The following is a 68,452-nucleotide window of genomic DNA, read 5'->3' as shown; positions in this document are numbered from 1 at the left end:
TTAAGAAATTTTGTTTTTAGGAAGTTAACGTCCATAACGCATTTTGAGGTTCCCCACAACGTTCGTGAACGTCTGCCATCCTCTCGGCCGACCGACAGATTCCGCTGCATTTCCAGTCAAACGACGCAGCACAAACACTGCCCATCACTGCTTTTAGTTCACAATCTGCGTTTCAAAAAACATACAAGTTTTGATTAATAATTTTTTATTTATTTAGATGCGAATCCTAAACTCTTTTGTAAATCAACTTATAATAAAACCGGTTACAACTACGGACTAAACCGAGCCAAACCAGGAAAAAATGTTAAGCTCTTTAATTTACCATGAGGAGAAGTACTGCAACAGAGTTTTTTCTCATCAACATGTTCTACATTCAGTCCGATGAACCAAGATCCCAACGAAACATCCTCATTCGCATACTTGTGCAGTAAATCCCTTACTCCAACGAAACAAATGAGATCTTTAGATTTGGTTTGCATTTAACCGCTAATGCCATGTTAGGAAAAAAAAAAACTTACTGGTTTATCAATATGTAAGTAGCTAGATCTTTAGATATGGCGTAAAACTGTCCCGTGGCATGACGGAAATACTTGTTTCCTACCTCTCCAAACTTCCAATACTCCGGTTCATGGTACTTGACACTCCTGCTTTTTTAGCCACAAATATAAAAAATTCCGGAAGGGTTGCTGGTTTTAGGCTGTTTTTAAGTACCTACAAATCCTCACCTTAGAAGGGTAGGTAGGTTTTTGACTTACTTTCTGGCTAGGACGGGGCCGGACTTCATGCAACCAACATAAACCCGAGGCTTGTTTCTGTGTGTGGATAAAGTCGTCTTGAGAGTGGCTGCAAAAAATAAACGGACCAAGGCTTAAAAACAGAATGGATGATTGATAGTATAAGATAAAAGGTGAAACAATTAATTTTGATTACCAAGATTCACATGAACGTCATCATCAACTTTGATGTAGAATTCAGCATCCCACAAGGAAACAGCGGTAGCGAAAAACGTTTTTGTCTTGGCGGATAACTCCATGTAACCCTCAATATGTTCCTGTTTGTTATCTCAAGATTTGAATCAAAGTAGCATTAAATTACCAAAACACACAAAAGTTTGTCATCATCTTGCACAGGTTATACCAGTCTCAAGAAATCTCCGTGTGTTTTCTCTTCTGCTTCAATAGCTTTATCAAGAATTCCACGAGACAACACACTGCAACCAGAACACAAGAACATATAAAAATGTCGGTATTCACAAAGTAAAGTAGCTAGTGGTATAAATGCTTAGTTTTTTTTTTCACTACAGAACATGTCTTCTTTGTTGTACCTGTGTCCTATAACAAAGCGAACAATGATGCCTTTCTCTTCTTCAAGTTTCTTAAGCTTCTCTCCTGAATGATAGTTTATAAACCGAAAAAAAGTTACAGTTTCTGGTTAATTTACACAAGAAATCAAGAAACCAGAAACTGCCTCCTTACCTTGTGGCATCCATGTTGACCGGACCGAGTCACGTCTCTTACGACTACTAAAGGCCGTGTTAATACCTATAACCATGAAGTACTTTCTTTTCTTGGCTTCATTGGATATGTTAAATTTCCCATACAATGACTCGCGTTCTGCTCTAGCAGCTACTAACTTCATCTCTAAATGTGATATGGATTTATCTAAGATCCTGCATATTTACATTCATCATTATCTAAACAGATACTAGTTCATTAATGCATCTGGTATAGTTTCCAAATGGTTTTACCCGATAGTGTTGTTATCATAGTCCAAAACCTGCTAAGAACACAAGATCAAACAATGTATCATCGAAAGGGCCAGGTGAATTAGTGATGCAAACCCGCAGAAGTTAAATCTTACATTCTTTTTATAGCAGTCACTGGAACTTAAGCTTAGTTTGGATAGTCTTGATACGCCTCTAGCTCCAGGTACATTCCACATCCTGATATAATGATTATCATTTATTCCATAGTGATACATAGTTTTGCAACAAAGAGATACAATTACAACGTGACACCATTTGATCAAATCAGTGTAAAATAGAGTTTTTTTTTCCCTTAATTCTTCACAAAAGCTACAAGGGATACATACAGACCAACAAGTCTCTAAGCTTAAAAAGCATGTCTTCACCGACAAAACGATAAGCTTCAAAAAATCTACTTAAATTTAGAGAATCACAAGGCAGATTTTAGTCCCAAGAAGATGAAATTAGTAACAACACATTAGAAAACACCCAAATGATTATAATTCCAGAAGAAGAAGAAAAAAGCTAGAATCAGACATGAACAGTGAGATACACAAAATTCTAACACAATCATGTAGTAAAAGATTTACCTGTTAGTGAAGAACACTCCAAGGCAAAAACTTGCGAGGCACAAGAGAAATACAGAGTTTCTATAAATTACATTTCTAGGAGTAAAATAGTAATCTCCTCTGTTCTTGAAAGACATTAGGATTTGGCTTCTTGTGGATTCAAATCCGTGAAAGCCAAAAAAAAAAAAAAAGGGTCAATGCAAAATCAAAGATTTGTTTAATTTGGAGTCAAAAAGATTCAAGCTTTTTTTGTTTTCTTTTCTTGGTGGGTCTATTTACAGTTCTTTTATGCACTCTCACTCTCTCTCTCTCTCTCCGCATGAAGAAAGAACAAACATACACCTGTTGTTTCACTTTATTTTATAACTTAAGAAATGGGTAACGTTTGGGAAATACAATAATGACGTTACTAATTATAGATTTTAGAGTTATCAAAATTACCAAAACTGATGATTTCTTAAGCTACTTACTAATAATGATAACTGCAGCTGCAGATCAAGTACCGGGTTGTATTGCACTTTGAACCGGTTCGGGTTTAGGATTATTAAAAATTTATAATCACTAATCAGTGTATAAAATAAACTTTTATTTATTCGGAATTACAGAGCAGAATGCAAGAATCCATAGTCCTAAACGTTCTTTAAATGGCATTCGGAATGTAAAAGTAGAAGAAAGGATCAAACTCAGGTAAAAGGTGTATTTAGCTAATTTCTGTACATACAAAAGAGTATTTGATCACAAAGTTTCCTTTTGGTTTTTTTGTCTACTTGCGTGCGGAGTGATAGAGCTCAAGATACTCAAGTGCAGGACGGTTCCATGACCAGTCTTGTTCCATCACCGTCTTGCACAACGAATTGAACCAATCTCTACCATCGTACCACGCCGATATCGCCCTTGAAACACACAAGAAACACCTGTTAATAATGCTAGAATCAAAGAGAGTGTTAGTTTAGAGTTTGGTAGTTTACCTATTGAGAGCATAATCCACACCAGGAGCATCAGCCCCGTCGAAGCTGAAGCCATTAGGTTCAAGAACTTGAGCTTGTGCCCTTTCTTTATCATGGTCAACATCAAAAACTGTGTCGTAAAGTCCTATTGGACAAAGATAAACCATTACCCTGAAGTCAGCTTGCTCTTGAATGAAACAGGTAAAAGAAAGCTTTAAGATATCTATTCATAGCCAAAAACAGTCACCTCCAGTTTTTCGAACGACAGGAACAGCACCGTATCTCATGGCTATGAGCTGCGTCAGGCCACACGGCTCAAATATCGATGGTACAAGAATAAAGTCAGCCCCTGCGTAAATCTGGAGAGTACATCACAGACTTAGACCAATACCAAAAGCAAATTAAGGAACAAAAAACGAATAAAGGTTTGTTATTTTGTTCTACCAAATGGGAGAGAGGTTCATCATAGGTTAGAACAAGCCGAGCTCGGTCACCATGAGAAGAATGCAATTGGTTTGCCAAGTTTACGAAATCATTCTGGATCCGAGGATCTGGAGCTGAACCTAACAACACAACCTGCTTTTAAGAAAACCGGTAAGGATTGTGAATAAGTTCATGACAGGAATTTAATAAGGGTAGAAAAGGACCTGTCCATTCCGTTCCAAGGTACGCCAAATAGCGTGTTTGATCAAATGTATTCCTTTCTGGTGAGTTAAGCGTGTAATAATTCCTACTACCGGAAGATCGCCATTCTGTAGTCCAAGCTTGGTTTGCAATTCTTCCTTCGCTGCTTTTTTGCCTTCTACTACGTTCTCTGGAGTATAAGGTACCTAAGAAGTAAGAACCACACAAAGTGTTCAAACATCACAAAATTAACAAGAAAATTTAAAGACGGGAAAGGAGAGGATACAATGAAGCTTACGGGAAGGAAATTATCGTTATATGGATCCCATATTTCCGGATCGATCCCGTTTATTATTCCGTGAAACTTGTATAAATGTGGAGAGATTACAGAGTTTCCAGCAACTTCCTTGGCATACGTTGGTGAAACCTAGTATAATGTTAAAGAGTAGACCGAGTCATGCTTGTTCTCAGCTTCTTCGGAGAAAAGGCACAAAGGATATTTCTTTGATAACAGATCTCTTAAAAAGAGAAGGCTTTCCAGGATTTACCGTTGTAGCTTTGTCTGCAAATGTCATTGCTTTACCAATCTCATTTGCTCCAAATTCCAAATTATGAATTGTGAAGACAACACGGGTTTTAATTAAACCGTAATGCGTGTAATGATCCTTAAATAACCATGAAATCGGAGCACTGGACCAGTCGTGGCAGTGAAGAATGTCCTGTACATGGTGCGAGCACGAGTAAGAGCAGCTAGTTAGAACAAAGTAGTAATACTCTCTAATGAGAACTCTCCAAGAGAACGTGTAGACTCACTGGATGAAAACCTCCTTGGAGAAGAAATTCAAGAGCTGCGTGACAGAAGAAACCAAATCTTCCTGCATCATCTTTACAACCGTAAACACATCCTCGCTGAAACAATCTGCAGTACTCAAGCAACAACAACAACAACTTCTTCATGCCCTCAAGAGATGATGAATGAAATGTGAAAAGAGCTTAAAGAGAAATATGCATAAGCTAACCCATTTTGTGGATCTAAAAAATAAACCGAAAGGCCTTCTACTTTTCCATGCCAAACTTTTATTTCGGTTCCTCCCCAGTGATAACTTCTGTTGAATTGCAAGTCCTTCACCTATTTTCAAAAAAAAAAATTCAGGACGTAGAGAGAGATGCAGAAAACAAAAAAGGGAAGTGAAAGCGGAGAACATGAGAAGACATGGATCTTACAAAGTTGTGCTTTAAGCAATCATACTTTGGAAAAATGATATCCAAATTATGGTTTAATTCTTGAACAGCGCGAGATAAACTAGTGACGACATCACCTAGGCCTCCAACCTGCAGGTATTAAATACACATAAACCTGAATACACATACAGTGTTTTGAAGGCTATAAACCCCACATCTTACGGTTACCTTCGCGATGGGTGCCATTTCAACAGCAATATGAACAATGTGCAATGGTGGTTCCTTTGAAATACCTCCCACGACTGGTAAATGGTAATCTAGACCATTTTTGTTATCAAACGTTCCACCATCTTCTTTATCAGAGAACACAAAGTCCATCATGTATGCATCCAATGGGACCTTAGCTGGAAAAAGAGAAAAATTAGTCACGTATTATGCAACAGCCACTAGAATGGAAACCTATTACAACTGTAAACGTACCTGTAGTCTTCACGTGTGAGCTTCCATCATCTGCTGCTTCCATTTTCTGAGGTGGCAAAGGACCCAAGCGATGAGTCCAACGATTAAAAGAGCCTCTAAACCAAATTTCAGGCTTTCCATTCAGAACCGTGTTTGTAGGATTGTAGAAGACAGTAACAGGGTTTCCCGCTTGAATCTCTAGAGGCTCGGTGTAAACCACGTCTTTCTGGGATAGAAGAAACTTTTTAAGTGTTCTTTCCTTTGTTTTGGCTTTCAAGCGAGCTGTTTTTTCCATCTGGAAATAAGAAAAGAAGGATGAAGAAATGTTTTGCAATATATCGTAAAGAGGATAAGCTGTTCTTTCTTTTACATGTGCTGATCACTGACCTTGGCACGCATAGCTTCCTCTTTTAACCGCCTTTCCTCCTGAAGTTTCCTAAACATCAGATTTTCTTCCTCTAACCAGTACATCTCTTCTGACGTTCTTCGAGGAACAAGTGCGTGGAAATCTTGGCGACTATTATTGTCATACAGAAACGCTCCTTTAGGGGGTCCATCAGCAAAGACCCAGTCAATGACTAGAGCACCACTGGGAACTACGACTGCATATTGAAATGAAAAAGATCAATATAAAGCAAATGGCAGCAATAAGATATGTGACTACAAAATATCAAAATGCAAGTTTTTTCAACAGGATATAAAAGTTTTACATACATACCTTCAGCGAACCACCAATCTCTGCTCTTTGGATCAGCCTTCAACTCAGCATCAACAAGCTTTTCAACAATAGATAATCCCTCAACCCAATTATTAAACCCTCCATGTAACCAGAGTTCCTTGGAATTAGCCAGAGGACCTGAGCTTTTATTGTAGTATAATTTGACTTTATCTTCAGCCTTGAAATCACTTGGCTCAATGTACCAAACATTCTCAGCCGCGATTACAGCTTTCTTAATAGCCGGTTGAAGCAGTTCACGTCTCTTCTGAGTCTCAGCCTTTGCTTGTGACCTATCAGCTTCAATTGCAGCCTTTCGAGCTTCAATTCTTCTATTCTCTTCTTTTTGCCTCTCCCTCTCAGCTTCTTCATTGGCTATCATCTCTTGCTCTCGCAATTTCTCTTCCAGAAGAAAATTCTCAAAGTCAACTTTATCCATCCCACCTTTTATCTCTACACAGAAATCTTTTGAGTCATTGTTGTCATATACACTTTGCCCATTGAAAAACACAAAATCCACCTTATAAGCTTCTTTGGGGATATGAAGGAGACATGACCACCAATCACCATGAGTCCATGTCTTTTCCAATCTCCTCGTAAAAGACTTCCATCTCCAATCGTTGAACGCCCCCATGATCAAAACATCGGGTTCGTTTTTCAGAGTCGATAGATTCCTGTTGAGAAACACTTCTATGTCTTCATCAGGTTTGACAACAACGGGATACACAAACATTCTATTACCCCTCGCCAAATTTTCCTTTGCAAGGGCTTCTATTTCCTTCCTACGAAGATTCTCTCTTTCATTTTTTAACTTTTGTTCTAACAAATCATCATCCTCGGTCGTTTTCTTATCCAAAAGGCCACTTCCACCTTTAATATCCAAGCTATCTGACACATTCTTCTCATCAAAAACAACAGAGCCTTGTTTCTGTACATCCGCCTTAGTTCCGGGAAACTTACTAACCCCTATTACCTTATTTGTTACTGTGGAAGTGGCGTTACTATCTTTTTCACCATTCTTCTTCTGAGTTCTTTTCTGAGCACTTCCTGCTGTTGTTGGCCGCCCAAAACCTCTGGGACCTGAGCTTTTTGGTCCTGAAGCTGCCATTCTTCCTTGCTTCTTCCTTGAAAAATCTTGGTTCAAGAAAATAAGAATCGCATCAAAAGGACTGAATCAGTAATCACAATGAAAAGTTATAAACCCTATGAACCGAGTCTTGATTCTTAACCTGCACTTGCCGTGATCTGATGCAGAAACCCATTTGATTTGTATTGACTTTCCAAAGAAGCAAGCTGCAAAACCAAACACGTCGATGGTAAGACAAACTAATTCAATCACCTTCTCACAAGCTCTAAGCCACAACCAAGAATACATATACTCACACCAGAGGTAAACAAGCTAGATATAAAAGATGAGACATTTGCATTCCTCTTAGCTCTAAACCGTGAATCTTCAGATCGGACTCTTTAAAATAAAAAGCTCATTAGTCCCCAAAAATCTTGTCTTTGTCCCCTCTAACTTGGTTTCAAAAGTTAAGGCTTTCAATGAGCTGATGATGGTACCAAGAAAAATTGAAAATTTCTAATAGATTAAGCTCTGGTCCTACAATACACCAAATTCGAAACGAGGTTTCTAACATGAGTATCCCAATCCAGAGACCCTACCAGAGTTGAATCCTCTAATAAAAAATAGTACATTGATTCAATTAAGGATATCCTATTCCAAAAGACGATCCCACAGAGAGAAAAAAGTAGAGAACAGTGTGCACTTCAATTTCCGATAAAGTAGAATCCAAAGTCATATCAGCGAAAAAGATGGAGTCGGGAAGAAGAAAAAGCAAAGAGCTTTACAGTAGAATTAGAGCGAGGAAAAAACCCAACAGAGGAAGTAGTGATTTTGAGCCGACCCTTCTCCTGCAAAACCGCTCCGAGACTCGCTGGTCTCTGTATCTGCCAACACACTTCCATAGCTGCCAAAGAAGAAGACGAAGAGAGAGAGAGATAGACTAAAGAAAGTGGCCGTGTACACTGTTCAGGTATATGCTTGCTTAGACTAGAAAGAGAGAATGTTTGTTGTTGAAGCAGCCCCAGCCCCCTCTCCCACTGCCTCACCACTCTTCTTAATCACTCAACTCTGAAACTGATCTCCTTCATTATTTTATTCTTAATTTACAAAAATTCACTAAATTAAATAGTCATGAGAGAATCCATGCGTTGATTAGTATTATTATAAAATCAATTAAAAAACATAAGGTGCTCTGATATGTTGACATCTAGCAAAATTACAACAGAAGATTTTATACAAATCGCAGTCTCTCACACGCAGCCATTCATTTTTTAACTTGTAGCAATTCATCGGCGATATATATTATTTTCGTCTGCTTCTCAGGTAATATTCCTTACGGTGTCTAAGCAACATAGCATCAATCTGGACGGTTGTTAATCCATAAGCAATCAAACTTGTTTAGTAACGTAGATCAGTAAATGTATGGTCTTCTTCTTCTTTTTTTTTCTTCTAAATACAAAAGCTCGTGACAACGAAATCGTCTGGCCGGTGCGTAACCGTCACGTGTTAGACAATCATTCTATTTACAAGTCCACGTCAGGACTAGGCACGATCCTGTTTCCAACGCTGACCGTTGATTACAAGAATCCTCAAAGGCTCCCCACGTGTACGAACAAGAATACGATAAAACCCTCCGAATGATTCAGTAGTTTAGTTTGCTACGGAGCTTGAATTAAGAAGTGGATGAACAATAGATCGGTAGATATGTTCATGAGGTGTAACTCCTCGAAGAATCATGTAATCATGAAGCTCAACGACTTCTTCTAGACCAATATTCTTACTAAACGATGTAATCAAAGTTGCATATGTTATAGGATCCGGAGCAACACCTCTTTGAACCATAATCTTCAATACCTCTTTCGCTTTCTCGTAACAACCAAACTTGCATAAGTGATTGATCAAGATGTTGTAAGTCACCAGACTAACCAACTTCTCATCGTCCTGTGTCTGCACTTTAGATATGATGTTGACAGCTTCTTCCACATTTCCGGTTTTGAGAGACTCGTTCAACAGTGTGTTGTAAGTTATAGCGTCCTTACTTGCCATAGCGTTCACAACCGCTTCAGCTGCACCAGCTAATCCTCTTTTGCTTAATCCATTCACAATTGAATTGTAAATCACAAGATTCGGAGTTTTCTTCATTTTGATCATACCATCATATGTATCGATAGCTCTTTCCAACTTCCCTTCCTTTAGGTAACCGTCAATCAAAGTACCAAACGTAATCACATCAAGAACCATACCACGAACCAACATATTTCCTAGAATCTGATCAGCACATGGAAGCTTCTTATCCTTTACGAAATGGTGCATAAGCGTATTGTGACAAACTACATCTTCCCCTAGATTCTTCTCTGAAATCTGTCTCTGAAAATCAACAGCTTCCTGTACATATCCGTTTTTGCATAAACCTCTTACAACAATGGCATGAGTAAACTTATCAATTTGCATCTTCTTACTGATCATATCACGCAACACCTTCATTGCTCCTTTAGTATCACCTTCCATAAACAGCCAATAAACAATAGAGTTACAGACAACAGTATTCGCCACAAGTCCCTTACTTGTCATCTCATCACACAACCTTAAAGCTTCATCTGAACTTCCAGCTCTGCCATACGCATCAACTAAAGCTCCATAGGTTCTTTCATTGCAACCAACACCTGAATCAACCATGTCACCGCGGATCCTTTCCGCCAAATCCAATCTCCCGACCTTGCAAAACCCATTGATAACGGAATTGTACGTCACAGCATTAGGTGAGACAAAGAATCCAGACATCACTCCCATCTTCCCTAAGAGCTTCAAAGCAAATCCCATATCCCCCGTCTTACAAGCTCCATCAATCATCATATTAAAGCTAACAACATTAGGCCAAACCCCACACTTAAGCATCCGGTAAAACACTGATAACGCTTCACGCAACTTATTCTCCTTACAAAACGAATAAATGACAAGATTAAAAGTATTCACATTCTCAACATACCCTAAAGAACCCAACTCCTTGTAAACCTTCCAAAACCAATCAATCTCATTCAAATTCAATAAACAACCCATAAAATTATTCAACGCATGAACAGATACCCAAAAACCCTCTGCTCTTGTCTTATCAATCACTTCATAAACTCCTTCAGGATCACTATTCTGTGTACAAGCCCTAACTAATGAATCAAACACATCAATACTCGAACCACACGCTTGGTAACTTCGAATCAAACCGGACAAAACATGTGAAGGACTCAACTTTTCACCTTCCACAGACATCAAATCCACCATAATCGATAAAGCATCATCGAATCTTCTCGATTCCACCAGCAAATGAATCATCACACAAGAAGCTTCGAAACGATTCTCAGACTTAGCAACATTATTATTACCTAAAACCCAGTTGTAGAACTCTAGAGCTAGCTTCGGTGAGCTTCGAAACTCGCGAAGAACTCGACTTACCAACGAATTTGTGAGATTTGAGGAGAATTGATGAAAAGTGTTCCATCTTCTCTGTTTTAAATTCAAACAGAGAGCACTAAAGAGAATGTCTTCAGGCTCAGGATTCGAGAACTTCTTAGCGACGTGGAAGAAACGTACAAGGAAGCTTGTTCTTCTGGAGAAAACGTGAGCTAACATACGTTACCAGAAATTAAGTAATCAGATTACGATAATCACACTACTAAACCCTATTTGCAAAAACCCTAAATCTAGGCAGAGGTCTTTAAACGTAAAATTCGAAGGCATGGTCTTCCGATGTAAGAGCCTCGATACTGGAGGCTTAAAACTTCGCGATGGATAACTCCGGCGACGGCGGCTGCGTAAGTTTTTAGTTGCAGAGAGAAAGATGAGAAACGGTACAAATAAAAAGACAACGAGGTTAAATACTTAACCAGATTACCGGTTTAAAAATAACCGAAATGGTTTGGTGGTTCACAAAAAAAAACTTGGAACATTGAGGCTTAGATAAAAAAAAAAAAAAAGCTGTATTTAGATAAAAAAAATATCTTTGTAGCCCGTTCGCTTCCGCATTTTTTTCTGATTAATTTATACCGAATATAAGAAGGGAAAATTCCCAAAAAAACACAAACTATTTAATATTTATCAGAAAAAATATGAACTTTTTTTGTTGTCAAAAAAATACACAAAATATTTTTTAATTGATGAAAAATATATAAATAATTATTTTTTCCAATTTATCTTCGTTTCCGATACGACCGTTAACGGCATTGTGACGGGGTTACTATTTTTTGAAAAAATTCCAGAAAATACATAAATTATTTATTTTTACCAAAATAATACATGAACTTTTTTAACTTTGCCTGAAAATATATAATTTTTCATTTCTTATTTTTCCATTAACAATGTTATAGATCATAACTCATAATTTTCTATGCTCTTTTGGAAAAAAAAACAAAATCAGTTCAAACTCCATTAGCGCATAAAAACGAGTTTGAACTGGTTTTATGTTTTTCTTCTTTTTCCTTAAGGTAGATTAGAATATCGAAGGAAAAAAAAATCAAAAAATTAATAAGATGAGCGGTAGTTTTTTTTGGGAATTTTTCCAATTTACGTGTATTTCAATGCCAGTTCGAGTGTGGTAAATTGGATCTTCAGACGTTCTGGTTCCACTGCACTTCCCACTGCAAGGCTACAACCATCTGCTCAAAGAGTTCTTTGGTCTTCTGAGTGCAATCATCGATTCTAATATCTTGTGCTTCTCCAATAGCACAAGATATCAAGATCTCCAACTGATTTTGATACAAACTTCATATTAAATTAATTTTAAGACTTTATTCAAAAATTGTATGATCTTTATATCGTCAATAAAAACTAAAGAATATTTTAAAGTAGTCTTAAAATTTTATTGTAGGTTAATACTTAATATTAATTATCAATATTTAACATGACATATATAAATTTAGTTATAAATTTTATTTTTAAATCAAATGTAAAATTCATTTTAGATACACTAAAAGTAGTATTGGTATTTTTATTATAATTTGATTTATTTAATATTTAATCTATTTTAAAATAAATTATTATTTTTGGTCACCATTTATTATTTTATTCACTTTCTGCATCTTTTCTTTTAATTCCTAAAAAAATATTTATTTTGGTACGCATTATTCTTTTTTATTTATTTTCTTTTTGTTTCTTTAATGGTTAACAATAGAAGCCTATACGTTTTTAATATTTATTTATATGTAATTTTTTTAATAGAAATATGTAGTGTTTTTTTTTTTGAGTTTAATGTTTTATAAATTAGTACATATATAGTGTGTAACACTTTAATAATGTATGTTGTGGAGTTACGTATAAAAAACCTTTACTAGTATAGATTATGATTTTACTTTTATATTTTTAAAGAGAAGAAAAGCTGATTTAAAAGTCTAGAGAGGTTGGTTTTCAAAAAAAAAAAAAGTCTAGAGAGGCATCGGGTCTAATAGACTACAGGCAACACAATCTATTGCCATACAGGCCCAATTAAGCAAAAACTTGGAATATTGAGGCCTTTTAAGCACAGTATTTTTAATTTATTTATGTATCTCTTTAATTCACTATCACAAGCCATTACGTTACGTATCAGCAGTATTAGATTAAGCCAGACTTTAACCCTCATTTTATGAATAATGTTCACTAGCCTCATCACGTACCATATTAAACTACCACAATTTGGGTACTTTAGACTTGCATGCTTTCGTTTGTACTTTACTCCATAAGAAGGCAATTACCAATATGTAATTTTTGGCTAACAAATCAAAATTAGAGCATTCTTATAGTCTTTCTACATCAAACAATGATTTTGGATTTGTGTCTATAAATGATAGGAATAAATTTAAAGGAATCAAATTATTGAGAGAGAGAATGTGGTGAATGGTGGAAGAGAGACTTTGAGATAAGAGTGGAAAGAGATGTGGTTGAGCCCACATATATGAATTTAGGCCATGATATTATTATAGACTTCTCGATCGATCAAATTCACTTTCAAAGGTCCTTTCTTGAAAAAGGCAAAGGCATATAACTCACAAAGTGATCAACACACATTTTTTTTAGACAAAACTTCCCTCTCTTATGCTTTAACACAAAACACTCTTTAACTCGTGTCACTTTCTTTTGACCGCAACCATACCCTACCTCCCCCTCCATAACCTCATCTCCATATAATATGTCTCTAGTGTTGATACATACAACATACTCATATAAAAAAAAACTTATAGCGCTGATTTGGCCTGAACTAATGACATCCCAAGCATATGTATATACACTTTTATATTTGACATATATTAATAAGTCTTTCGAGTGAAGTAATACGTGTTTCTAGCAACTAGATATACATCCTTTTAGTTAGTTTTGTCCGGAATTCTATGATTACAGAGAGAATTAGTTATATCATTAATCTTTTCGAGATGTTATAACTTTCAGAGACGTCTGTGTATAAATATAAATAAGAAGATGCCATTTCATGAGCAATCATGATTTTATTTGGGAAAAATGAATTGATAATACAATGTCTTTTTCTTGCTCGTGAGTGCCCCCACTTTGAAGTGGATTCTTTGGACAGTTTACCTGTGGACACAATAATGTTGCAAGGACACATCTGTTCTCATTTAATTATAACAAAACTTCCCTTTCATATCATATCAAATTATCACTTAATTAATAACTAGACCTAATATATTATTCATAATCTAATCGTTTGCTATTGTAAAACAATATCGGTGCTCAATCATTAATATCCCTTGTTACGTAGTACATGACATATGATGATTCATGTAGAACTAAAACTGAACACTACGAGGAAGAACATCACATAACTATATAATTATATTTATAGCTTAATTTTTGTTTTTGTATGCTAATTCAAAGTTTCGAAATTTTCTTGTTAACTATAATTAATCATGTTTTATAATATTACTTGATATAATATATTCAAACTCGAAAGCAAAAATTTAGTCAAGTTCCCTCTCAAGAATTATTGCTTAGCATCTATCTGTTTTTTACTTCTTCTTTTTTTTCGTCAAAAAAGCGTTTTATGATACTGATATAATTATAAACCTCCATTTTTCTATACTTTTTTGTAATGTTATAATGAAGACATTAAAACATTGATTGATCTTGAAATTACTCGATACAAAACAAGCAAAGAAATTTATACACAAAGCAGATGAGGTTCGTTATTGAAAATTTTCCCACAATTAATTTATCAATCTGTAAAAAAAAAAAAGAGCATTTGCATGGGAAAGCCAATATAAATCTTATACATCTCAAGCTTGGGATTCAAGAAAGTTGCAAAAATGAACTCTAAACTGACAAAATAAGCAAATATTTTTCAAAGCTCTTTTAGTTTGGAAGTTTTAAAATGTTTTTTTTTTCTTCAAATTATATATTATTACTAACTTATTTATTAGCCGTAGAACCCTGTTTGGCTCCAAATCGCGTCACGAACGCGCCTTAATTCTCGTCCTTTGAGAGTCCTTCCAACTCCTTCAAACACCGACGCGCCACCGCCTAATCCGCCGCCAGATTTCCTGCTCCGCCGCTTTTGGCTCTTCGCTAGGTACTCATGCGGCGGCATCATCATCCCTGAATCTTCCTCGTCCTCTTCATCCGACTCGTGTATCGACTCAACCGAGTTGACCCTATATATCTTACTCCAGTCAGGCACGTTCACCGGCGCCGACGACGCCAACTGCCGCTGAACTATTTCTCCTCCTCCCCCTCCTCCTTCTCCTCCGCAACGTATCTGATGCACGATCCTCGGCGACGACGACGCGTCCTCAAACGCCAAGGACAAACCACCACCGACGCGCCCATTTCTCACAACAGCATCGCGTGTGTTCCACGCTCCATGAGACTCCAGCATCTCCGGGCTATGATCGACGGCGTGTGACCAGATGTCCTCCTCCGTGAGCTCTGGTTCGTTGGTTACGTTACCGTCGCCGTAGCTGTAGCCGCTTCCAAGATACCTCTCGCTCTGGCTCATCGTCAGCTTTCGACCTCTTGCCATTGTTAAAGCTTTCTTTAAATCTCCAACAAAATAATCACTAGTAATTGTTATACCTAAATTACCTTTTAGATTATTATTATTATGATTGTCTTAAAACATTCAGTAGAGATTAAGTAATTAGAGATTTTGCTATAAGTTTTAAACGAAGCGAAATGAACGAGTATATATAGCATTTTAGGGTACGCAGAAGAGTCCAAAAGAATGTATATAAATATCAAATATACCACTATATTATAAACTTTCTTACGAAAACACCCCATAAAATTATTTTTATCTTTGATAAACCCTGGTTACAATTTCTAAATTTTAGTGGTCCTTGTTTAATAGAGTTTCTTTTCCACCGTTGGATTTAATAAATTTATGAAACCAACTTCTTTTTTTTTGGATGGAAAAAGTTTGCACGAAAGGTGGTATGCAATTTCATGAATGTGTTTAATATTCTGCCATCTAATAAGTGCAACGAATTTTTAATTTAGACCATCTCTTTTGTGTCTTTTGGTCATATCAATTATCAAATAAAGAATCTTTGTGATCTCATATCTGGACTTCTGAAGAAATAAAGGGATATTTTGATAGAAATAAAAATAAGAAGGAGTAAAATCTAAATACTGAGAAATGTTAATTTGATTAAAAATAATGTGGATAAGTAAAGCCCTTCCCTACATTTCCCACACGTAACAGTTCACAGATAAACAATTTGGATACGCTGTAATAAGCCGAGACATGCCACGTGACGCGCTTTCGGGAGGCGCGTGTGAATCACTCGATTGTCTCTCTTTTTTTTTTCATTTTTGTCAACTTGCCAAATTGGGGGAGATAAAAAAGTAGCAAATTTGAGATCGCTAGTTTTTGGCCAGGAAAAAAAAAATAGTTCACGAGAAGTTTTTCTTTGTTCACGATAATTTTTGTAGCAAGATCAAAAAGTTAGCCTAATTGTTCGTGTGCAACTAAGATGTTCTTAGGTGACCGAAATTGGTTTAATGGATTGATTAAGAAAGATAACAATTTTAAATTTTGGTGTTGTTGTTGTAAAGAGTATAATGAACTTTGGCCAAGTTAAAGAGGATCATACATCTGTAAATTTTGATTGAGAACTCAGTGTTTAAATCTCAAGTGGAATCCATATATAATAACTCAAGTATATATCACACTAAAACCATTAATTAAATATTATCTGGTTTGATTGTTAATCAAATGGTGTTTCAATTTAATTGAATACTAAAACCGTGTAATATAGTTCTATAATTAAAAGCAGGTCTCCCACTTTGTGACGGACTTATATAGTACAAAGAAGCCCCACTGTGTCCACATTGAACGGCTGAGAATGAGAGACACAAAGAGTATCATACATACTTCGTAAACATATCAGCTACGTACGTACGTACGTTCACGTTGTCTCTAAAATTTTACACATCTTTATTTTTCATTTTTAATTTCCCTCTTTTGAACCAATTATTTATAATAGAAAAAAAATTAGGTATAGTTTTTTAAAAAGGAGCAAAATTGTTCATCACGAAAAAATGACTTGAATCCCGGCCCGTTTTAATGCTTGTTCTATCACGTATGTAGACTCAACTAATTTTCTTCATGTACTATTTCGTCAGTTCAATATAATGACGAGACAGAAGTATCAAATTTCTTCATGCCATGTTTTCCGTAAACGAACACTCTTTCAATTATGAATCAAATTGATAGTTTTTTTTTTTTTTTTTTCCAAAAAGGCATTCTATTAAATTGCATAAAGAAATAAAACATACAAATGTTAGTCCAACTTTAGAGTTTTGTTAGAAGGGCCTAAGCTCAATTTAAATACATAGCACAAGAAACACATATTATAGAGTGAAATTGAACCGATGGCAATGATTCGTCATCAGAAATCGGAGTACATGGAGGCGAACCAGTGTTGGAACATCGCAGTGGCACAACGAGGGTTCGATGTGGAGAGAGACAAGATCTTGGTCCGAATGGTTGAGTCAATTAGACGTGAGATGGCTTCTGGAGTGCTGTAAGTCCGGCGGTGAAGTCTATGGTTTCGTTCATTCCAAATGGTGTATAGAGAGCACTGCCAAGCAAGGAGCGAGAGTTTCAACTGTGGTTTGGGCTTACTGAGAGATTGCATGTAGCCAACCGTGTTATCCCAGGAGTTGAAAGCCTGTATGCCGCATCTCTGAGCCGTGAGTGACCAGATCGACCAGCTGAAAGGGCAATTAAAAAATAGATGGTCACGACTTTCAAGATTCGCATTGCAGAAGAGGCAGTTTGGGTTTGTTTGGAGCCCCCAGCTGAGGATTCGGTCCCGAGTTGGGCATCGATTGAGAGTGAAGAGCCAGGTCAAGAAATTATGTTTAGGGATACCCCCGGAGGTCCATACAACTTTCCTCCAAGGCACCATTGGGGAATCTCCTCGTAGTAGTCGGTAAATCATGCCCGCAGAGTAGCAGGTAAGGACCTTACCCTCAGGTTCCCACTCATAGTAATCATCCTCTTTCGTTAGGGTAGTAGTGGTTAAGTGAATTGAGAGTGCTACCTGTTCTTCTGTTCTGGCATTTGGGAAGTTCCTTTGGCCCCCACGGTAAAGTTGACTCAGTTTGGTGGTCAAAGGGTTCCCCAACCTCGAATTCCCTGTTGATGACATGAAATAAGTGAGCTTTCCAAAGGGCGTCCAGTTATCCGTCCAAAACCGACATGTTAGCCCATTCCCAATCTTTAATTTGATCCATTTGTAAGCATCATCCCTTATCTTCACCAGTTTATTCGAAAGCCAAGATTAGCTTGGCCGTTGCTTCATTATCCAGAAGTTATTTAAGGAGCCTCGGAGAAAATGAAGTTTGAACCAAGCTACCCAGACAGATCCCGACCTGAAGAAAAGGAGCCAAATAAGCCGCAGAGTACACGCTCTATTCCAAATGGTAATGTCGTTTAAACCCAATCCTCCTTGATCCTTCCTCTTTGTAACTGTTTCCCAAGAAACCCTAGCAGAATACTGACCTTCCAAACTTCCTTTCCACAGATATGCACTACAAAGTGAGTTGATCTTTGCGACACACTGTTTTGGGAGAACAAAGGTAGAGCACCAGAAGTTTGAGATCCCAGCGATGACTGTGTTAATCAGCAAGAGACGTCCTGCAAAAGATAAGTATTTAGAGGACCAGTTGCTCAGTTTTCCTTTAACTTGTTGCAGTAGTGGCTCACAGTCCTGCATTGTTAACTTTTTTGTGCAGAGGGGAACACCTAGATAGCGAACTGGAAGGTGCCCAAGCGATAGTCCAGTAGTGACTTTGATCAGTTCTATTTCATCCTCACTAAGTCCTCCTGCAAAGAAGGACGATTTCTCAAGACTAATTGCAAGACCTGATCTCTGCTCAAACTCGCTTAGTACTTGTAGCACACTCTGGATAGAAGAAAGAGAGCCGTCCATGAATATAAGCAGATCATCAGCAAAACACAGGTGAGTGAGCTTTGCTTTGTCACATTTATGGTGATACTTGAATTTTCCTTCTTCTGCCGCCTTATTAAGCATTAATGACAAGTTGTTCATCGCTATTACAAATAGGTAAGGGGATAGGGGATCACCTTGGCGAAGTCCCCTCTTACCTTTGAAATAGCCATGAACAAGTCCATTGTAACCAACCATGAAGCTGGGTGTACAGACACAGGCTTGCAGCCATCAGATATATTGGTCAGGGATCTCCAATCCTCTCAAGCAGTTAAACAAGAAGTCCCAAGACAAGGTATCAAAAGCTTTGGCTATATCCACCTTGAGAACTATTCTTTTAGGTCCCCCTGATTTATGGTATCCATTGACTATTTTAGATGCTAAGATGGTATTCTCCAGAAGCAAGCGATCCATTACAAACGCTGTTTGATTTGGGACAATAAACAGAGGCATTAGCGGTTTGAGACGGGAGACTAACAACTTGGAGACCAACTTATATATATTGTTTAAACAAGAAATTGGCCTATAGTCAGCAATCTTTGAAGCCCCAGGGCGCTTAGGGACCAGAGTGAGGATGGCAGCATTCGCAGACGAGGGCATGAAAGACGACTTGAAGAAGTGGCTTACTGTGTCTATAAGTTCAGTTCCCAAAATTCCCCAAGTAGCTTTATAGAAACCTGATGTCAGACCATCAGGACCAGGGGTTTTGTTAGGATTCAACTTCATCAGAACCTTGGTTATCTCCAAGGCCATAAGAATGCTTCTCAAAGAGTGGACTTGCGCTGAGGAGCAACTAAAGGTGTTTGTTTCCTGAAACCAAGATTGCGAGGACCATAGAACTGGAGATGAAGGTGTATCCGGAGCCAGAATAGACTTGAAGTGGGCAACAACATGATCACTCATAGCAACTGGATCCGTAAGTAGCTCACCAGATTCAAGGAGAAAGGATCTAATGGTATTAAAACTTGCTCTCGATTGACATATCTTATGAAAGTAGGAGGTATTCAGATCCCCTTCCTTTAACCAGTTTATCCTTGACTTCTGCTTAAAGTATCTCTCCTCTAAGTCCCTCAGGAAGGTCCATTTAACATGAAGATCTTGTTCTTGTTGGAATGTTGTAGGAGACGGGGTTTGGAGAGCTTGAACCTGCACATCTAATAACAAACGGTTAGCCTCACTTACTCTCTGTTGTATTTGTGAATAGTTCTCTTTGTTTATGTGTTTAAGTTCATTCTTGATGGTCTTTTGCTTCCAGCATAAATCAGTGAGCGTGGAAGTAACGCTTCCGGCCTGAGTCCAAGCTTCATCAACCAACTGGAGAAAGTTCGGGTGCTTGGTGAGATAGTTGAAGAACTTAAAAGGTCTGGTACCAACTTTTGGAAATTGGTAGGCTAGCTCAACAAGGCTTGGGGAATGGTCAGAAGGGAGGGGGTAATACTATCCGGAAAAAGTCCTAACCAGTGGGAATTGACCAAAATAAGATCAATTTTTTTGGCAATTGGTCCTGCAGGTTGGTTATTAGTCCAGGTAAACAGAGGTCCTTGAAAACGCAAGTCAAACAAGTCCATCTAGTTAAGGCAGTCCCATAGTTCACCCATTGGAGTCGTCAAACAGTTAACTGTAGGTGCAGAGTGCTCCATAGGGTGGATGATCTGATTCAAATCTCCTCCTATTAACCAGGGACATGAATCTAGTTCAAAGGACTATTTCAGTTGCGGTAATTCTATCCACAGGTCAGTTCTTTCCTCTCTGTTGTTACTAGCATAGATTGTTGTGAAGACAAACTGTATGTTACCTCCAATAATCACTTCACAGGTAAGACTCTGTTTTGATTGATGTAGTACATGGAGAGCCGTAGGATTTTTCCAAATGATGACAATTCGACCATCCTCATCAGACAAGTGGTTTGAGGTAAAATTCCATCCAGGACAAACTTTTGCCATAATCCGGTTCAAATTTAACTCTTTGATATGTGTTTCCAAAATTGCTCCAAAAAGGGGTTGGTGGCTTCTGAGCCAATCACCAAAAGGCCGATGCTTATCCGGGTCATTTAATCCTCGGATATTCTAAGAAAATTGTTTTGTATTCATAATTAATGAGCTTGGGCTTCTCCCTGTGCAGGGAGCATACCGACAGTGTGGAGCTCATCTGTAGTAACCGGTGGGACCAAAAAAGAAGATTGGGCAGGGTGTGGGGGCAAACTTGGCTGGGGATTAGATGGAGGATCAGAAGCAGAGGGTGGACTATGAAGAGAGGGGTGGGACCTAGATCTTTTAAGATTAGGGGTTTTGTTAAAATCTGGTAGGGGTGAGTGGGGATAGGGCACTCCTTGAGGGGTATAAGAAGCAGGGAGGCCAACTATCCAAGGGGTGAGTGTGCATTTATTAAGATGGGGTAGGCTAGATGTGGTGGGACACGGTTGGGTGGTAGATGGGGTATTTACTTTTTGTAGAGGGGGAGTTATGGGTGGAGTTGGGATAGTGAGTGGGAGAGAGGGAGGGATAGACTGCAAAGTAAAAGGGGAGGGTTGATTCATGTCCAAAATAGTAGGTTCAGCGGATAAAACAGAAAAAGGGTTTGAGGATTGAATAGGGTGTGGAGCAGGGAGTGAAGACTTTTTGGCGGGAGAGGATGAGGGAATCTTACTTGCTGCTGACAAAGGAGTGATCTTTGGGGTAGCTATTGAGCCCTTTGGGATAGCTATAACAGGTTTTTCCACCACTTTCTTGCCTTTGGAGGATGCAGTGGCGTTGACTGGAGTATCATGAACAGGAGGTAGCAAGAGGCAGTTGCGAGCTACATGTCCAAGTTCCTTACAATGAGAGCAAGTGGGAGGGAGCCAGGGATATTCAACTCCAACTTCAACCACCTGTCCATTATCCCTCGTGAACTCCACTATATCAGGCATCTTTTTGGTAAGATCAACAACTACTTTAGCATGAGATAATTGTAGGCTGACTAGATTAAGAGTGAAGTCGTCGGTTTCTTTAGGATCTCCAACTAACCCTGCAATAATGCTTATGCCTTCGTTAGTACGCAGATCTAGTGGTATATCACGCATGTGGATCCAGATGGGAATGGAGTCAAGAGCAGGCGAAGCATTAGAGCAATGGGGGGACCACGGGGTCGTATGGAGCATGGAGTCACCAATGTACCATATACATTTTTCAAGTACCTTTTGGCGAATGTACTCATTGGGGATCCGGACAAGTGCAGTCCGTGACAGGTGATTAACATGTATTTCTAACCTGGTACCTTTACCCCACATATGATTCATAACACTCTGTATTTGGTGATACAGAGGTGGCCTACCATTAAAGAAGCAGATGATGAAATCCTTATGCATCTCAGCTCCTCTTTGGAAAACCGAATCAGGTATGTGCGTGGTGGGCCTACCAGCTTCCGTATATGAGACAGGAGCAATCCTGTTTAGGGATTTATCAGTAGATTTCCTTAATTTTTCAGCCAGGATATGAGTAGTAGGTTTTAAGGGAGTTTCAATACCTCCTTGGTTCAAAGAAGAGCTGGTAACAACTATGGGGACTTCCATACCTTAAGTTTTTGGGAGACGGGATCTAGATTTAGCAGAGGTGTGGTTAGGTTGGGATGGTTGAGTTGGCTCTGAGGAGATCTGAGAAGGTGGATTAGGAAGGGTTTGACAAGATGGAGTTTGAGAGACTGGAGGGGTTGAAGCTCTATTGGTATGGAGCAGTGAAGTTGACTTAGGAGCAATCACAATAAATTTCTCAGTTACAGTTACCTTTTCTGTAACAGTACATTAAGATCTAGGGTTTTCTGTAACAGTACACTCAGTTACAGTTACCTTTTCACCAGGGGGTAGACTTTGGATGAAGGCGAAGTACCAACCGTGTGCATCTCCACATCGGTAGTTGATGTATTCAGTGCAGACACCACAGTAGGACCAACCACAACAGGCCGAGTAGATTTGGCAGTTTGTAATGGTTTGGCTACATTGGAGAATAATAGGGGAAAAGGGCAAGAGAATACGATGCATCAGGGTCAGGGGAGTCAGGGGGAGGAATGGAGGGGGAGGGGACTATCACCAGCGGTGAGCGGCGTTGGACTCAGGACGGAAACACGACCATCAGAGAACCAGCGATTCGCTATTGGAAACCGTGTCAGAGAGAAAAAAGAAAATTAAAAATTGAAAAGTATTTATTTTTACACATTAATTTAGATCATAGGAATAATAGATGAGAAAACATTTTAGTGTTTGGTTTATATCCACGTATAGTAAGATCAACATACGAGAAAAGAGTTAAATGTCTTCATGATATTGAAATATTATGTTACACACTGAAAGAATATTCTTACGTTTGTGAATCCATCACAGTTGTATATGATATAATTATAGATGAATCATGAGTGGTTCCACAAAAATACAATAATGCTTAATTACGACAAAAAAAAACCCAAAAATAACATATAAGTAAAGATCACACAAAATACTGAAAAAGATGATACAACAAAAAAAAATTTAAAATCCATGAAAATATCGATATAACTATATTATACGTCTAAATCAACGTAGGGATACAGTTTTAACTTGACGAACTTTCTTTTGCCCAATAATATGACGAAAATATTGTTTTTATAAGTCATGTAGTTGTCTTTTTAAGAGACGAAACAAGTCGCTATGTTTACCCACCATAGACCCCTACCACCTCTAGCTAGGGCAATTGCAATAATCTAAATATTTAAATACGCTATTTATCATTTTTGTTGTGATATGGTACAAATGACGACCCAAATCCTATGCAATAAAATATTTACATCTACTTGTTTTGTGTGAAATGCACCAAGCAATTGAATCCACCGTAGTCTTCTGATCAGGTCTATAGTTAAAAGGCTGGTATATGATATAATTTTTAAGTATTCATGAAAATGGCAATGGAAATTTTCTTATGTGGGATATCTACTTTGTAAGTTCAATTCTTAGAAATGTAGAGAGAGACTTCGTTACAAAACTTCTAAACCGGTAGAAGCGGGACAAGCTAGATTTCTTCTAGTTTTTAAATGAAGTATTCAATTGTGAAATGGAATTTTTGGAGTTGGAAAATATAAAGAGAATAACATTGATTGGCCATGTGCAGAGCCGTAACGCTGGCCAAAGATTGGATCTCTAGATTCCATGGATCATTCGTTAGCAACCAAAAAAAAAGACAAATTATATGATATTTTATTACATACATTTTATAAAGAAACAAACAAAACAAGTGACGAACGAAAAAGAAAACTAAAAATGGGGTTTTAAAAACATATATATATATATATATGCCATGTAGAATTCAACAATTTATAAATACTAGTATATGACGACAAAAACTAATAAAAAAAACATCCAACAGAGGTTGCATTGATAATTTCCTTGGTCTCTAACTAACAAAATGCTTATTCTAAATCAAAATGGCAAATTTTGATCACAATGTTTGATTCATGTTGCACTAGTCTTCTAAAATTAAAGATGAAATGATTTTATAAAGAAAAATTGGACGATGCAATGATTAAAGGCGTAAGGTAAATTTATTTATACATGTAACCATGTCCCAAAAATCATGGGAACACTTTGACCTAATGATTGGTTAAAAGATATAATTGTTTTTTTACTTTACATTGGAGGTTCAAATTCCAAACTGTGACAAAGTTGTTGCAAATGGTCGTCTTCGTAGGTTCCCCACACTAAACCAAAATCGTACTATCAAATTGCATATGTTGCCCGTTAATACTTCTATCATGAATGGAGTAGGGATTGCTTTGATTGGTAGCACTCAATCGCCTCTTTTGAAAATGAGATGTTGAAATGGCTATCAATCATCATGTGGATTGAAGATGGTGTTTGGGAAGAGCGGTTGGAGTTGATGAAAAGAGTGAGTGGTTGGAAGTGATTTTTGAGCGGTTCAGAAGATGAAAACAACCACCAAAAAATATGAGTGTTTGACAACTTCGGTTGCAAACGAACAAGGTTAAACAATTTTTTTGCATAATGATAGTTTTTTAAAAAGGTGAAAAATATTAATATGTATGTAGTAATACATGTGAAAAAGTTAAATTTGATTGGATTTTCAAATTAGTCTGATAAACTATTATGTTTTGTTATTAATTTAGGTTTTAAAAATCTGTACACAATTTTATTTTAATGACAGATTCACTTGTAAAACTTATAATTAGCCTAATTGTGGTACTAAATTACAATTATATGTTTGAAATGTTTTAGATAATCATCACAACCATTAATATTTCAAATTAGGAATTTTAAAATATATTTATTATTGCATATGATTTTTATAATTTATTGGTTATTAAGTTTTCATGTTATAAACTATAATATGTTTTTCCATATTTTATAATTGAATTAAATTAATTTATTTTCTTATAATTTAATATGATATGTACTACTCAACCGCTATAATGCTACCAATCAAGCAAAATACTCAATCACTCTTTTCTACCATAACATTTTTTCTATCCGCTATCTTTAACCACTCTCTTTTTAACCGTCTTCTTTTCAACCGCTCAAAATTTTCTAACCGCCTTGTTTTAACGTGGTCACCAATCAGAACCGTCGTTGGTCGTTGCGAATGGATTAATTATTACTTTTTTTATTGACTAATTATATTTTTTGTTACAATGTTTAGAATCTAACGGATTTGATGTAGCTGTATTGATTATTTGTGTATATTGATAGTATTTAAAAATAACTGATAAAAACTCGTTGTTGTAAAAAAAAAAAAAAAAAAAAAAAANTTAGTGTTAAAAACTTAATATTCTGTCATAAAAATAATTAAGGTTTTCTCATCTTAGTGTTAAAATTTTGCTCGATCGTAGTTTCTGTTTGTGGTTTCGGCTTTGCGATTACTATTTTTACTTTGTTTTCTTTTCGTAGTTTTTAGTCTTTTATCCGTTACTTGTGTATTTTTGTAATCTTATATCAAAAATTTAAAATAATATAAAAGCTAACATTCATTATATAAAAAAAAAAAAGGACATTAAACAAATTGATCTCCTCATACTTTTCTTGCAACAGTACATTACATTAGTGTTGATGAACAATATCTCCATCAGACACAAACTCAAATCTCTCAGAATCTAATCTTATCATCTATAGGTTCCAAAGATCTCGCAATCTTTATTAAACCTTCACCTCTCCTTAGCCTCATCTCATCAATACCTCCTACTTCTTTCGCCATCTCTAAACACTTCTCTAACTCATTTACATACAAGTCCATCTCCTCGTATTTTTCTTGCAAGGAAAGTTTGGCTTCCGTGAACTTAACCCTAACCCTTTCTTCCCTCCACATCTCAGCCATCTGCAACATTTCCCTCTCCTCCTCAGTCTCGTTCCACATCCTCCTTGCATTCGCCTTCAATTCATCTATCCTTGTAACCAGTTCCTCGCACACTTTCTCCATTGTATCTCTTTCTCTTCTCAACCGATTCACTGATGATTCCATATTCAAAATCTTCTTCTTTAACCTAGAATTCTCAGCTTTAGCTCTTTTCATTTCTTCCCTCTCTTTGCTTAACTTCTCCTTCAAGTAGTCAACAGCTGGATCAGTAGTTTTTTCTCTCTCAAATCTTTGGTTTCTTATGAAACACGATCCATACTTTTCGGCCTCGAGCTCTTTGATTCTCGATTGAGCCTTCCATAACTCCCCTTGAAGTTGAGGAACAAGGCTAATGTCTAGAACCTCCTCTTCTTGAAACTTCTCCCAAGGTTCAATGGAGTAATAAGTTCGGAGTGATCCCAAGTCCCACTTCGTTATGCTCTCCATCTACAGTATCGTGATTACGTACGCGAGTTAACCTATGAAAATTTCAGAAACCAAACCAAATGAACACAAACCTAATAGATAAAGCGTTATGACGAGGAGACTTGGCGTTGAGAAGGAGGCTTTTGAAGCTTAGACGCAAGCTTCCACGCCGAGACTTGGATCCTTTTAATCAAGGTTGTCGAAAGAGATTACACGGGACAAAAGTGGGCGTTGTTGTCTCCAGTGACTTGAATATGCGTCGACGGATGAAAGGTGTTTTTTCCGGCGATGAAGAGAGAGTCAGAAGATTTTCAGAAGAGACGCGATGACAATTCTGATATTTAACCATGTTAGGGATCTAGATATAAAATTTATACATGCATTCATACACCTGTGCTTACATTGCAATGCAGAGTATTAAGAAAGAAATTTGAACCATTTAAGACACTGATTTGGCACCAGATTTGGTCTCTTTACCTCCATCTATATACATATATTGTCTATATTTGTGGTCTCGTACGACTTCACATGAAATAAGACAGTTTTTACTAAATTAGTAGTCCAAGATATTCACCACAATCAAATATTTTCTTACTAAAATAGAATTTTACCAATTAAACAATTGTGTAGATGACTAATGTATTAATTACCTTTCATTTTTGAAAGATTCTTTCTAACAGTATTTGTAAAAAAGTTATCTGTTACGTTTTTTAAGGCATGCAACTAGACTTGACTCACCTTATCTTCGATGTTCTGCAATTTCAACAGATTTGAGTTTGATGACCTTTGTATAGTTCACTAATGAGACTAACCGAGTAGTGACTAAGGCTAAACCAAATGAAGTTCTCCATTTGAATTAGCACATTCCCCAGTTCCAACAAACTTAGAGAGCTTGAAAATAAAGTCAATTAAAGAACAGGAACAGTTATCAAAGCAGAAGAATCATCCAAACAACAAAACTAGAACCAAAGAGAGAAAAAAAGCAAAGCTTAAGGCAGAGGAAAAACCAAAGTTGCAATAACCTTAAACCTGACTTCAAGAAAGCTGGCGTCGCTTGTAACGCACCATCACACTGCCTTTAACACCAACCACCATAGCGTTCCAGTCTATCTCGGGGAACGGTGAAACCAACTCAAGCTCAAAGTTCCTCAACAAATGACTCCATATGGCTTTGATCTGCAGGTAAGCAAACGGCTCTCCAAGACACCCGTGCCTACCTCCACCGAATGAAATGTATGAAAATGCTCCTGCAGTTTTGTCCTCTTCTCTTCCCGGGGAGTATCTTTCTGGGTCATAGGTGTCCGGGTCTTTGAAGATATGTGGTAACCGGTTGGCAAATGCAGGCGAGGTTGCAACAATGTGACCCTTTGGGACATCATATGTTTTCCCATCCCGGGCTGTCACGCTGAAATCACTGTGCGAGGCTCTCATGAGCATGATCAATGGAGGGTGAAGCCTCAACGCTTCCTTAATGCAGCGGTAGAGAACATCCATCTCGGATAAGATATCGTGATCGATCTTGTCTCCATGTTTGGCAATCAGGTTCTTCTGCTCATCAAAAGCAGCTGAGAAGTACTCTTTGTATCGCATCAGATAAGCACCAGTCCACGTGGAAGTGATAGAACTAGTGTGTTGTCCTGCAAACAGAGCAGCAATGAGCAAACCGGTGACTTCAGATTCGGTTGTCTGTCTACCGTCTTTGTACTTTGACTCGATGAAACACTGCAACATGTCATTCTCTGATTTGCCAGAGCTTTTCCTCGACCCTATGATTTTTGAGAAAATATCAGCAAGCTTTTCTCGGGCACGGTCACGACGTCTGTGAGCTGGAAGTGGGAGGTATGGGAAGAGAACACTGATGGGAAGCATTCCATTGTCAAGGTCATGGAACAAAGCAGAAACATCATCAAAAAGCTGGTCACGAACTTCTCTACCCAGTAAACATCTACTTGCAGTCAAGATGATAAGACGCTCTAGCTCAACCTTCAGATCAACTTCACCACTCTCTCCCCATTTCGAGAAGTGATCCTGCCAAGAACAAGAACAAGTATATATGAAACTAACCAAAAAAAAAAGAGCACACAACACCTCTTAAGTTGAAGATTATAGCAGAGAATCAGATCTTTTAAAAATGAATCCCAAGAATACGGCTTTATTAAGGTATTAAGGAAGCAGAAGCAAGAAAGGTGAACCTAATTCATATACACACTCATAACTCATAAGTGCAAGCAAAAACAAATAAAAAAGGCCAAAACTTTGATATACCTCAGCTTCAGTAACCATCATATCCACATAACCCTTCAACTTGTTGACTCTAAGAGCCTCAGTGAAGAACCTAAACTGCTCCTGACGAACGGAATAGTCAACATCGAAGACAACCCCAGGACCAAAAGTAGGCACATTGAATTGATAAACTTCCTGCTGGCTAAGATCAGATTCAGAAGCTTTGAAAAAATGAGCAGAGACTTCAGGACCAATGAGAAAGGTGATCTTTTTGTGAACAAGATTGACAGTGAAGACACTACCAAGCTTAGGGTATTCCTCTCTAAGCATAATAATAGGTCCTTTCAAGAATTTGATAAGACTTCCGATCAATGGAGGCCAAGCTTTAAGAGTAGGAGGAAGACGCTTCTTCTTGGAATCGGAAGTGAAGAAGGAGAAGATGAGTTTGGCTATGACAAGTGTCGCCACTATAACCAAACCCGTCTTCAACAATTTGTTCTCCGGATCCGATTCCATGTTTAACTGTGAAAATCAAATCAATCAATCAAAATCAGAGAAACAAGAGAATGGAGTGTCACACGATTCAGATCCAGATTGGTTCGGATAGAATCGTGAGTGATCTAATCTGGGTAAAAGGGTTTCTACAGTAGAACGAGAACAGATCAAAACATACAAAAGCTTAGAGAACCACAGGGGAATGAAGTGAATGCGTAAGAAAAAAAAGCAGAGTATGATTGGTTTGAAGAGGGAGAAGAAGAAGAAGAAGCTTACTTTGATGGAGGATGATACGATGAGAGATGGCGAAGAAAAACACAAAACGGGTCTGTGTGAGTAGATTTGCTCTGCTCTCACAGATGTGGAGAGAAGAAAGTGTCGCTTTCGAAATCTTAAAGGCTGAACCTTTCCTCTTTACATGATTCACTCTTTTTACTCTCGATTCTTTTTTTGTTTTTTTCTTTTTCGATTTCTTTTTATTATTTTCGATTCTTTTTTTTTTTTTTTTTAACAATAATAATGTGATTGGATGGTATTTTCGATTAAAAGTAAAACCAACGGCGATAAAATCATATTGGTAAAAAACAAAAAAAAAAGTTGATATATAGTTAGTTACTATAGAAACTAAGAAAAAACTTTACTCTTATTATTACTTATTCACATTAATGATTACTACTCAACACATTAAATTGTAGCATTGTTGTGTCAGTTTCACCAATCAAAAGCTTATATTCATTTAGAGGTCTAAGATATGCATATGTTGACATAAATGAGAGAGTTGGTAGATAAACTGAAAACAAAATTATGAGGGAATAATTTTGAATAAAACCGTTAAATCTGTGTGCAGTGATGATTGATGGGGTACGTTACGTAGTTGATGACAATTGGAGTCTCACGAGTCACGGCTCATCAGTTTCGGGTTCGTACCACTTCAAACAACACTAATGTGCTTATGTGCATATGGACAACAACAACAAAATATTGTGCATCAGTGCATGTGGACAACGATACCATTATAAAAAAAATAATAATAATAATTCATTGGATAAGTTTTTGTGTAATGCGTTAGACGGAGAATACAAAGTAACTCAATCTATTTTTAACCATTATTATAAAAGAAGAACAACAAAGTGACTGAGTCGTAGTGAGCTCGTGGAATATTTCCATTCCAGCGATTAATCTCTGACCACACCTTATATTAATCTTCCTTTGCTATTAGTGCCGGCCGAGTTGGGTACTTGGGTTAAGCTACGCTTTAAACTACAATAATTGTGTGTGTCGAGGAACCACCACTATCAATCTATTTAGATAACATCTATGTTTACGCACACGGGATTCTTACGGAATTTACTAAACTCATGAGTAATCCGGTTTAGTATTTTTTTTCTCCCCAGCCTTTCTTTATATAGAGGATATAATAAAGCAAAACTATAAAAGATCATCAATCATATTTTTACGTTCTTGAAATTAATTTGCTGTATTACGAAAATGTGCTAAAATTATAATTACTACTAAGTTGCTTAACATGTTCTAGTCATCTCCTGAAGTACTTACGTTTTCAACGTTCAATTTTATTAATTTTAATCGGTATTCAATTAGTATATTCTTTTTCTGTTATTTCATATATTAGAATATGAATAGTAGATCTTTGTTTGAATTGTTTCCTCAGTTAGTGTCTCGCAAGTCACAACTCAGATTTTGTCACTTTCTAGTCCCTTAGCTGTCACTGTATAGAAGTATTGGTATCAAACTGTTGATTATCGAAGATGGCTAATTAAGCTAAGATACTCTAATAGTACTGAAAATTCAATCGATGACTAAATCATTCCTCAGGATTGATGGGAACCGTCTCGGAATATATCGTTATATAAACTATATTTTATGTGATAAATTGTTAAAAAAAATTTGGCAGCAACTTTTGCTATCAAATCTAGTTCAGTTCTAGTTCCAACTTTAAAAATGTGTTTAGTTCAACTAGAAGTTCTCTTTTGCGCTTTGTTTCACGCCCAAGATCTTCTGATTTTGTCTGTTGGGCTTGTTTTATTTTAAGGCCCACTTATCATGTTGGGCTGGTTCCCTTTTGGATTCTCATATAATAAAAAAAAAATCAACAATGTAGAGTCTCTCTTTTTGTCCACCAAATTTCCCATGGAATCAGTCGGATTTCCAACGGTTCTTAGACTCGACTGAGTACATATAGACGACCATTGTATAGAGTTCAGGTTTATTTTGGTTTAATCAGAATCTGTATAAATGTGGTTTAGAGGTTTTGGTTTAGGCCTAGTCAATTGTATATAAACCTGAACACTACTATACAATGGTCTACATACAATAATAGGCTTCACAGTTAACATGGCGAACCACGAAAAAAAAACCCCGCTCGGTTTATTCATTGTACTCCCTGATTAGAACCCGACACAACCTCTCTCGGACGGGTTATAGTTATACCAAGAACTGATTATTAATCATTAGTCAACTGGTGTTCTTTTAGATCGCACCGGTACCATGACGATATATAGGTTTATCTTATTAGTTCATAATTCTTGAACTTTTGTTATAAATATATATGTTCACATACCCAGTATATTTTTTTTTTATCGACGATGTACGTACGTTTTTAAATTTATATATTCGACCTTTGAATGTATATATCCACTGCCATGGAACAACAATATATATATATATATATATATATATATATATATATATATATATATACTGCCATACTCTAGGCTTGCTCTGCATGCTTTATCTATAATATATATCAAACAAACTTTAAGGATCACCAAAAATAAAAAGGAATATCGTAATATGCAAGCTAATAAGGTAGTTTGATTCTTCTATAAGGAGATCACATGGACCTTCTTTTTAAAATCGATTATTTTCAGTGGATGATCATTAATTTAATGATAACAATCATGTACATGCGAATAATGTATCCTAACGGCCCAACACTCGGATATATATAACAGAGAATTAAGAAAAGTACTGGAAAATAATTAAGACGAATAACTAGCTGTCATGGTTTAGCTCTTAATTACTGTTAATTAACCACTAAAATAGATTATCGTGTATCTAAAATCTATGATGAATCTATTTGGCTTAATATATAGTACCTCTAAACACGAACTTTTTATTCATATGCATTTTCGAGGTTCAAACTACCTTTAAAAATATGAAAATGGCACCCTCTAACATTAAATTTGCGAGTATAACTAGAATAATACCAGTAGTAGAGAGTAGTCGTAAGCTTTTTTCTTTTGGTAGAGTAGCGTATGAAGTAAATAAAAAATACAACGCAAATCTCAAGAAATTGTCCTTAAAATATGTGTAATATGCATAAATCTTATTGTTAATATAATATAAATATTTTTATAGATACTATGCAGTCTACGAAAATATCTAGTAGTGACTATAAAATACAATCCTTGTGTAACATTTATCAATTAGATTAATAAGATGTTGATATTTAATTATAGTTTTAGGGTTTTATATATAATTCGGCAAAAACGACTCTTAACAAACTAATTAGACCCGCTGAAACTGATGTGCAAACCAGCCCAAATAAGTAAATCAAATCCAGTTGTAACTTAAGCTTTATTTTGACGTTATGAAATAAAACTTCAATTATTTTGAAACTTTTCCAACAAAATGTATGTTTTATAAGGAGAAAAGAAAGAGAAAGCCAACTTTTTTTTTTTTAACTTAGCAGAGTCAAAAGATGTTGTTTGGGATTTAACTTCTGTTCCCCTAAATTCAGTTTTTTTCCTTCTTATTTGGTTCACCAACTCTCATACTTATCAACAGTTTATCTAAAGAAGTACATAGGATCCCACGAGATTCTCAAGTTGTATGGATTATTTTACCCTGATTATATGCATCACACGCGATGACATGGATATATCACAATATATGGTCACATCCGCACACTAATTTATACAAATATCATGCTGGACCGGATCTTGGAGAGCTCGTATTTTAGTGTAGTGATATTCATAATTATGTTTTATTGTTTAACTTTTGGTTTCGCGAAGTATAACTTTCAGTCGAAAACATAAAAATAAATTTGACGCCATACGGATATAAATTGTTGATGTGATATATGTCAAAAGGACAAACGCCAGTTTATTATTACAAATCCAAATATACTAATCGGTAGTACTAGACTATCATAAAACCGCATCAATAATTTTTTTATTTTATTTTTGTGTGTGATGGACAGGAAAATATTTATAATCATTTTTTTGTGTGTGGTGGACATGAATTTAGAGCTTTTATCTTGTTATAAATAATAACAAATCCTCTTTTTGGGTGCACAGTGCAAACCCTAGTGTTTTGTTTGTTAGTATATATTACTGTTCTGTTATACACCATATTCAGTTAATTTTGATAATTTTTTGTGTATTCGAGTTGTACATTAAAAAAAAATGTTTAAATGAACGGGTTAAATAATAGTATGTAAATTTTAACCATATTGACAACAACAAAAAAAAACATATTGTCACATCTTTCTGAAAACATTTTAGGGGAATTTTTTTCCCTTTTTTGATAAATCTACCTATTAGTTATACCCTTTTTTGTTTTAATACTTGTTATACCTTATAATACTAGATTTCTCGAATCAGGTCTACGTGAAATGAAAGATATTGTTCACCACTTCATTGAACTCTATCTTTCCAAATTACGACAATTTGTGGATATTTTTATTTAATACGTAGCAAAACTGCAAAAGGACACTAATTACATTTGCTTACAAGATTTTGGATAAAATATTCGAAGTTAAACAATGTGTTTGATAGTCCCATTTTAGGCACTCTTCTGACTTTCACAACTTACCCCTCGTTTAATTTATTTAAAAATTCAGAAAACAAAACAAAAATGTATTATAAACACATGTCCTAGAGAAATTTGTAAAATGGTAAATCTTACGATACATAGTCTCTTCTTAAATACGACACTTTATTGACATATCTACTTAATGCGAAATAAATTAAAAGACAATACATCTTCTTAGGCTTGGGACAAAAAAAAAATCGAAGGAAAAAGGTTTGAATGGCACATTATAGGTTCCCTAATTTGATCCTATTTAATCAAAACAAATCTTGGTACAAAGAGGTAACGTAATTAGTCTTGTTCCACGTCTCCGCTAAAATTCTTTAATGAAATATTCTTCCAATACAAAAGGTATTTGCTAAACTCTTTTTTTTTTTTTGGACAATAAAAGGTATTTGCTAAACACTCATAAAAAAATAGTCTAACAACTACATGGTCCTTACGAGTATATTACTACTATAGTATAAATATAAACAAAGACTACTATTAACATTTCTCTGCTTCGCGCTCTCTCGCTTACTCACACACACACACACATACATGCAAGTATGTCATTTTCATTTAAGATTTTCCGAACAATCAAGGGGACAAGGGTCAAGGGAATATGTGTTCATGCATATTAAAGAGCCATAGCACAAGTCGTCTCAATATATATTTTATACATGTATAAGAATAAGATTTAGGGCTACACACTTATGTCATTACATGCATCATATCTGTTTATTCTCTAAAAGAAGTTATAATTACTTGTAACTATACGACTCACTTTTTTTAAAAAAATATTATATAGTTTTCGTAATTTTTTTTCAAAGTTGTGAATTTTATTTCTTATTATTAAATTTATTTTTGTTAGATTAATTTTTATTTGATGTTTTGTAACATTTCTGTTTGATATGTTTTATTACTACTTGAATTATTTTAGTCATATATTAAACGATGTTCTTAAGTCAAAAATAATAATCATTAAAAATAAGTAACATATATACTTTCATCTATGTCATTGAAAAAATTATGTGCGTTTATTATGTATCTCTTATACATAATTTTGAATTAATAAAAAGTTCTTAGAGAAGTGACATTGCTAGAAATTAGAACCTCTTTTAACTTAATGGAAATATCTCCTATATATTAATACAGAAGCACTCTCTTGAAAAAGTTGATGTGTCGCCGTCAGAGAGCTCGAAACACATTTAACAAAAAAAACCTTAAATTTTCTACTTAATTACATCAAAATGCCATTATATTTAAATTAAAATAATTAACTGAATAATAATTAGATATAACATTCAATTTTTACACAAATTTAAATAGCACATATTAAAACTAATTAAATAATTACATACTATTTTAAGTTAAAATTTCACTAAAATTTACTTACAAATATACAAGTCGAAATTATATTATTTTTAAGAAATAACTTAAAAGGCTATAAAAATATCTAAAATTAATAAAAATAAAGAACATATAACTTATTAACAAAAGCATATAAAATGTTATTTTTTATGTTAGTATTATTACCATAATAATTTAAATAACAAGTTTTCAATAGTTATTATAATTGATTATAAAAAGAAAAATATATTATCCCTTAATTATCTCCAACTCATTAAAGAAACTTAATTCCTAATAAATATAGATTTATATATATTCATAAATAAATATAAAAATGACAACAAATTAGGGGATATCATGATGTGTGATTATTTATATATGTCTAAGTATGTAAACTAATTAATTTCAATATTTAGTGTGATTATTCATTCAAAAATAGAAATATTGATAATTGAATAGGAATATACCTTCTAATTCTACATTAATATATGTGCTATTAAAAAGGAATGATACAATAACCCTTATCATTATAAATAAACTTAGTACACAAAAATATATATTTCCATAAATTGTAATATTTTATAAATATTTTCTTTACCACGTTTACATAATTCACAGGTGAAATGTATTTTTACACATTTAAAACATATTTTTTACACGAAAAAACGTAGCTATGAATAAATAAATAAAAAACTTCAGTTACATATTATGTTTGACATAAACAAATATTGGTTCTAGAATAATAATCTTACTTATAATAATTTTTTTAAAATCGATTTATCTCGTATATAGTGCAGATTGTTATCTAATATATATTAAAAGGGCATTTGTCAAATATGAAGACCTTGACGATTTCCTTTGTCTTTTTTGGAGAAGTACTTGTCACATATAATAAAATAATTAAACATATAACATTATAATTATCAATAAACAAAAGTTATGAAAACATTTATCACACCTAACACTGCGTACGAGTATGACGAGCTTCATGTAGACCAGTCCGTGTGCTTACGGCTTTACCTGTGGAAGTTTGTGACTCTATAGTCAATAGTCAACGTAATTTGACGTCGAATAAAGTTTGTCTCTATGAATTTTTAAAGCACGATTTTGGCATGCCCAACGACGCCATGATTTTTCTATTTCAAACAAAACAAAAAAATCCATTTTCGTCTCTCGCTAATTTATATATTTTTATACTTTTTAATGTATTTTTTTTTTTTTTTTACGTTTTTTTTACTTTTGGAAGGGCTGTCACACAGATTATCGAAATACTATAATTTGTATATTGAGTTATCATTACTCATAGAATATGCGTAAGAGTTAACCGGTATAATATAAATTAATTAGTTTATTCTGATACAGTTTTTTAGAATCACATGTAGAAATGTACTGGTATGATAAGAAGAGCCAGAAATCTAAAATAAATTAATGGTTTCTGTTGGAAGTTCGATCACTGACGCCAGACGGGTTGCAGCTAGTACATTGTCTTTGTCGGCAACTCATAAATCATACCCACACTATGTTTTTGCAGATCGGATGTTATATTGTAGATCTCGTTGTGTACGGACATTTTTTGGTTTTATATACAAGTTCTTAAAACATTAATTTTGCGAATTGATTCAAATTCATTCGTTTCATACTAAAAGTAAAAGCTTTTTGGCTAACATTAATTATTTTTGCTTTACAACTTTAACTGATGATGACAGATCGAATTTATATAAAATCATGAGCATGCATGCATGTACCCATCATTATTGGTTCGTTTGTATAAGTATAATCATACCAAGAGTTAATTGTCAATTTCCTCTTTTGACATGTTTCAGTTTCGTTCTTGTTGTTGGAGTTGTTATTTCTTTTGGATAGATATTCAATAAGATATGGGATATAAATAATAATTTGCAAGTTACGTGTTTTGGTGGAAACCATATCCATATATACACTAATCTTTGAAATGTCTTGAATCTTATGCTGGCATGGTAGTTATATTTTTTCTCTCTCTTCGATCTCATCCATATATGTTTGCCTTTCATTAAATTTTCAAATGGCGTTCTTTTTTCACAAGGAAATTGATAATTTGATAAAGTGTCCAACGACACTCAGAGAAGCAATTATATATATTATATTATAAATTAACAGAAATTAGCATTAGAGGCTTAATATTTTTTACCCTGTCAGCCAATCGTGTACGAGAATTAGTTGGAATACGTTATTTTTTTCGTCAATATATTAAATATATATAGCCATGTGATCATCGTAGAAATATCAGACGAGTGACTCGTTGGTTTTCATAATTGGCACGATGCAACTGCCATATCTTCCAACGTATCTTAACTGTAAGCATTTGCAAGACTTTATTATATATATGTTAATGTGATGATGTTGTCTTTAAAATCCGTTTAAAAAAATATATATATATATATATATATATATATATAGTAGTATTCGGCGACTTTGATTAGCTAGTTGGGTTAGGAGATTGTGATTATGACTAAAATTATGTTATAAGAATGAAAGTTTGTAAACTAAAGTTTAGGACGACGATGATGAAGATCAAATTTACATCAACACGTTCAAAAGATTTTTCATTTATATAATGAAATTAAAGGCAAGATCACGAAGGTGGTTTCGTTGCTAACATATTGCAGGCATTCACGTAAAAGTCGTGGACGAGAAAAACTAGATTGTCAAAATTAACTAATTAAGATATATATGAACAATCGGGATGTTCATAATAAATTTTTGAAAGACACGTAATAACTGGACTGGAGTTGTTTTAGTTAAGAATTTGACAATTAAAAAAAAAAAAAGCTTTTTTGGGCCACGGTCACGTAAGGTATGATACGTACGTACGATGCAACTGTAAAAATTAAGTGTAACAGAGAGGGGTCAAAACTAGAAAGGTTGCTTTTTGATTTTAGGAAAGGTTACTTCATTGCTTTCTTGATTGCGGACTTTATTTCCGGGAGGGAGGTACAACAATTCACGTGTTCTGCTTTGTTTCCGCATCCGACGTTTCATTCATTCCATAGAAAAAGACCACAAGTGTTGTTGTTCACAAAAACTAACAATAAAAACCAGAAGTTAATTTCATCAATCATCATTATCAGTTCATCACTACTGTTATCATTAACAGTTATGAATACTTTCTAATAATTACTCCGTAGTTGATACGACAAATTTTTTTGTTAAGAGAACCTAACTAGTAAACGGTGACGGCGAAGAGTGAAATGCTGTGAATATAGTTTGTATGATAAAATTTGATCAATGACGTCATTTTTAATATGAAAATAAATAACATGCACGGTCATGTCAGCAGTTGTAATATCTTTGTTTATTATATGAAATTTTAAACTAGTTTATATTTGCATTAAAGTATATGCTACACCACATACGTTTTTAATTAAGCTTAATGAATAATACATATGTGATTTAATTGTTTTTCTTTTCTTTTTGACAGCCAATTTAATTGTTTATTTATTTCTTGAACTTCATTGATTTGCAAATCTATATATGTCAATTTGCTAAACTAACTCGGATTATCCCACTATAAACAGTCAGGCTTGTTGAATAATCTAACTTGTTTCCATGTACTATAAATGATCCAAATATCTAATTATAATTACATTTTCACCTAAAGAGTCAGATATGATTAGGATTTGTTGACACGATGTGATAATGCACAGCCTTATTTTGTGTAAACATTAAATACTATATATTTTTTCATGAAACAGATATGATTATTAAAATAAAGGAAGAAGGCTTTTTTCTTCTTTTTTTCAGCTTTCTTTATTTCTTGTGTTAATTAAAAAAATGTTCACACGGCAAAATCGCCTTTATATTACAGCTCCTCCCTAAGCAAAGTCGCAGAAAGATACAGACCAAACAAAGATATAGAGAGAAAAGTAGAGCGACGAATTCGTAGATTTTTTTTCTCTTTCTTGAGTAGAACAAAAAAATGGGTACGGAAGCTACCACCGCCGTGGACAACCTTCAGCAACCGTTGCTGGAGTCAACGAAATCGGAAGTTGACTTCAGGATGGAGAGTGTATTAACGGACACACATTTGTCATATTTCCGGCGGATCTACTTGGCGGCGTTGATCGAGATGAAGTATCTTTTCCACTTGGCGGCTCCTGCGATCTTTGTTTACGTTATCAACAATGGCATGTCCATGGTCACTCGTATTTTCGCCGGTCGTTTAGGAAGTATGCAACTCGCAGCTGCTTCTCTCGGAAACAGCGGTTTCAATATGTTCTCCATTGGTCTCATGGTACTATTACTTACATTTTTCATTTCTCTTTAAATATAGGTTTCACATATACAAAAATATACATAAACAACAGATCTGATGAAAGATTGCATCAAATATTTTTTATTTTATGGCATACTAAATCAGTTCTTTTAAAGGTTGAATATTATGATTTATAAAATAAATTTAAAAACAGAGAAAAAATGAAAAAAGTCTTCTTTGTTCTTCAAAACCAAAATATATCTGAATTCTGACCATATTTGTTTTTTTCCGGTGACGTAGCTTGGAATGGGAAGTGCAGTGGAGACATTATGTGGGCAAGCGCATGGAGCTCACAGATACGACATGCTTGGAGTCTACTTACAAAGATCCACGATTGTTCTTGTCCTAACCGGACTTCCAATGACCGTACTCTTCATATTCTCCAAACCTCTCCTCACTTCTTTAGGAGAGCCAGCTGACGTTGCATCAATGGCCTCAGTCTTCGTCTACGGTATGGTTCCAATGATCTTCGCATACGCAGTCAACTTCCCTATCCAAAAGTTCCTCCAGGCACAGAGCATCGTGACGCCAAGCGCGTACATCTCAGCCGCTATACTCGCCCTCCACTTAGTCCTCACTTGGCTCTCGGTCTTCAAGTTTGGCTGGGGCTTACTTGGTCTCTCCGTAGTTCACAGTCTCTCGTGGTGGATCATTGTTTTGGCTCAGATTGTTTACATAAAGATCAGTCCAAGATGTCGCCGGACTTGGGTTGGTTTTAGCTGGAAAGCTTTTGATGGTCTTTGGGACTTTTTCCAGTTATCTGCGGCTTCCGCCGTCATGCTCTGCCTTGAATCTTGGTATTCTCAGATTCTTGTTCTCCTAGCCGGACTTCTTAAAGACCCTGAACTTGCTTTAGATTCTTTAGCAATCTGGTAAGTTTTTTTTTTTCATGTTTTACATTTTACATTTTATTTTCAGTATTTTAACTTATCAAGTAGGACACATAATGTGCCAAAGTAGAAACACAGATACAGCCGAAAATTGATAAATACCTTTATTTTTGGGTAACAATCGAGTACTATCAAAATTTTAGAATACTTCCAAAACTTTAGTTCCTTCCATGAAATGTAGCCGTAATTGTTACAATTACAAAAACAAAATGTGGATGATTTTGTTTAGTATAGATTTAATAGCAGTGAATCAGAACACTGGGTCAATAATGGTATTGTGCTGTTTATCATTTGTCCGATCAAACTCTTCAACTTTTGGCTAGTTTTTGGGAATCTCCTTTTTCAGAAACAAAAAAGTCACGTTAGTCTCATTGTACCAATGTATGTTTGCGTTAAAAGCCATAATCAGTGTTTTATTTTGGACGTTTCTTACTAGCTCTCTTGAGAGCGTAAACTTCGTGACGTTTCCTTGATAAACAACGGCATGCACTTCTGTGCCTTGGAAAACACATAAAGTATCGATAACTTCAAGACCCAACTTGGAGTACTAGTTTATTAAGGATTTGATTATTAAAGTGTAGTATTACTGACTCCTTCCGAACAAGAAACATAATTTTTATTACTGACTCTTTCTTACGACTTGGTCATAATAATAGTATACAATTTCTTATTACTCTATGTTATCTTACTTTACTTTTGTTTTTATTTGCAGCATGTCTATTTCGGCAATGTCGTTCATGGTGTCCGTTGGATTCAACGCAGCTGCCAGGTTGGTTAAAAAACGTTTTCTATTATTCACACATGCCAGTGGTAATAAATAAATAACACACAAGTTACAAATGGATAATTAACTACTAATATTTTAAATTTATTTGTTACTACAGTGTAAGAGTTAGTAACGAATTAGGAGCTGGAAATCCAAGATCAGCAGCATTTTCAACCGCGGTAACTACGGTGGTATCATTTTTACTGTCATTGTTTGAAGCCGTCGTGATCCTCTCATGGCGTCACGTCATCAGTTACATTTTCACGGATAGTGAAGCCGTTGCTGAAGCCGTCGCCGAGCTCTCTCCTTTCTTAGCCATCACCATTGTTCTCAACGGAGTACAACCTGTTTTATCTGGTATAAATACGACAAAAACTTATTTCAATAAGTCGATTAGTTGTGATTTGTGAATGAATGATTCAATTATTGAGTTTTGTTTATTTTGGGATAAAAACAGGTGTGGCTGTTGGATGTGGGTGGCAAGCATATGTGGCGTACGTTAACATTGGATGTTATTACATTGTGGGGATTCCTATTGGTTATGTTCTTGGTTTCACCTATGATATGGGAGCTAGGGTACATTTCATTTTTTTACATGGTCTTATATTAGTTGAAGTGGTGTAAAAGGTGAAATTAAATTAAATTGTTGATAATTTGGTGCAGGGAATATGGACAGGGATGATTGGGGGCACACTCATGCAAACTATTATCTTAGTCATTGTCACTTTCAGAACTGATTGGGATAAAGAGGTAAATTACTGATTATCATTTATATCTTGCAAACTTATATCTTCACTAATACAACAATTTTAGTCTGTATGGTTTTGACTTTGGGTTCATTTGTTTATTTATTTGATGTTTTTATATTTTCTTGGTTTTTAATTCAGGTGGAGAAGGCGTCGAGACGATTGGACCAGTGGGAAGACAGCTCTCCGCTTCTTAAGCAATAAAATAAATAAATTGATCTTTTCAAAATAAATCTTAGGGAGATTTGGAGGTCCATTATATATATATATATATATATATATATATATATATATTCTGGTTTTCCCCAAATTGATTAAAAAAGAAAGAAAGATAGACCCTAGTTAGTTAATATATCAAGAGATCATTCGATATGCGGACCTCTTAATTAATGAATTGGAAAATAGAAAAGTTTTCAGAGGGGGTTAAAGTACGAGAATTAAGAACGTCGTCAATGTACATGATTTTGTAAGGAAGTAATATCAAGAAGTAAGAATGATGATATGTTGATGTATTTGTATTGTGTGGAAGAGTGAAATTTATTGTAAACGATGGATCAAATAATGAAACATATACGTTTGTTATGGTCCACAATTCTTTTTTGGCAACCCTACAAAATGTGGTAATTTCTACATAATTTTCGTCACTCATATAATTTTTTACGTAATAGTTATATGATTTCAAGTGGCATGTTTTTCCATTTTGGTGATATTGCATTTTGTTCCGTGGTGTTACAAGTTGGAACTACTTACTACTATTTTACAGATTACATAATTGATACTATGGAAAAGAGAAAGAGTTATTATATAAGCTTTTACATATTACAAAAATAGGTTTAAATAGATGAAATAAAATAGAAGAAAATAAGTTATAAACAAATACTATATGTTATAATTAAGCTAGTGAAAGCTAAGTACTCTGTATTTTCTGAAAACTTTGGGATGATTAAAGATTATTTTAAATTGTTTTAAACACTTCTTGATCACTATGTTTCTACAAATCCTTTTTCATAATTCATAAAAAATTTTAGGGTAGAGGCAATGGTCAATAAAAGTTTACGTAGGATAGTTACGACGGAGCCAGATAATAAATAATATTTGTTGAGTTGTTAATGGGTCAACGTCAAGCGAGTCAGATTAAACTTATCATCGTCTGTTGTAACGCCAATCATAGTAAAACAAGTAATCCTATAAATCTTTCAAGTGCATATAAACTATTTGTATATATGATTTATTATTTTTAAAGACCACAAATTATAACTATAAGATAATTTCCCATCTTAATCGACTATATGCATGTCGGTATCATCAAGTTTACATCTTAGAAGTTAGAACTACGTTTCTTACGGAAACTTAACCTAAACGACGACGAAATTCAGACAATATATATATTTTATATGAGAAAAACTTGATCGTAGTCAAGTTTAGTCTGCCAAAGTAATTATCTCCATCTAATGATGACGAAATTGTTATAAGTATTTAAACTTTGTAGTGAGTGTTGTACTAGTTGGAAAACAAAAGAAGTCACGTTTATTTAGCCTTCGTCATTTTTTTTCTTTTCTAATACCATTATAGTAGACTATTAAACGTTCTTAAGACTAATGAGTATCTTCGCACGAATGTTGAAAGCGAGAGGGTTATATATCACTGAAATAGTCAAAATCTGGTTTACTGAAACTACTTGGCTTTTGAATGAGTAAATTTGGTGGACCAAATTCAGTTTATCATTTCGGATTTGGATCTGATTTGATTTTGATTTGGTTTGATTTACTTTGTTTGTTTCTGTCTAATAATTTAGAACAGTCAAAACGTAGTTAGCATACCTTGAATAAAAGTGGGACACCATCACCATGCATGATGCATTCATACTACTAAAAAAAGATTGAACTTGGAATGAAACTTAAACTACGACAGACCAACCCATGAACCCAAACTAGATTTAGTTTTAAATTCGGTTCACTGATTTATCCCCTATACCAGAATACTCATTATGTATATGACGTCCATCATCGTTTTTTTTTTTTTTTTTTTTTTNTTTATATTTAATGATAAAATTATAATGTTGACATTTAGGAAAGAATACAATATTGTTAATTTTATTTATCAGCCGCCTATGTTAACTTAAAATATTACAAACGTTTTACATTTTTTCTTCTGCATTTTTTTTTAATAAAACTTAGGAGAATACTGTATTCTAGTTGAATAGTAACACAATACAGTATTAGCCAAAAAAATATATATACACCAATTGACTTATTTCGCTAAGAATGCGATGTGATATAGCCTGTGTTTGAGCTTCCCCAATTCCCAATCCCCAATCCCCAATACTAGTTTTCAATGGTCCATGTGAAGATTCATTCAGCTAAATGCTTCCATCATGTTGGTGAAGTTATTAAATATTGCGGTTGGAAACAGTTCACCTCACTTATTATTTTTTTTCTTTCTAATTCATAAGTACTGCCTAATTTCTTAAAAGAACCACAAAACAAGAAAATGAAATGAATAGAAAGATATAGAGGCTTTATATATACAAGATGGTGATTTTGTGTACACACGCTATAGATTTAAGGACTAATTATATGGTAAATCTACTGTTATGTAGTATAGTTTTTTGTTGTTGTTGTTGTTGTTACATGAAATGAGTGGTATGACTATAAGTTTGGTCTTATCATCTTCCACAAAATCGGCTAATTTTGTCTCGTGATCAAGAGACATACTTTGGCGAAGTAGATAAAATAAAAGATTCCAACTTGTACGGCAATATTAAATGTTTATGGTTGGATCCGTTTGAGATTCGAGCTCGTACGACTAGAAAGAAACAAAATTGAACGGATGATAGGAACTGGGGAATCATCTCAATTTGGGGTTATACGGATCCACTCACCATACGCGTAGTTTGATATGGTGATCTCCAACAAAACCTATATCCACTTGTTATTATTCACTCGCACGGGTTTTTATGTAGGACTGCTTTTAAAAACTTGTAGGTCTTGAATTGGTTGCACATGTCACGACAATCGAGCCAACAAATATAAAATTGGTTACAAATTGAAAGTGTAATTAGAGCAAATAATAGAACATTTTTCTGTTTTTTTTTTTTAAAATAAATGTTTAAAATCAACCAAAAAAATATTCACCATAAGGGGGACAAAAAAGTCTTGAAAAAAGCAAATTCAGAAGAAAATTGGTTTCAAATAAATTGACAAAAGAAGAAAAATCGTTTCAAATCACCGGACACGAGAGATACGCAGTGAGATTGTTTGGCCTTATTATTTTTTCCTTCTTTTTTCTTGCCCCCATGTAGAATAAAAGAGTCAAAATTTAGACTTGATAGAGTCAGAAAAATCAATCAACCTCCATATCATCTGAGTTTCTACTTCCTTGTGATCCTCCATTATGTTCTGGTTTCATGGGCGGAGAGTTTGATTTCCCAATGTACTTGCAAGTCCTGAAAACACATTCACATCTCAGTTTAAATAGTTTCTTGTGCCGTTATATTGTGAAGATAGCTTGAAGAGTAAATAAGAGAGAGGGTTATGTTATATTTACGCGTTAAGAGCATCAGCTTTTCTCCTGATTTCACCAGATTGCATCTCTGGATTAGCGTCTTTGGGTAAAGATTCTTGTTCTGCGCTTCTCTCCTGAAGCCACCTCTCAGCTTTATGACATTCATCAAGAACCTGAAACCGAAAAATATAATCAGGGGTCTCATCATATAGCAATCTTGACAAACTTTATCCGTCTCATTTCAGATTGTATTGCCAATAGAGTGAGACTTATGTTAGTAGTTTAGAACCACACCGCGTTCTTTCTTGGAGGAGGAAGAGACTCTGCAGCCATTCGACTATCTGCAATAATTTTCAGAAGATCTTTTGATGCTTGTACTCGCTCTTCTCCATCTTTAAACCGACTTTCAATAGGATCGATGAGCTGCTCAGCAATATAAGTCATCAATTAGGACATGAAAAGTCACCTGCAGAGAGATTTGAGAGATATACAGAACTTTGAGAGATTTACTTACCTTTTTAATATCATTCAATTTTTCAATGTAAGCATTTTCGGATTCATCATCACCATCTTCGTAGAGCCAGTCCTCTGTTTCCTGAAGATTTCTAGCTATGCATTCCCGTTCTGACTCGGTTGCAGTGTTCCGATATGTATTTAGCATCTGCCCATATACACAGTGTTAACTGTTTATTCTCGGAAGTGATAACATCTCAAAAAGGAAACAAACATTTTTTAACCAAAATCTAGAGGTGTGAGCTATTAAACCCAGATGGAGTAGTACCTTATCACGCATCTCATAAACAAAGGATTCAAGAGCATTTTTCTTATCCTTTGTCGATTCCATTTTCAGATCTTGCTCCACTAAAGAGTTCTCTCTCTGTTTGGCCTCCGATAACTCATCCTTTGTCAATGCACCAGATAGATTCGCAATAACTGGAATTTCCATTCTTTTGATAGCCTTAGGCTCATTACCCTACACAAGATAAAACTATCTCATGATTTTTGTAGACCAAGATGCTCTGGAAAATCTCCGTAACAACCAATTGAATGGAGATGCCAATGCTTTAAGATCAGCTTTTTATTTTTCGGACCTCCGGCTTGCAGCATTCTTGCTATGCAACTATATTTTTTAGACGGTGTTAAACTATACTTACAGTAGGACCTGACGAAGCGTCTAAAGTGTCATCCTTTGTAGCAGCAGATTGGTGGTTGTTTTCGGATATCACATCTTCAGATGTTATATTCTCCTTGTGATGTTCTATTAGCTGTTCAGAAATGGAAAGTTTAGACTCAAGCTAGGTAGTGATGTAAAGGCAATTATATCTGGAGAGGATTGATGAGATTGTACTTACAGAAGCTGAATCGATCGTTACAATCCCGTGGAGATTTAACTGAACTCTTACTTTGACACGTGCTGCTTCTCCATAGGAAATATGGAAAGGACCAATCTAACAAACATTACACAGCAAACTTAGAATTCCATAATATATGCAGTGCCCAATAATGGAATAACTGCCAGTGTGAACTCAGAGCTATAAAGACTGAATATAGATCCAGTAAAGGAAAGCCTGAAAGATAGCATACCTTAAAACTGCAGATCGGAGTCGGTAAATCAGGTGTTATTTCGTCATGGTTTGCATAAAAGGCTTCCAAATGGAAAGTGTTTTCCCTATGTAGAGTAAGAACCTTTACACTTGGAAAGACCTGGCCTTTCGGAAAGAGCAATTCATTCGATATTGTGTTTATGGGACCTTTCTCAGATGAGAAGCCGACTGCGAAAGGGAAAAAATCTTGAACCTGAAAATATGGGAAGCATAAACAAAAGAAACATTAGCCATTCATAGGAAATAAATCTGTTAAGCTATAAACGCCATCATGTTTTACTACACACTACCTATAACTACTGTAATAATCTTATTATTGTGCTAGATAATTTTTATTAAAGAATACCTCATAATCTCTAACTCGGAAAACTGGACTGAGCATTGCACATTGAAGCGCACATCCTCGAGCTACACACTCACTTGCATTCACAGTCCTGCCTAGCTCCCTCTTAAACAAGGAGCTTAGCATCTTAGATATAGCTGGAATTCGGGAACCTGAACCAACTAGCTCCACAGAATGGATATGATCCAAAATTAATCCAGAGTCAGCCAAAGCCTTCTGACACGGTACAATTAATCTCTCCAGCAAACCTGCTGACAACTGCTCAAACTCTTCTCTCTTGATGAAGCTCCTCACGTCCTTCTCCTCCATCAGACATTCTATATTCAGCTGTGCCTCAGCATTTGCACTCAAGACCTTTTTAAGTTTCTCACACGATGCTCTTAACCTAACACACGCCTTGGTATTTGTATATACATCTATGCTGTATTTCTCCTTAAATTCGACGGCAAAGTGGTTGAAGAGAACCTCATCAAAATCTCTCCCGCCCAAGTTTCTATCAAAAGCATGAGAACGGACTCTCATGCTTCCAGACTCAAATGATGCCACACACACTTGTGTATCGCAGTGACCAATATCGATAAACACAATGTAAGTAGGGCTCGAGTTAGCTACCAGGTCTGTCTTGTATATACCATATCCAAGAGCAGTAGCTGTAGAATCATGCATCAATCTCAACGGCCTCAGGCCAGCAATGGCTGCAGCATCCAAATAAGCAAGTCTCTGTGCGTTAGTAAAGTAGGAAGGTATCCCAATGACACAGTCTGAAACAGGAGTTTTGAGACTCTTCTCCGCGGTCTGCTTCAAATGTGAAAGCAACATGCCTAGTATCTGCACTGGACTAAAGCTCTGAATCTCACCCATGTACCGAAGTTGAATTTGAATTCCACCATCAGAGCCTTCGGAAGCTTCAAAAGGGAACAACCTCAGATCATTCTGAACATCAGGTTCCCTAAATTTCCTACCGATCAATCTCTTTAGCTGCGAAATGGTAGATTTGGGATGCATAGTAGCAGAGGCAGCAGCAGCAGCACCCATGAATCTCTGCTTCTCACCAAAGGAAACCATAGCAGGATTTTCTCGGTTGGACTCATCGTTCAACAGAACATCGATCCCTCGTTGCTTTGCAACCGCAATAACACAGTTCTCATTACCAACATCAAAACCCACCACACTCATTTTAGCAAACCTAAAAAAAACCCAAATAGATAACCGTATAACTCAAAAGATCAACTCCAATTCCAAACAGGAGGATCTCTACACTATGAGCTTCCTGCGAATCAAACTCCTCGCTTCTGCAATATAAGAAACCAAAACCAAAATCACATCAACAACTTGATAGAATCTATCAATTAAAGCAACCGGATCAATGCAACATAGAATTTAGTACATGTAACCCATAAAAGGTAAGCACAGAACCCGTAACAATCTGAGAAACGACGCATCAACTTCACAAGAATGTGGAAATTTCAGCACTAAAATCCTCACAGGATTCGTTGACAATTTCGTATCTATTTGCTCACTCTTAGATTTTCCTAAGCAAATCAACAAGAGATCTTAGATATATATATATATATATATATATATATACGCATTACGAAACTCTAGCTCGTCAATGAGAAATCAAATCAAACGAGAAGAAGGAGAAAGGGATTAAGAAGACTATACGGTGATCAGAATCTTCGAATCGCGTGACGCTAAGACCTCCGATGACTTGGGGACGAGGACGAACGAAGAAGATGAGAGAAAAAAAAAACAAAGTTAAGAGGGAGAGAGAGAGAGACAAGGGAAAAAAGGGTAAAGAGAATTACAGAAAAGGAAATTTTATTTAGATTGAAGTCCTTATCTATTCCATTTAATTGACATTGTAACCCTAAGATTTTTATTGGCCTTACCTAACACCCAAGATTTTTTTACTTAAATTTTGTGTCGTGCGGATTAGAATTTTTTTTCACGATATCGCACGAACGTACACAAAGTTCAGTTGAGGTGTGATCGGGTTCAATAAATTATGTTTAATTTTCAGAAATATATTTATCAAAAAAATCTTAGTAAGTAGTATGTATATTAAAAATATGATATAGAGGCAAAAAATTCTACATATTTATTTTGTTTGGCTGATTAAATTTTGAAAACTGTCAAAACAATATATAATCTATGTTCGATATAATGAAATGAGAGTTTGAGTAGTAATTAGTTATGAGATTACGCAGATTAAAATCCCATAGCCCAAATTAAAGAGCAATCAGCAATACGTGTCTAGCTCACAAATATTTTTGAAGCATCATATAGTTAAATGGTTATTATTATACACTTACAAGAATTTTTGCCCCCTTTTATGAAAAATTAAAACTCATGATCTCTTCATATTACATTTCTTGATAAACTTTTGTAATAGAGATCAACAGAAACAAAAGAAACAAAAGAAAAAAAATTACACAATTAACAAGAAATATAAAATTAGAAATCAAACTTCAAAAATAGGTCTAGGTAGTCCACTTGTTGCACCACCACCGTGGAACAGCTTCTTCAAGGCTCTCACGCCGTTGTGAGAATGCTTTCGAATCCCGCCAAATCTAACGGCGGATACTACGCTCCGACGCAGCTTAGTCAACCTCTTTGCGATCTTGACCTTCAACAGATAAAGCTTCAGCCGTATAAACGACGAATGAGGATCACGCCGAGCAACCAAGTCGGCTTCTTGAAGTGTTTTGTAAATCAAGAACTTTGCTCGTCGGTGAAGCACCTCTTCGGGGTCTTCCTTGTCCACCTTCGTGTAAAGGCACGGTGACGGCCTTTTGAAGAGGGTCATGTCCGTCTTTTCGAGTTTTCCCGACGACGACTTTTGGGAAGGAGAAGGTCAATGATCAGAGAGATGAGGAGACGATTTGAAATGATTCAAGTATTTGTAGTCATTGCATTGAGCAGTGCTGGTGCACTAACTAGTTACTTGTATACGTGTTTAGTATATATTTTTCCCTATAGATATATAATTTCTTATAAGAAAAATTAACTTAAAAGTCAAATCATTAAGCATAATATATAAAGATAGACATAAAATATATGAGACGGTATGAATTTCCAGCTAACAATCCATAATTAATCCTATAAATATAATCTTTCTTCTAATTTAATTATGCGAAATGAGGTCATGTACTGTTATATATACTTGTAAGATAGCATTCTCAGACTAAAGATATTTCCATTTACGAGTTTGCCGTCCAAATATTCTAATTTATTTTCTTGCAAAATGAGGTCATTTGGTATATAGTCATAATATGACATTTCGAACTCTAGCTTTTCAATTTACGAGTTTTCTAAATGTTGCCCAAATCACATACAGTATTTTAACCTCTCTTTTTCTTTTTTCGTTTTGTATAAGCATCTTCTTAATAACCTTTTATTTTATAACTTTATCATTTATCGGGTATATATACCTTAGTATCTACGTTTAGAACAAATCATTAATCAATAGTTTTGTTGAGTTCAAAATTCTTGAACTTATATAAATAATGATTTCAATTAATGAAGGAAATTTAGGACTAATACACTACTTTATTTTTTTTATGAAATAAATATTCTTTGATATAACTCGGAAAATAAAGTTATAAATTTCATTATGAAAAAGAGAAAATAGAATTTCTGTTTCGTAACCAACATCTTAAATAGTACTACCCTCTATAAGACTACAAGTTTGCAAAATCTACTAAATTAATCAGATTCTTTTCTGTTGTCCTTTGGTTGGTTTGGACAAACGGGTCAAGGCAATTTTGTTTATATAATTTTCAAAGCTGAAAGCTGTTAATGTGAGTCGATTAGATGACTTCCAGAGATTCATTATTTGTTATGTAAAAATGTTCAAGTTTAGAGACGCACATCCCCACACTGCCCCTACATAGACCTCTACAGACTCTCCAACTGTTCTAATTCTGGATATTAGTTGTCAAGCTCTTAAGATTTTGATATATAGTGTAAGTTTTTTTTATCAAAACAATAATCTTTCAAATCGTCCAAACATAGTAATAATTATATCGTTCCTCAAACACTGTTTTAAGTTTTCACATTCAACACAGTACCCAAAGATATATCAAAGCTTACGTTCTTTCAGAAAGTGATGACAACATTAAAAACAGAAACACCGCAGAAACATTATTAAGACTTTAAGAGTGAAAAACTTAAGCAGAAGAAGACACACACACACACACACCTAAGAGAAACAAAGACAAACCAAACTGTGTTTCGGAACACGTTCATAACGAAGTACGCAAACAACAAACAAGCAACATTAACCCTCGCGGTCAGTAGCTGAACCCGACTTGTTGCTGCTGTGGCGGTTGCTGTGGTGGTTGCTGTCCTGCCTGCTGTGGTGTCTGCTGGTAACCGCTGTATCCACCACCAGAGTAGCCACCGTAATATGCATTAGGGTCTTGCGGCACTGAGTACCCATACTGCTCCTGTCCTTGTCCATACCCACTGTAATAATACTGGTTTGGATCCGCTGCCTGGAACCAATATCAAAAAAAGCATTTCAGATTTTCAAAAGCTATTTGGAACATTCGAAAACCATATCTCCCAACTGTTTTAGGTGATTCTATTATCAACTAGAACTAGAGCCTGAACAACATAATTCTCTAATTTTTTCATTTAAAGGAAAGGTGCGAAGATGAAGAAAGTGGCGAGAGAAGCTGGGAATAGGCCACACACAGTAAGCTGTTTCTTCCTATCTAACTTATATGCAAAGTTAAGTCAATTACTTGTTTGTTCGAAGGACTTCGGCCCCATGAGAGCCTGACAGTCGTTCCCCCCAATTGCACTCCATTCAGCATTCTAAGAGCTTCCTCAGCGCAGCTTCTGAAAAGTGCAGGTTGGTCACAAAACACATGATCAGTCAGTTAGATTAGTATTCCAAAGACTATAATAGGGTCAAATGACAGAGTTCCTAGTAGTAGCAGGAGGGGACTTACTTCTCGGAAAATTGAACAAATCCACAACGCTTTCCGGCGGGTATTTTCACATGTACAATCTCACCATACTGGCTAAAGACATTCTTTAGATGATCATCCGTGACAGATGGATCTAATCCACCAACAAAAACCTGCACATCAACTTAAAATGCGTCAGAAATTACCCCTTAGGAAGATTACCGAATATGACACATATGTACTATAGGAGCATATAACCCACAGTTGTGTTATTTGGATCATTATCAGTAGGTACCACTGCAGCACCGCTCTGGTATGAATCTGCATTTACACGGAAAAACACAGGTATAGTGAACGTAGTAAGTATCTGTGAATTACACATGCAACTAACACATATGAAGACCGACTTGCAACCTCCTATTAAACTTCCTAACAAAATGAATGCAAACGAAAAGAAGGCATGAACACATATACATCCCACCACTCAAACTCCAAAAGAAGAACGAGTCTTCTGTCTGTTGATGACAAAATTGCAAAACAAGTAGAGGAACTTGCCATTTGTGAGCAATCAAAAAGTTGAGGAACCACAACCACAAATGATGAGCAAATAGACAGCCAGAACTGGTTTTCGGCTACTTAAGGATGGTAGGTGCAAAATTTACAAGGTAGTGGAACAAAATAATTGAAATGCCTATAGGGACACAAAGTATAGAGGAAGGAATTCTAAAGGCCAATGCTGAAAAGAATTAAAACAATATAGCTATTTCTCTGGCTACCTAGAAACTGCCAAATTTGACCAACCCCATTTTTAAAAGGGTGAAACGAAATCTTTCTCAAAGAACTGCTAAAATGTTGGGTGAACTTCTAACATCTAGACACAAAGAAGTAGTAGAAAGGCGCTTTATGTACAGATATAAGTAAAAATTACGTAAGAGATACGAACGTTAAGTAGAGCGGAATGAAATAGAAAAGTAAATACATAAAAATTGACTGATGAAAGTAATAAAATAAACTGACAATAACTGGAATTAAGGCTGTATCGAAAAAGATAAATGGAAAACCAAAGTAGGGCTGAAACGAAGGAAAGGGCTAATAACGGACAACACATGAACTTTAAAACTGACCTAAGCATGGGCACTCAATAAGGGGATAACCATTTCAGCTGAAATCAGTTCCAGGCCTCAAGATGATTAGAGAGCCTCTTGACTCCCTGCTTTGAAACAAACAGGATACAACAAGTGTGCTATAAGAGTTTTTATCTTTTTAAGTTTTAACAGAATTTACTGCGGCCTGAAAGGTAAATGTAGGATGCGGCTTTAACAAAACAACGGAGTCATACTTCACAAGGCTGTTAGCTAGTTGTTACTTGAAGAAACCTAGTCACATAAATACTAAAGCACAGAAATCCAAACAAATCATGTGAATGCAAGAACAACGCAATTCTAATGTAACATTATACTTCCAATATTACACATACCTCTTTGACCAGTTACACCTTTTTTGCTAGCAGCTGGCCCAATTCTCATAGGCCTAGTAGAACAAGGAACACCATTCATCTCCGTCATAGCACGTATCTGTTCACTTTCATCAGAGAACCTAACAAAACCATATCCCTTCGTACGCGCAGTGGCTCTGTCAATAACAACCTTAGCACCCTTAACTGAAGGATAAGAAGCTCTGAACGTCTCAAGTAAGATATAATCCGTGACATCAGCAGCCAGATCACCAACAAATATAGTGTAGTCTGGTGAATCATCCCGTTTATCTCCTGAACTCAATGATGCCCAGTTCAATCTAAAGAGCTGATCAGGAAAGCTCGGGATAGGAGTGTTGTTGAATGTTTGTAGAGTTCGTTCAGCAGCAGCATGAGACGCGAACTCAATGAAACCGTACCCTTCAACCTGGCCTGTTTGCTTGTTACGGATCACTTTAGCAGAGAGAAGCTGCGAAAAAATTGATAAGTGTTAACATAAAACTACTCATTAACAAGACATAACACTAATACACATAGAAAGTTTCAAACTTTAAAAATCCAATCTTTCAAACAATAACATAGTAACAAAATTAACAGAGATCTGAGGAAATTACCTCTCCGGTATGAGCAAAACAACCATAGAGGAAACTCTCATCCATCCAATACTGTAAGTCACCGATCCAAAGAGTACGGATCTCGTCGGCAGTCATAGGCTGAGTTGATGGAGGAGCCGCCGCTTGAGGATTCCACATCTGTGGTGGTGGAGCAGCTCCAGCAATCCCGTAAGGAGACGGTTGCTGGTAACCGTACTGTTGTTGCGCAGAAGGAGGAGGAACGTGATGTGGAAGGATACCTCCGGGTGGTGGCTGCTGCATCATGATCGGTGAAGAAGAAAGATAAAAGAGAACTCTTTTGAATCTCTCTGACCGTCTAATTTGTGAATGATGAAGAAGAAGATAACAAACAATGCTAAAATGAGACAAAAGATAACCTTTGACAAAGCGGCGGTTTGTAATAAAACCAGATATGTTTATGATATATATAACTAATTGTGATAATAGTCACTAAGGGATCCGTGGCGCAATGGTAGCGCGTCTGACTCCAGATCAGAAGGTTGCGTGTTCGATTCACGTCGGGTTCAAACCTCCGGTTTAAACGATCCTTAACTTTTTTATTTTATTTTTCCTCTCTTACAATATCTAAAAATTCATCCGAACCGTCCAAATGATGACTATTGACAAACATCAACGGCTGTTATGAACTGTTTACTAACTAAACCAATTGAAATCAAATTTTAAATTTCGAATCACGAACCGGTTTAATCCACTTCTCTCTCCACCGTCATCTCCATTACATCGTTAAACATCATGAACCCTAGCAATGGCGTTCCTCTTCCGCATTCCAAAATCGGAATCTCTACTCCAGAACGTGACTCAATTCCGATTCCAATCTTCTTCATCTATCTTCTCACTAAACTCGCTCACTAGCAAACAGAAGAAGAGTCGAGCTACTCTCTCCCTTCTCAAATCCGAGAAAAATCCGAATCGGATCCTCGAAATCTGCCGGTCCGCTTCTCTTACCCATGATTACCACGTCGATCGTATCGCTTTCTCCGTCGCGGTTGTGACACTAGCAAGAGAGAAACACTTCGCCGCTGTGACGCAGCTTCTCGACGGGTTTATTCAGAACCAACCCGATCCCAAATCCGAGAGTTTTGCAGTCCGTGCCATTATCTTATACGGCCGAGCTAATATGCTTGATCGATCTCTACATACATTTCGTAACCTCGAGCGATACGAGACCCCAAGGACGGTGAAGTCTTTGAACGCTCTTCTTTACGCTTGTTTAATGGCTAAAGATTACGAAGAAGCGAATCGTGTCTACCTCGAAATGCCGAAGAGGTATGGTATCGAGCCTGATGTGGAAACGTACAATAGAATGATCAGAGTGTTGTGTGAGTCAGGTTCAACGAGTTCATCATACTCCATTGTTGCAGAGATGGAGAGGAACTGTGTAAAGCCTACAGCTGCTAGCTTTGGGTTAATGGTTGATGGTTTTTACAAGGAGGAGAAGTATGATGATGTGAGGAGAGTGTTGAGGATGATGGAAAGATTTGGTGTTCATGTAGGTGTTGCTACATACAACATCATGATTCAATGTTTGTGTAACAGGAGGAAATCTACTGAAGCGAAGGCGTTGCTTGATGGTGTTATCTCTAGTAGGATGAGACCTAACTCTGTGACGTATTCTCTATTGATTCATGGGTTTTGCAGCGAGGAGAAATTGGATGAGGCTATGAATTTGTTCACTGTTATGGTGGATAGTGGATACAAGCCTGACAGTGGATGTTACTTCACTCTGATTCATTGCTTGTGTAAAGGTGGAGACTTTGAAACAGCTTTGATCCTTTGTAGGGAGAGTATGGAGAAGAATTGGGTTCCGAGTTTTAGTGTCATGAAGTGGCTTGTTAATGGACTAGCAAGTCGTTCCAAGGTTAGTGAAGCAAAGGAGCTCATTGAGCTAGTTAAAGAGAAGTTTACTAGGAATGTTGATTTGTGGAAAGAAGTCGAAGCTGCATTGCCGCAGTGAACAACAAGGAGCACAAACACAAAAAAGGTCATTCGTCTTATTCAAGTGTGGCTTTTGAAGGTTTGAGATTGTGTAAGTTAGCAAAAAATCTTGTCGTTGAGGTTAAGTAGCTGGTGTTATCAATTTTGTCACTGAAAATTCTTCAACATGTGTTGTATATAAAATGTGCTAATAGCAAAAAGAGATGGCCAGTTTCTGCTAATTCGGTGAAAATTTTGTCACTGACTCCATGTCTTTTAAGGTGAAGTCATCAACCTGCTCCGCTGCCAAGATGGCCAGTTTCTGCTAATTCGGTGAAAATTTTGTTTCTTCTCAATGACTCTATACAAACAATGGGAATAGTCTTAACTTCTTAAGAGAATCTTTTTGTTAAGAAGAGAGCATAAACTTTATGAACATGTTGTATATATAATATGTACTTTTGAGATACTCCAATAAACAGTCTTGCTGAAAGAATGAAGTCATAAGATAAGAAGTTGAAACAACCCCACCAAACTACAAAAACAACAAAAAAAAAGACATGACAACATTCTTTGTATCAGATTCAAACTCATATATAAACTCAACCGGGAACGGGAAGCAAGCTAGGAACATAGTAGTAACAAGAACCACCAGTTGAAGGATCTATAGAAGAACATTTCACTTTTTGGAACTCTTGATTCTTTCCCACAATGTAGATGCTCGTATACCCTAAACCGCGAACAGATAACACAAGCCTACCATTCTTCTCAACGAAGTGACTTGAAAATTTAGGACACATGTAAAATTCAGGTGGAGAAACTGTCATCAGCCTACTCCAATGCTTCTTCATCACCCATAAGTGTAACTTATTTGTATCCCGACATTTATGTAACAATGAAAACCGATCTTCTCTGAAAACGCCTAGAGAAAGAGAGTTCTCCAACTTCTTAGACTCAATGCATGAAGGAGGAAGAAACAAAGACTCAAATCTCTCTTTAGAGAAATCGAAACTCTGTATCGTCGCAAAAGGTTTACCATTAAGATAACCTAGCCAATAAGGTGTTCCTCTCAAACACACACTATACTCTGGTAGATTAAAGAAACCTTCAAAGCTTTTATCAACAACAACCCTCCAAGAATCAGATTTGAGTTCATAGACTTCAATTCTTGATTTGCCAACATCACAAGGACCACAAAGAAACCTAACAATTCTGTAATCAGAATGACCTAACGATTGGTTGCTACTAATACATCCAAGGCCATATCCAGACACATCCTTGAGATGGTAGCCACATTTGATCCATCTTGATTGTTTCAACAAAGGATTAAAAACTAAAAGATTGGATCTCATGACAAACAGCAACAAACCATCACAATGATACGTGTTCTGTACCAATAAACCTGGGTCGAAATTGGTTGCAAAACCTCAAGATTCAGAAAAGGGCTTTCAAGTTCGTTGAATTAGATACCTACACAAGACAGTGTGGAAGTCGAGTAAGCAACTTCGGTATTGGAATTGTGGTTGAGGACTATGAATTGTTGCACACGGCCACGCATGTTTGACAAGTGCTTCTTGATGAATCTTGGCTCAGCGATTAGGGTTTCCCACTGCTTGCATGTGGTTTTCAATCGTAAGAGAGATCTAGATGGAACCCATGAGAGTATCTCCTCTATCATATCCGACGCAAGCTCCATCATCGTTATCGTGTCGTGCGAGGATTTTTCTTTTCTTCCTTTTTGACCTCCTCTACACAATAATTTTTTAATTTTGTATAGTCAACAACAACATATGATTAAGGCCCATATATATGATTAAGGCCCAACATAATAAATCCACAGATCCACATGTATTACGCTGTCTAATTTTGATTTCAGAATATTATTGTAAACAAGAATTTACACGGGTTTTAGACTTTTTTAGTTGAGAAAAAATATAAATTCATTAAGAAATTATAATCGAGATAAATTCATCAACAAATTCAGTAGAGTTTTAGATTTGTTTGTTAAAAAAAATATTATTATTTTATAAAGAAGAGGCTTGTTAAGAACAAGTCTTGGTCTAAATAAAAATATATAATTTATGTCCACCATGAATAATTTGTCTTTGTCTTCACGAAACATATTTCTAAGAAAACGGATTGACCAATTTCAAACAGCAAACAGCAGGGCCGACCACTATTTTCAAAATTTAATTCCTGCTAAAAAAGGAAAGAAATTTGTATTCCCATTTCAAATGTGTCTTGCTTGGTTAAACCTAGAGAAATTTAGTAGTACCTTTCGCTACAATACTTAAATATGAACAATTTTTTTTTGCTAAATTAAAAATGTACAAGTTTGAAATGGGGATTTCGTTTTTACAATGTTATCAATCAACATTTTAAACCCCTTTTTAAAAAACTACTAATAATAGTGAACTAAAATATACACTTTATATAAAAACAGTTAGGAAATGATATGTAATAAATAAAATAAGAAAACCCTCGTGATATAAAAGCAAATAAGTAAGTTCAACACTAGTTGTGGTTTGAACTTTGAACGTCTTCTCTAAAGGAAGAATGCATAGACGTAAAAGAAAAAAAAAATCACTTCTCATATGATTTACCCTAAAATTAATGCACGGTTGGCCCAACGAGAGGATTTGGGAGGTTGGAAAATTCATGCTTGTGTAAGTACGTCCTATTGAAGCCAACACACAAACTTCAATTATTTTCACATTTATATTTGTCTTTGGAAAGTTTGAATCTCGGCCATATCTTTACTTATTTCAAACATTCGATATATATATATATATATATATATTTAAAAATGTTTTGCAGTTTAAGACAATCAGTTTATTATACTATAATCATCTATACTTAAAAATATATATACATTATACATGACTAATTTGAATATAAAGTAATTTATTTATATGGACTACTCCATACCTAAAGAGAGTGATTCATATAGTAGAATTCATCTTTCAATTTTACTCTAATTGTCGGTGGCCAAAAGCCAGTTTGATTTGTTCTCGGTAAAAAAATATCTCTATATATAGTTCCATATGGGTATATATTATAACAGGTCCGTTTATTTTTTCATCGAAGTTAATGTTGTTCACCGTACAGCTTGGTAGCCCCAACATATTTGGGTGGAATTTAAGTGTCCACCTTACTACTGACAATTTCATTTATATTTGATAGGTCTGCGTCAGATTTACCCATTTCGTCGTGGTACAAGATAAACTCTATTGAATTTGAAATAAATCGGAATATAAATATTAATTCTATTTTCTCTAGACTTGACTAGACTATTTATGATCTATAACGTTTAGATATAACTATATAGTATTTGTTAAATTACGACGGCACTAATATTTCAAGCAATTAATGAACCATTACACCTACAAACACATAAAGTCATAAACCAACCGAAACTGCATACAGTATGATTTGTATTATCATACACTCCTTGAAAATAGATAAAGACAGTCCATAAACAACATTAAAAGTAAAAATAAGAAGACAACATTAAATATAGCTAAGATTAATACGACGACGTACAAAAGGAATTAAGTATTAATTATCCCACATACTCGTAGAAAACGAAACATATCCGTCTAAGTTCTTCTTGACATGATCTGAGCTTTGAGCGAATTTTTCATCACGACCGTGAAGGCATATGTCTCAGTCGTGTCGGGTGGGGAATCCGGAACCGGGATCCATCTAAACGAATGGATCATCCTAGCAAGCATCAAGTTGATGTGTAGGATCCCCAGAGACCAAGCCGGGCATATCCTGCGACCCGCGCCAAACGGCAACATCGTAACGCCACGTGTCCCGGTCCAGTCAGCGTCAACACCATCCCCACCGGTTAAAAACCTATCTGGTCGAAACTTAGCTGGATCCGACCAAATCTCCGGGTTCTCGGTAACCCAAGCAGTGTAAAATTCCACATATGCCCCTGCTGGGATATCGTACCCTCCTAGCTCTGTGTCTTTCACGGCGGCGTGAGAGAGAAGAAAATGTCCCGGTGGATGTCGCCGGAGAGTCTCTTTCACGATAGCTTCCAAATAAGGCATTTTTGCCACGTCATCCTCTTCAACGACCCCGTTTTTGCCAACAACTCCAACAACTTCGTCGTACAGCTTCTCTTGAATGTTTTGGTCACTCACTAGATGGCATAACGCCCACTCAAGCGTCGTTGCGCTCGTGTCTGTACCGGCTGAGACGATCTCCGAACACAAAGTCACAATCTCTTCGTCTCTAAGCTCACCGCCTCTCTCGACGAGGTTCAAACCAAACAAAGAATCCACATAAGCCGCACCAATCGGACTAACCATCTCTTCGTTAGGACTCTCCTTAGCTTCAACGAACTTACGACGGTTTCTTATCAACGGAACGAGACACTCGAGCTGTGTCTTCCTCAGCTCTCTCGCTTCACGAACTTGACGCCGAAACAACGGAGTAAAAACCGGCAAAAAGTCCGGTAACGTCGGAGATGTTATGAGCATAACGTCCTTAAGAACATTCTCTATGTTCTTGATCTTTTCCTCGCTGATCTTGGCACCGAAGCAAAGACAGATCAAGATGCTACAAATCGTTAGCCTACACTGACTCATAACCTCCACGAAACCTTTCTCAACATTCTCTGTTTTAATCCTCTTCATATGATTCTCCATAGCCCAAGTCCGTATCCACGAGCACTGTTTCACCCTCGGCGCGGTCACTAGCTCTGTCACGAAGTTCCTCCTCAGAGTCCTCCACAAAGATCCGTACTCGGCTGAGTTTATAGCGCATTTCCCGACGCTAAACATGAGCCGGATAGGCGAGTCTGGAGGACGTGAAGCGAAGGTTGGCCCACGTTGGACTAGCGCCTCGTGGATGAGTTTTTCGTCCGTGACGATAATCATTGTACGTTGTCCCATCTGCATGGTGAATATTGGACCATACTTTTTACGTAGGTCACGCATTAAGAAGACGAAGTGGCGACGTTGGAATATGACTTGGAGTAAGTTCCCGACTAGTGGCCATCCTTTTGGTCCCGGCGGGATGTTCAGGCTGCACTGACTTTTTCCGGCGGAGGAGAACCGGCGCCACCATAGGTTGATGAAATAGAGAGCGAACAAGAATATGATAACGTCGGTAAGATCCATATTTGCTATTATTGGAGAGAGAAGGGTGGGAGAGATAAATGAAGAAGAATGTTAGATGATGTTTTGGGCAAGTGAAGAGAAATTTAGGGTTCTTATTATATAGAGAAAGTATACTAACATAGAGATGAAGTGAATCTGCCAGTGCCACATGAACCAAACGAGCTGTAAATTGGTCTCACCAACCACCTGTCATCTGTGGGCATTTACTGCTTTGCCTACAGTATATAGTTGGTATACGGTTTAAGTTTACAATTAGATCTTAACCTATTTAGTAATTATCACTTTATCAGTATGAAAGTGTTATAGATAAGATATGACTCTCTTTTTTTGTGTGTCAACCAGTATTATTGATTTAATTAAATTCTAGTTTCTATAATAGCATATTTTAAGGTATATTTGTTCATAGGGTGATAGGTGACACATTAGTCATCGCATTATTCTTCGGAACAACATTAATTAGGGGGATGCATAAGTTTGTTGTGAGCGGCAAGTCCTATAGCTAGACTCTTTATTCATAATTTTTGTTATTTTGTTTAAAGTTTATCTTTTTGGAGAGAAAAAAAATTAGTTGATCTATTCAAATCTCATCTAACACACAAAAAAAACAAAGGTACTTCATTTCTCTGTTTAACTTATCTATCCTAGTTAAAGAGATAATTAATTGCAAAGAAGGATGATCTATTAATTAAAATAAGATGCCATTTCTCCTTAGTATATACTATCGATCATTACTGTTATTAAAATTACGTTGGGTTAATGAGAAACAATATAAATAAATTATAAATTTTCGAACATGTATATTTATTTCTTTGAAAGAACAGAAGTCTAAAACATATATCTTATAATGATCGACGGCTAGTCTTAAATCTAAAAAGGTATTATGAGTAATTGGTATTCCAACAAATGTTCAGAACTAAACTTCTCCCATATTGGATAATTTTATGCTAATAATAGAATCAATATAATTCGTAGAACTCACAAACTAGTTGGTCCGTGTCAAACAGTTAGACATAAGCCTCTGAGTCTTAATTACAATCTAACAGAGACGGGTGGAGGTTAGTTCCCCAAATGTCTTTATTGGGTCAATATCCTTATTTATTTTTGTATTTCCTTTTCATTTTGGGTGTACGTATTTTTCAATTCACTGTTTTTAAGACACAGCTAGGTTTTCTGGAACATACTAAATACTTTTCTTTGTAGACAGCTCTTATAATTTTAACATGTATGTTAAAATCAATGTGCATTAGATACGTTCTCAAGTTACAATCATTCATTCCGATAAAATCATTTCACCTACTCTTATTGTTTTAATTTCAATTGTGACTAATGACTAGTAACAGACTAGCAGGTATGTATGCACTTAATCCAAATCTATAAACAAATGTATTTATCTGATTAGAAGGAAAGAAAGAACCAAAAATGTAATTAAAATGGTAAAACCAAACGAAAACAGAGCAAGCCAAAAGAAAGAATAAACAGAGGAATCACAAAAAGGTGATCCAAGCTCTCTGAGCTGATAAGATTGTAACCGCATGTCACGTACCACATTTTGGGCTATCTCAAAAGCACCCAACCATGTTAGATTAAGGGAATACAACATATGAAAATATTATCATTCCTCATCTTTTTTTTATCACTACACAAGAAGAGCATTTAGTTACCAAATATTGTTGCTATTTTATCTTCCTTCCATTGTTGATTGCAGTTTAAAACATTTGTGAACGTTGATTGTTTCGGAACCGGGAGATCATGATCGTAACTCAAAGAAGTGCGATGTGAACGCACTCGCACCAAGATTCCCATGCCTATAGATGATCAACGATAGTACATTTTGGGTTTAACTTAAGTTAGGAAGGCACGTTGAAAACAATTAAATAGGGAGAACAAATTCTTAAAAGGATAAGAGATTGCATAGCATTTTCACAATGACGTTGTCTTCTTGACCCAGAGGAGTCAAGTTACCAATCACATGACACATAAGAAAAAAAAAACTTCCAAAAAGGAAACTTACAATAAATGATATATTAGTAGGTTTTGTACTAAGTATTAACTTTATTAGATTATTATTCAATTAAGTTGAACTTTTGGATCCTTTGGAAGAAGGTAAAACTATATTATGCAAGAATAGCAGTAGGCCATGATTTTTACGGCGTTGATCTTCCAACTCCATTTGCTCAGATCCGCCGATTACACATAACCTTCCTGAGATCTTCACAAGAATCATCTTTTGTCCTCTGCTCTCAGTATCTTGGTGCATCAAACTCCCCTGTGAAAACCGCTCATCCTTCAACTCCCTCACTGCTTAGCCTGCTCAAAGATTCAAAACGAACAAAAAACCCAACCAAAACATGAATAGAAGAGATTTAAGTTAAAGATAGAATCAGAACTGTAATCCAACATTGGCCTTCTCATAGTGTTGTTAGAATTCGCTAAATCTTAATCTATGATCACTAGCAATTTAAGCTTTTTCAGAGAAACATCAAGATTGTGGCATGCTCTTATTGCCAAGCATAAAGGCACCATCTTAATGTTAACCAAAGGGCATATTTGTGTGTTTGCTTTTCTCTCTCTTGTTCTCATCTAAGAGCAAGCAGATTATGAGAAAGAAGCCTTGTGCAGACTATCAAAGCGGTCTACTGCTTTCATTGTTTTATACCTGAGAATAGATGAAAGTTCCAAGAATGGCAATGGCGGCACCAAGGGCATTGACAGGTTTAATCGGGTTTTGAAAGATGATGATCGAGGCTACAATGACTGATATCCGCTTCATTGTGTTTCCAACGCTAAACGTCAGTGGTGAAATCTGGTCGAGGGACATGTAAGAGACTTGATTATACAGATGGTAGAAAACACTCTGTGCCACTACCCACCTGAAATTCAAACATTTAGGATCAAATACCTTATAAGGTTTCAAATCAACTTCTTAGAAAAGCTTATCTCTTTTGTTTTGTACTAAGAACAAAATCAATGAATCATTAGAAAATTACCAGACAAAGTTTGGTCCGATTTGGGAGACAGCGTTTTGCCAACCAGCAGTCCACATTTGGGGACCTTCCACGGCAATGGCGAAAGGAGTGACAATGAGAAGAGACATCATAGATAAGCAAGCGTAGTAATTCATGCCACTCACTGACTTCCCCTTCATCCCCTTCTTAGAGAATATGTTACGAAACACAAACGCCAAATTCGATATCATAGCTCCCATAAACCCTGAAAAACCAAGCATCTTGCATAAGATGTGTTGCACTGACTCAAAACACTTATCATCGAATAACACCAGCTATCTAAATCCAAAGCAACAAATGGATGTTTTTTGATTACCGATCATATTGAAGTTGAGCTCGGTGACAGCAGCAAGAGCACAGCCTCCAATAATGGGTAAGAGAGAGAGGTAAACAGGTAGAGGGAACGCCTCGCCTAAGAAGAGGCTTGAGACGAGAACGCTAAAGGCTGGTTCACTGCTTTTGATGATGTGTGTGAAGGACACTGCCACTTTCGACATACTCACTGTTGCGGCTACATGTCCAATCGTATGTGCCAAAGCCACCTGAGCAATCAAACCACCATCATCACACAGTTCCATACAGTACTACTAACACACCTAATCTATAACAAAAATGATGAATCTGAGGATTACTGCACACACTTAGGTTCCAAATTCCTAACTCAAAGAACTAATCACCGTAAGCAAGACAATTTATCAAGCAACACCGGTAATGAAAGTTAGAACCTTTACCGGGAACAGAGTTTTCCAGAAATCGAGATCGGTTTTAGGAGCTTCAGCGAGTCCAGCGACCCAAGAGACGAGCATCATCAAAGAACCACAAGCGAGAGAAAGCGTCGAAGTTAGCCACGGGTAAGGAAAAGCATTCAAAACCTTCTTGTTGTAGATATTGAACACAACGTTCAAAGCCCACCAAGTCGCGAAATAGATCCCAATCTTCACCTTCTGCCCAGATTGTTCTTCAGGGACTTCGACACCGATCTCAATCGGACGAGACCGATCCGCCTCGTAAGCTCTAACCCTAAAAACATCACTCCTCTGCTGCGGCGCCGCAAAAGTGAAATTGGACAAACTCTGAGCAGATAAAAGTGGCTTTTGAGGGAAAGGATTAGGCTTTTGGAAGTTTCCGGTGATGGGTAAGGGTGAAAATTGAAGCTTTGCCGGGATTGATCGTCTTACGCCGGCGATTGTGGTTAAGGAAGGTGAAACCGGTTTAATCGAAGAAATCATCGGTTCTTAATTTGGGATTCACTAATTTTACAAAAACTGGGTATATAACTGTAGTAATGGGGACTCGATCTCGAAGTGGGTTCGATGGAATGAGAAAGAGCCGTTTGATTCTTGGGAAAATGGAAGAGACAGAGAGAGAAGTAAAGAGAAGGTTTTTATAGGGTAAAGGGAAGGCAGGTGAGGAGGGAAAGTATGGGTCTTTGTAAGCTTAGCTTGTCGACAAAAAGGAAAATTTCAGATCATGTTTAATTACGCAAACGCCCTTAGATTGTGTCCATTCGTGAGCTCTATGAGATGGAGTCTTTAGTATTTTACGACTTCTTGTTGGGTGGCCGTAGAGACTGTCCATGAGCTAAGCTAAGCTTAGCATCCGTGTTTTGATAGAAAAGATTAAGATTAAAATTAAAATTAAAGTTAACGTTTGACCTAAAAAAATAATTAAAATTAATGACTCGTTGAGCAAAACTAAAATAATTCCAATTTCTTTTATTTGTGTTTGTTATGTATGTTTATAATTTAAAGAGATATACGCTAAGGAAGACAATATTATTATTGATTTATTATGATTTCATATTACATTTTATTTAAACTTTTCTTATGAAAAATTCGAGAATCACCAACATAATGCTGGATAGATTTCCAATAACATTACACTTCATGATACTAATAGATTGTGGTATTGGTTTGAGTGTTAATAAATCATCACTACACTCATACATCCCTGTTGTCACACCACCGACTCTATCATTTAAAGCATCGTAATCTTTGACTGCCAAATCTTTAAGAGAAATCTGATCGTCGTACAGTGCTGTGTCATAACCGTCAATACAACCTAAAATATATATTATGAGAACGAAAATCAGTTGTGTTGTCTGCAAACAATGTTATTGGTTTTAAAACTTCAAAACAGCGTGAAGAAAGATCTCTCCTTTTGTAATCATAATACTAAATCTTGCATATGATGAGACAACAAGAAGTAATACCAAAAAAAGAACCAATATAAATTTTTTTTTTACGGATGTAACCATTTTTCCGTTTCTGGTGTTTGTTTGAGAACTTAGACGAGATTTATATAGACTGAAAGATATCTTCAGATTTAAATGCTAATAGATTATATACCATATTAAGATGAGTTTTCAGTGTTATAGAGTTTGACCAATAATAAGGAGATAAATGCTTGATAAATTTCCAATAACATCACACATCTTAATAATAGATTGTGGTATTGGCTTGATTGTTGACAAATCATCACTACACTCAACCATTACCGACACTCAACCATTACCGTTTCGATACTACCGATTCTATCGTTTAAGCCGTCATAGTCTTTAGCTGCTAAATCTTCAAGAGAAAATTGGTAATCGTAAAGTGCACCGTTATAATCCATAATGCAACCTAGATACATACGATGAGAGCGAAAATCTGTTGTGTTGTCTGCAAACAATTTTAATTGCTTTAACGTATCTGATATATTTCGAGACTGATAATTGATCAAAAGTTTGGTGCGACCAAAACGATCTAATTTTCCAATTTCAGATGTTGGTTTAATAATCTCAAAACAGAATGAAGAAAGATCTTTTCTTTTGGTGCAGATAGAGTTGATCTCTCCTTTTGTAATCATAATTGAAGGATTTGATGAGAGTAAAGACACATAATGTGTTAAAAGAAGAATTATATTAGACTCTCATAATTGTAATTGTACAAAATACATTCTCTTATATAGAGATGAGTTTCCTAAATTAAGATTAGGATAAATGTAAACTAAATATTATTTATACGATAATGCTAAACTTCTTAAATCAATATTAACATTTATCTAATATCTTTTAGAATAATATCTTCATGACTTCCATTTTTGGGTTTATCATCTCGACCGTCAATCTCGGTAGATCTCCGGTTCACCATCTCCCAATACCCCCCGGCAAGCTCATACGTGGTAACACGGGTGAGATTGGACAAGTCTTCAAAATAACGGCTTTATACCCGGCCGTCGGGTCATCATCGACATTTATACTCGGTCGTAGGGTTCAATGCGGCTACAATACCCAGCCGTTAGGTCATCGACGTTTATACCCGGTCGTAGGGTCATCAACAGCGTTTATACTCGGCCGTAGAGTCATCTTCGTGGCATTTATACTCAGCCATAGAGTCAATTCCTAAGGTTATGCTCGATTAAGCAATAAACCATAATTAGGATAAACTTGGTAAAACATCATCACCATCAATCTTCAACACCATGGAGACGTGATGGCCGTTATCGGCTTAAACATCATCGTCACGGAACACTTGTGCTAGCCAAAAACATAATCTCAGGCCGAATCTATAAAACAAGCCAACTAGCTTCTTCTTTGTCTTTAGATACCAACGATCACCATTGGTTTATGATCGATCTTTCAACACACCGCACATCTAAGTTTCATCACCGCCCTAGCAAACTTGCTAGTCAATAAGAATCAAACATGACCAAATCACTAACCAATACAACATGAGTCACGTCCTTCTTCTCATATTCCTCCTCTTTCTTTCTTTTTTTTTTTTTTTTTTTTTTTTTTTTTTTTTTTTTTTTTTTTTTTTTTTTTTTTTTTTTTTTTTTTTTTTTTTTTT

At 35.9% G+C, this 68,452-nt stretch overlaps 14 protein-coding genes and 1 non-coding gene across 20 annotated transcripts in view; 3 read left to right on the top strand and 12 right to left on the bottom strand.

The window, feature by feature from the left end:
* The window catches only part of LOC104770467 (probable beta-1,3-galactosyltransferase 1), a 2,739-nt gene extending 130 nt beyond the window's left edge, over window positions 1-2,609 (bottom strand). Inside the window, exons 1-11 of one of the 3 annotated variants that reach the window (XM_010494902.2) lie at window positions 2,335-2,609; window positions 1,861-1,942; window positions 1,748-1,779; window positions 1,476-1,669; window positions 1,325-1,388; window positions 1,138-1,210; window positions 931-1,051; window positions 756-843; window positions 519-647; window positions 323-435; window positions 1-165 (exon numbers count right to left, since the gene is read on the bottom strand). The exon at window positions 1-165 is cut by the window's left edge and continues 130 nt beyond it. In XM_010494902.2, coding sequence (XP_010493204.1) covers window positions 17-165; window positions 323-435; window positions 519-647; window positions 756-843; window positions 931-1,051; window positions 1,138-1,210; window positions 1,325-1,388; window positions 1,476-1,669; window positions 1,748-1,779; window positions 1,861-1,942; window positions 2,335-2,450 — 1,161 coding nt within the window. In that variant the 5' untranslated portion in view covers window positions 2,451-2,609 and the 3' untranslated portion in view covers window positions 1-16. The remainder of the gene's footprint in view (window positions 166-322; window positions 436-518; window positions 648-755; window positions 844-930; window positions 1,052-1,137; window positions 1,211-1,324; window positions 1,389-1,475; window positions 1,670-1,747; window positions 1,780-1,860; window positions 1,943-2,334) is intronic. The other 2 variants (XM_010494909.2, XM_010494914.2) reach the window with 2 other exon arrangements.
* On the bottom strand, window positions 2,883-8,376 carry LOC104770449 (starch synthase 3, chloroplastic/amyloplastic-like). 3 transcript variants are annotated; one of them, XM_010494878.2, is made up of 16 exons: window positions 8,092-8,376; window positions 7,470-7,533; window positions 6,244-7,374; window positions 5,913-6,127; window positions 5,547-5,820; window positions 5,295-5,470; window positions 5,109-5,216; window positions 4,904-5,013; window positions 4,698-4,803; window positions 4,433-4,603; window positions 4,183-4,311; window positions 3,908-4,090; window positions 3,705-3,836; window positions 3,508-3,619; window positions 3,282-3,405; window positions 2,883-3,206 (listed from the first exon to the last, which is right to left on the bottom strand). In XM_010494878.2, the coding sequence occupies exons 1-16, from the start codon at window positions 8,206-8,208 to the stop codon at window positions 3,077-3,079; spliced, it is 3,282 nt and encodes a 1,093-aa protein (XP_010493180.1). In that variant the 5' UTR covers window positions 8,209-8,376; the 3' UTR covers window positions 2,883-3,076. The 3 variants fall into 3 exon arrangements, with proteins under 3 accessions (XP_010493180.1, XP_010493185.1, XP_010493194.1); XM_010494883.2 differs by having other exon boundaries at window positions 8,122-8,345; XM_010494892.2 differs by lacking the exon at window positions 8,092-8,376 and adding an exon at window positions 7,624-7,706.
* Window positions 8,482-11,118, bottom strand: LOC104778680 (pentatricopeptide repeat-containing protein At1g11710, mitochondrial-like). The gene has a single exon (XM_010503129.2). It carries the CDS (start codon window positions 10,928-10,930, stop codon window positions 8,957-8,959), a length of 1,974 nt encoding a protein of 657 aa, XP_010501431.1. The 5' UTR covers window positions 10,931-11,118; the 3' UTR covers window positions 8,482-8,956.
* On the bottom strand, window positions 14,387-15,447 carry LOC104770441. Its single transcript, XM_010494870.2, has one exon. It carries the CDS (start codon window positions 15,300-15,302, stop codon window positions 14,700-14,702), a length of 603 nt encoding a protein of 200 aa, XP_010493172.1. The 5' UTR covers window positions 15,303-15,447; the 3' UTR covers window positions 14,387-14,699.
* LOC104770414 (protein BRANCHLESS TRICHOME-like) lies at window positions 25,741-27,221 on the bottom strand. Its single transcript, XM_010494841.1, has 2 exons — window positions 26,603-27,221; window positions 25,741-26,531 (listed from the first exon to the last, which is right to left on the bottom strand). Exon 2 carries the CDS (start codon window positions 26,529-26,531, stop codon window positions 25,839-25,841), a length of 693 nt encoding a protein of 230 aa, XP_010493143.1. The 5' UTR covers window positions 26,603-27,221; the 3' UTR covers window positions 25,741-25,838.
* Window positions 27,345-29,649, bottom strand: LOC104770430 (sterol 14-demethylase-like). Its single transcript, XM_010494859.2, has 3 exons — window positions 29,505-29,649; window positions 28,776-29,255; window positions 27,345-28,538 (listed from the first exon to the last, which is right to left on the bottom strand). Exons 2-3 carry the CDS (start codon window positions 29,247-29,249, stop codon window positions 27,546-27,548), a joined length of 1,467 nt encoding a protein of 488 aa, XP_010493161.1. The 5' UTR covers window positions 29,250-29,255; window positions 29,505-29,649; the 3' UTR covers window positions 27,345-27,545.
* LOC104770405 (protein DETOXIFICATION 36-like) lies at window positions 39,220-42,678 on the top strand. Its single transcript, XM_010494830.2, has 7 exons — window positions 39,220-39,663; window positions 39,925-40,556; window positions 41,287-41,343; window positions 41,459-41,697; window positions 41,798-41,916; window positions 42,004-42,090; window positions 42,228-42,678. The coding sequence occupies exons 1-7, from the start codon at window positions 39,349-39,351 to the stop codon at window positions 42,288-42,290; spliced, it is 1,512 nt and encodes a 503-aa protein (XP_010493132.1). The 5' UTR covers window positions 39,220-39,348; the 3' UTR covers window positions 42,291-42,678.
* LOC104770388 (heat shock 70 kDa protein 16) lies at window positions 45,154-49,316 on the bottom strand. Of its 2 annotated transcripts, XM_010494819.2 has the most exons (11): window positions 49,203-49,316; window positions 48,925-49,069; window positions 47,541-48,829; window positions 47,175-47,387; window positions 46,943-47,038; window positions 46,745-46,855; window positions 46,372-46,563; window positions 46,105-46,251; window positions 45,885-46,013; window positions 45,633-45,763; window positions 45,154-45,531 (listed from the first exon to the last, which is right to left on the bottom strand). In XM_010494819.2, exons 3-11 carry the CDS (start codon window positions 48,711-48,713, stop codon window positions 45,429-45,431), a joined length of 2,295 nt encoding a protein of 764 aa, XP_010493121.1. In that variant the 5' UTR covers window positions 48,714-48,829; window positions 48,925-49,069; window positions 49,203-49,316; the 3' UTR covers window positions 45,154-45,428. The 2 variants fall into 2 exon arrangements, with proteins under 2 accessions (XP_010493121.1, XP_010493114.1); XM_010494812.2 differs by lacking the exon at window positions 48,925-49,069.
* LOC104770381 lies at window positions 49,874-50,387 on the bottom strand. The gene has a single exon (XM_010494799.1). The coding sequence runs from the start codon at window positions 50,344-50,346 to the stop codon at window positions 50,002-50,004; it is 345 nt and encodes a 114-aa protein (XP_010493101.1). The 5' UTR covers window positions 50,347-50,387; the 3' UTR covers window positions 49,874-50,001.
* On the bottom strand, window positions 51,541-54,928 carry LOC104770372 (polyadenylate-binding protein RBP45B). Its single transcript, XM_010494787.2, has 6 exons — window positions 54,545-54,928; window positions 53,934-54,399; window positions 52,719-52,777; window positions 52,499-52,629; window positions 52,289-52,385; window positions 51,541-52,036 (listed from the first exon to the last, which is right to left on the bottom strand). The coding sequence occupies exons 1-6, from the start codon at window positions 54,806-54,808 to the stop codon at window positions 51,833-51,835; spliced, it is 1,221 nt and encodes a 406-aa protein (XP_010493089.1). The 5' UTR covers window positions 54,809-54,928; the 3' UTR covers window positions 51,541-51,832.
* On the top strand, window positions 55,000-55,071 carry TRNAW-CCA. The gene has a single exon. It is a non-coding gene; the product is annotated as a tRNA-Trp (tRNA).
* On the top strand, window positions 55,311-56,721 carry LOC104770355 (pentatricopeptide repeat-containing protein At1g11630, mitochondrial-like). The gene has a single exon (XM_010494763.2). The coding sequence runs from the start codon at window positions 55,311-55,313 to the stop codon at window positions 56,517-56,519; it is 1,209 nt and encodes a 402-aa protein (XP_010493065.1). The 3' UTR covers window positions 56,520-56,721.
* Window positions 56,964-58,203, bottom strand: LOC104770364 (putative F-box/LRR-repeat/kelch-repeat protein At1g11620). The gene has a single exon (XM_010494776.2). The coding sequence runs from the start codon at window positions 57,829-57,831 to the stop codon at window positions 57,082-57,084; it is 750 nt and encodes a 249-aa protein (XP_010493078.1). The 5' UTR covers window positions 57,832-58,203; the 3' UTR covers window positions 56,964-57,081.
* On the bottom strand, window positions 59,834-61,759 carry LOC104770345 (cytochrome P450 77A3-like). Its single transcript, XM_010494752.2, has one exon. The coding sequence runs from the start codon at window positions 61,612-61,614 to the stop codon at window positions 60,079-60,081; it is 1,536 nt and encodes a 511-aa protein (XP_010493054.1). The 5' UTR covers window positions 61,615-61,759; the 3' UTR covers window positions 59,834-60,078.
* On the bottom strand, window positions 63,503-66,020 carry LOC104770334 (glucose-6-phosphate/phosphate translocator 2, chloroplastic-like). The gene is made up of 5 exons (XM_010494741.1): window positions 65,351-66,020; window positions 64,936-65,161; window positions 64,602-64,824; window positions 64,271-64,484; window positions 63,503-63,921 (listed from the first exon to the last, which is right to left on the bottom strand). Exons 1-5 carry the CDS (start codon window positions 65,846-65,848, stop codon window positions 63,910-63,912), a joined length of 1,173 nt encoding a protein of 390 aa, XP_010493043.1. The 5' UTR covers window positions 65,849-66,020; the 3' UTR covers window positions 63,503-63,909.

Source organism: Camelina sativa, chromosome 3, assembly GCF_000633955.1.
Source record: "Camelina sativa cultivar DH55 chromosome 3, Cs, whole genome shotgun sequence".
NCBI classification, from domain to species: Eukaryota; Viridiplantae; Streptophyta; class Magnoliopsida; order Brassicales; family Brassicaceae; genus Camelina; species Camelina sativa.
The sequence above is the reverse complement of the archived record's forward strand: the minus strand, read 5'-3'. Positions and strand labels throughout refer to the sequence as shown.

Bases quoted from the DNA above. Each gene is read 5' to 3' on its own strand.
- LOC104770430 (XM_010494859.2), bottom strand. From the start codon at position 29,249: ATGGAATCGGATCCGGAGAACAAATTGTTGAAGACGGGTTTGGTTATA. The intron at 28,539-28,775 runs GTATATCAAAGT...TGTTCTTGGCAG, and splicing joins TGATGGTTACTGAAGCTGAG to GATCACTTCTCGAAATGGGG.
- LOC104770405 (XM_010494830.2), top strand. From the start codon at position 39,349: ATGGGTACGGAAGCTACCACCGCCGTGGACAACCTTCAGCAACCGTTG. The intron at 40,557-41,286 runs GTAAGTTTTTTT...TTTTATTTGCAG, and splicing joins TTAGATTCTTTAGCAATCTG to CATGTCTATTTCGGCAATGT. The intron at 41,698-41,797 runs GTATAAATACGA...GGATAAAAACAG, and splicing joins AGTACAACCTGTTTTATCTG to GTGTGGCTGTTGGATGTGGG.
- LOC104770441 (XM_010494870.2), bottom strand. From the start codon at position 15,302: ATGGCAAGAGGTCGAAAGCTGACGATGAGCCAGAGCGAGAGGTATCTT.
- LOC104770388 (XM_010494819.2), bottom strand. From the start codon at position 48,713: ATGAGTGTGGTGGGTTTTGATGTTGGTAATGAGAACTGTGTTATTGCG. The intron at 47,388-47,540 runs GTATTCTTTAAT...CCATATTTTCAG, and splicing joins TCCGAGTTAGAGATTATGAG to GTTCAAGATTTTTTCCCTTT. The intron at 45,532-45,632 runs GTAAATATAACA...ATGTGTTTTCAG, and splicing joins AAAGCTGATGCTCTTAACGC to GACTTGCAAGTACATTGGGA.
- LOC104770355 (XM_010494763.2), top strand. From the start codon at position 55,311: ATGGCGTTCCTCTTCCGCATTCCAAAATCGGAATCTCTACTCCAGAAC.
- LOC104770364 (XM_010494776.2), bottom strand. From the start codon at position 57,831: ATGAGATCCAATCTTTTAGTTTTTAATCCTTTGTTGAAACAATCAAGA.
- LOC104770414 (XM_010494841.1), bottom strand. From the start codon at position 26,531: ATGGAGAGCATAACGAAGTGGGACTTGGGATCACTCCGAACTTATTAC.
- LOC104770372 (XM_010494787.2), bottom strand. From the start codon at position 54,808: ATGATGCAGCAGCCACCACCCGGAGGTATCCTTCCACATCACGTTCCT. The intron at 52,630-52,718 runs GTGGGTTATATG...GTTGATGTGCAG, and splicing joins ATGATCCAAATAACACAACT to GTTTTTGTTGGTGGATTAGA. The intron at 52,386-52,498 runs GTAAGTCCCCTC...TGCACTTTTCAG, and splicing joins TTTGTTCAATTTTCCGAGAA to AAGCTGCGCTGAGGAAGCTC.
- LOC104770449 (XM_010494878.2), bottom strand. From the start codon at position 8,208: ATGGAAGTGTGTTGGCAGATACAGAGACCAGCGAGTCTCGGAGCGGTT. The intron at 5,471-5,546 runs GTACGTTTACAG...CTCTTTTTCCAG, and splicing joins CTCACACGTGAAGACTACAG to CTAAGGTCCCATTGGATGCA. The intron at 4,804-4,903 runs GTTAGCTTATGC...TGAGTACTGCAG, and splicing joins TTTTTAGATCCACAAAATGG to ATTGTTTCAGCGAGGATGTG.
- LOC104778680 (XM_010503129.2), bottom strand. From the start codon at position 10,930: ATGTTAGCTCACGTTTTCTCCAGAAGAACAAGCTTCCTTGTACGTTTC.
- LOC104770345 (XM_010494752.2), bottom strand. From the start codon at position 61,614: ATGGATCTTACCGACGTTATCATATTCTTGTTCGCTCTCTATTTCATC.
- LOC104770334 (XM_010494741.1), bottom strand. From the start codon at position 65,848: ATGATTTCTTCGATTAAACCGGTTTCACCTTCCTTAACCACAATCGCC. The intron at 65,162-65,350 runs GTAAAGGTTCTA...TTGATTGCTCAG, and splicing joins TCTGGAAAACTCTGTTCCCG to GTGGCTTTGGCACATACGAT. The intron at 64,485-64,601 runs GTAATTTTCTAA...TTTGAATTTCAG, and splicing joins ATCGGACCAAACTTTGTCTG to GTGGGTAGTGGCACAGAGTG.
- LOC104770381 (XM_010494799.1), bottom strand. From the start codon at position 50,346: ATGACCCTCTTCAAAAGGCCGTCACCGTGCCTTTACACGAAGGTGGAC.